This window comes from Trichomycterus rosablanca, chromosome 15 (assembly GCF_030014385.1).
Source record: "Trichomycterus rosablanca isolate fTriRos1 chromosome 15, fTriRos1.hap1, whole genome shotgun sequence".
Lineage (NCBI taxonomy): Eukaryota > Metazoa > Chordata > Actinopteri > Siluriformes > Trichomycteridae > Trichomycterus > Trichomycterus rosablanca.
The window spans coordinates 11,917,265-11,978,212 of NC_086002.1; the positions used below are offsets into that span (position 1 = coordinate 11,917,265).

At 39.8% G+C, this 60,948-nt stretch overlaps 2 protein-coding genes across 2 annotated transcripts; one reads left to right on the forward strand and one right to left on the reverse strand.

Moving 5' to 3' along the window:
- Positions 1 to 554: 554 nt before the first annotated feature.
- Positions 555 to 49,543, reverse strand: nt5c2b (5'-nucleotidase, cytosolic IIb). Its single transcript, XM_063009370.1, has 18 exons — positions 49,399 to 49,543; positions 47,342 to 47,480; positions 37,720 to 37,793; positions 25,314 to 25,431; positions 21,215 to 21,310; positions 20,855 to 20,946; positions 19,216 to 19,273; positions 18,500 to 18,593; positions 17,192 to 17,245; positions 16,559 to 16,642; positions 16,387 to 16,428; positions 14,613 to 14,720; positions 13,505 to 13,571; positions 7,974 to 8,144; positions 7,715 to 7,766; positions 7,442 to 7,502; positions 7,128 to 7,304; positions 555 to 4,235 (listed from the first exon to the last, which is right to left on the reverse strand). The coding sequence occupies exons 2-18, from the start codon at positions 47,470 to 47,472 to the stop codon at positions 4,005 to 4,007; spliced, it is 1,710 nt and encodes a 569-aa protein (XP_062865440.1). The 5' UTR covers positions 47,473 to 47,480; positions 49,399 to 49,543; the 3' UTR covers positions 555 to 4,004.
- Positions 49,544 to 55,004: 5,461 nt separating this feature from the next.
- inab (internexin neuronal intermediate filament protein, alpha b) lies at positions 55,005 to 58,898 on the forward strand. Its single transcript, XM_063009312.1, has 3 exons — positions 55,005 to 56,036; positions 56,871 to 56,995; positions 57,625 to 58,898. Exons 1-3 carry the CDS (start codon positions 55,008 to 55,010, stop codon positions 57,845 to 57,847), a joined length of 1,377 nt encoding a protein of 458 aa, XP_062865382.1. The 5' UTR covers positions 55,005 to 55,007; the 3' UTR covers positions 57,848 to 58,898.
- The last annotated feature ends 2,050 nt before the right edge of the window (positions 58,899 to 60,948 follow it).

The following is a 60,948-nucleotide window of genomic DNA, read 5'->3' on the forward strand; positions in this document are numbered from 1 at the left end:
TATCATATATTTGGTCAACTTGCATGTCAAAGTTAGATGCTGACTCACTACTATTCACTTTCATAAGCAGCCCAATCATTTTCATTCTACATTATATTCGTTCACGTACAATCTGTAGCTTCTGCTTTATGCTAGATTTAAAGGACCTGCTAAATTAAAACTATAAAAGATCACTGCTCCTAACACTATTGGTCCACTCAGAAGGAAATTCTGACATTGACACTGACATTAAACACCAATCTACATTTCACTAGTTTTCCAGAATCAGACAAGATCTATTAAAAAGAACAAACGTCTAGATTAGTGGGAACATGGAATTATTAGAATGGGGACAATCTTAGATTCAAATGCACGTGCCAGTATGTCAAATTCTAGCAAAAGTGTACTGCTTGGAATTGTTTACAGGGTGGCTTTGTAAATTAAACCAACAGGCTCTGTATTTTACCTAAAAACAGTAGTAAAAACAGTGCTATGTGCTACATGTGGGCACATATTGCACACTGTAGTGCAAAATATTTACCAAACTGGTTAATGCAACCGCTATAAAAAAATAATACTTTAAGTTATATTTAATACACAACTGTACAGTAAAACAATACTCTTCACTGTGATGTACTGTATGTTTTATAAATATGTTATAGTACAGTAATATTGTAGGATAACGGAGACACACAGAGAAAGAAAAAGTCCTACATGTGGGAAAGAGGGTCAATCCCTACATGTCTGGTATGTAGGAACATGGATCTTAGCAGTTGTGGGCTAGTGTAATAAATATAACAAATACCAAGGGACAAGTGTAATGGCAGCTGAGCTTTGCCTTTTCCGTTGTAGTAAAAGTCATCTAACACTACAGCTTCGATTAAAGCTAATCTGTGTGTTAACCAAAAGGACGCAAAAATAACATTAGCGCACTGAATGGAATGGATAGCTCGTTCCTGAAGCACCCATCAATTCTGAATAACTGTATTATTTTAAACGGTGTGCTAATTTCTACTGCGTCAGATTTTGAAAGTGCACAGAGGAGGTAGGGCCAGGGAGTAAAGACTGCAATTCTTTTTCCTTTAGCGGATAAACATTTAAAAAGACATTCGGGCGCCCAGGTGGCGCAGCGAGATATTCCGCTAGCACACCAGCACCGAGATTCGGTGTTGCCACCGGTCGGCTGGGCGCCACCTGGCGGGCATAATTGGCAGTGCCTGCAGCAGATACTAATAGGCCACCGTATCTGCAGGGTTGGGGGCCGGGCTATGTGTGGGTGGGTGGGTCTTCATACGCCTGTACAGAATGCAGGGGCGAGAAGAGGAGGGCTGTGCACGAGTCGGAAGAGGTGTGTACAGCGACGTGCTCTCCTTGGATGCAGTCGGGTATCTCTCAGCAGCGAAAGACAAATTGAGTGTGCTAAAATGGGAGGAAAATGGGGAGAAAATGCGTTCTGACGATGTATTCTCTTTATAAATCATGGCTGCACTGCAGGACTAGAACTATGCTAACTGTTCTTTTTCATCTAATATGCATTTTATTTATAATTAGTGCATATATATGTAGGTTTTTTTATTTACACTAGCTAAAAATACACTTTATATTTACAATTTTTGCATCAAAATATCACTTTATTTACTTTAAGGTCATGAGGGCGATGGCTATAAATGTCGTGTTATTAATATGGCACAAAAAATTCGTTTTGTATTTCTACAAATGTAGATATCTAGTATAAAAATATGTTGGTACTTTATAGAGTGTAAACGACTAAGGAAAAAATTACAATGACTGAAAATGTTCTCTGTTGACAGCTTGCTTTGCTGAATGGCACGATGCTTGTCAGTTGTCAGTGCCACTAATGAAAAAAAAAAAAAAAAATCCAACTGGCCATATGTGGCTTGGCTGGCACAGCTGTTGCCAAGTAACAGGGCAGCTTGGGTTAGCTGCATTCTTTCGTACCCGTCACTTTAGCCAACAAAGGCGTGCTGCTGCCCCAGCTGAGGTTCATTTACATTCTGATCACTAGCAAGGATTTAAAAGGGGTAAGTCATGCCAACATGCACTTTTCTCTTTGTAATTCCCCTTACATCCTGCAGGAGGCAGCATTAAGCCGAGCCTAAAAACGGATTTAGATTGGACGTGCAAACATGGGTTTGAACCACAGTATCATTTTGCTTAGTATGCATAGTCAGTCCAGTATTTTGCATTCAAAATATAAGCCTAATATACACTACATGGCTAAAAGTATGTGGACATGTGGACCATGAGCTTGTTTTCCCTTTTATTCAAAGCCCATGGGCATACAAATGGAATTCCCTTTTGCTTTATGCATTAAAAATAGCTTTAAATTATCAGACAGGCTTCTGTGGGAAGTTGTGCGATTACACACTGGGGCTTACAATTAACATTCCAATTCATCCCAGTGGTGTTCAGTGGGGTTGAGTTCAGGGCTCTATGCACACTCATCAAACCATGACGCTTTGAATCGCACTTTGGGGACGGGCACAGTCCAGAAAAGGACGAACCCAAAAAGAGAAGGGGCCGTCTTATACACATTGTGGCACTGGATGTGGCTAAAACACCTGAACTCAATAGTCATACAATGTATTTGCATCTTCGAATATGTTAATTAATATGTGTAAGTTGTGTTGGTATATTTTTTGTGGGTTTTTTTTTTTTTTTACATTACTGCTCTCTTTGACTGAGTAGTGCAAAACCCAGACATGACTTGTTTATGTTTTGCACTATCATGGACATTGCATGGGCTAATTGCACAATGATATTGAGTTGGTCCTTTTTTCGCTACCAGTTTTCCAAAAAATGTTGAAATATGACTGCAACATTTGCATCAACTTAACGATACAAATACATTAATGGCACTAGGCACCGATGCGACAAAACCTGGAGATTTGGATGGGGTTGAGATTTCTTAGCTTTGAAACACTTGGCAGTGTGCATGGTAATCTTAGGCTTGTGTGAAGCCGCTTGACCATGGCACCCCAATCCACAGTGCTCTCTATGAACAGTTATTATGCTGATATTGCTTTAGCATGCAGCGAACCCTACAGTGAATACTGCAGCTAATTTGGGACAGTGGTAACCTAATGGGTAGAGCTTTGAAAGGTTAACCCTCTCTGCTCCTATGCTCTGACCCCAAGCTGGGATATAAGAAATAATTTCATTGTACTGTACATCTACGTATATATGTATATATGACAAATAAAGACTTTCTATTCTAATAATGACAATTTTTACACAATGAACTTCAGCATTGTGAGCTACAGTGCTGTGAGCTTGTGGGTTTAGAAGCTGAGCTGTCAATGCTACTAGAGTTTGCAATAGCAGCACAGATGGCATTTATAATATGATACATGAAGTGTTTGCTGTAGAATTGGTCATACTGATTAGCTCAACCATTTGATACTGAAGTATGTTTATGCATGTATTAGCTTGAAATAGCTTAACTCATTAGTTAAAAAAGGTGTCCACATACTTTTGGCCATATGCTGTATTTTTCACGGTTCCCATCTGCCATCTAATAGGGTTTATGATGCATATGCTTGCTAGATGGAAATGGACTCTGAAACGAATCTGATGCATATTAAGTGTCAATTTTTTCATGTCTGTTGGGTAACCTAAACTGGAATACCTGTACCTAACGTAAAATAATCAGAATGCATGCCTGATACAAGCTAAAGCTAGCTTATAGTACTAATTCTATGTGCTTTGAGGTCTTCGGGGTGCTTATGTCGAACCGATCTGTATTACAGTATAAACTGGCTAGCATTAAATGGCATTAAATGACCCTTATTTCTATTATTTTCATGTCATCACATAAAAAAGGACAAAAAAAAAAAATCAGGATGGGGTTGTTTGCCAAGCTGAAAGATGGCAGGTTTACCTAAACGTGCTACACGTTGCCATCTTAACATTCCATTGAATCCCACGTCCTCACTATTGCTCCCTTTACTGATACCAAGCTTTCCTTAGGAAAATTGAAAAAGGTCAGGACTGTTTAAATAAGTCTACTCTTCTTCCTCTTCCTCTTCATCATCGTCTTCATCATGACAGTGTGTGATCTCCTGTGGGGCCTGGGGAAACAGTTTCGGGGGTTTGATCTCACTTATTGAGCGTGTGAGCTGGCTGCGTTTACAGTCAGTGTCCTTGCAGTCGACGCAGTGGCGGTTCCGTGTGGCCAGCGGCGACTCGGTTTCCGTTTCAACGTGCGTGTGCTCCACCGTGGACTCGTGAGGCATCTGGGCGAAATAAACAAACAAAGCAGATTTGTTACGAGCAGGAAACAAACGTTAAAAGTTCACACAGATTTATTTAGAAGTATAACATTTCTCTTCATGGGAACTAAGGGGTCAACCCCTGAGAAACAACCCGATTGCATTATCACTCCTCCATCACACTTTACAGCTGACACAATGCAGTCAGGCAGACTTGTTCATCAGACTGCCAGATAGAGAAGCACGATTCATCTTTCCACAGAACGCATTTTCACTGCTCCAGAGTCCAGTGGTGGCGCGCTTTACACCACTCCATCCAATGATAGGCATTGTGCTGGGTAATGTAAAGCTTGCATGCAGCTGCTCGGCCATGAAAACCTATGCCGTGAAGCACAGAGTGCACAGTTTTTGTGCTGATGTTAATGTCAGAGGAGGTTTGGAACTCTGCAGTTGAGTCAGCACAGCGTGACTATGAGCCTCAGTACTCTGTGACCCTGTACACCACTACACTCGATAAGCATTTTGCTTGGTAATGTAAGGCTTAAATGCAGCTGCTCAGCCATGAAAACCTATGCCATGAAGCACAGAGTGCACAGCTTTTGTGCTGATGTTAATGTCAGAGGAGGTTTGGAACTCTGCAGTTGAGTCAGCACAGCGTGACTTTAATGCACTTAAAGCCTCAGCACTTGGTGACCCTACTCTGTAACCTAATGTGGTCTGGCATCCTATTACAGAACCACACTCATATATACAAGTGTGATTCAATACTCCACAGAACGTTTCCACTGCTCCAGAGTCAAGTGGTGGTGTGCTTTACACCACTCCATACAATGATAGGCATTGTGATGGTAATATTTGCATGCAGCTGTCAGCAGAGCATGACTATGAGCCTCAGCCACTCAGTGACCCTGTACACCACTCCATTCGATAAGCATTTTGCTTGGTGATGTAAGGCTTGCATGCAGCTGCTTGTCAAAGGAACCCCATGCCATGAAGCTCCTGGTGCACAGTTTTTGTGCCGATGTTAATGTCAGAGGAGGTTTGGAACTCTGCAGTTGAGTCAGCAGAGCATGACTTTTATGCACTATGAGCCTCAGCTCTTTGCGACCCTTGATGTGGTCTGCCATCCTATTACAGAAACACACTCATATATACAAGTGTGATTCATCACCGCACAGTCCAGTGGTGACGTGCTTTACATCACTCCATCCACAATCGCATTGTGTTTGGTCATATAAGGTTTGCAGTTTTTGTGCTGATGTTAATGCCAGAGGAAGTTTGGAACTCAGCAGTTGAGTCAGCAGAGCGTGACTTTTATGCACTATGAGCATCAGCACTTTGTGACCCTACTCATTTACATTTTCTGCATTTAGCAGATGCTTTTATCCAAAGCGACTTACAGTACTGTGACAGTATACAATCTAAGCAATTGAGGGTTAATGGCCTTGCTCAAGGGCCCAACAGTGGCAACCTGGCAATGGTGAGGCTTGAACCGGCAACCTTCTAATAACTGGACCAGTACCTTAACCACTAGGCTACAACTGCCCTACACTGTTACTCTGTAACTTAATGTGGTCCGGCATTCTATATACTGTATATACAGCTCATATACAGGGGTTGGACAAAATAACTGAAACACCTGGTTTTAGACCACAATAATTTATTAGTATGGTGTAGGGACTCCTTTTGCGGCCAATACAGCGTCAATTCGTCTTGGAAATGACATATACAAGTCCTGCACAGTGGTCAGAGGGATTTTAAGCCATTCTTCTTGCAGGATAGTGGCCAGGTCACTACGTGATGCTGGTGGAGGAAAACGTTTCCTGACTCGCTTCTCCAAAACACCCCAAAGTGGCTCAATAATATTTAGATCTGGTGACTGTGCAGGCCATGGGAGATGTTCAACTTCACTTTCATGTTCATCAAACCAATCTTTCACCAGTCTTGCTGTGTGTATTGGTGCATTGTCATCCTGATACACGGCACCGCCATTGGATGCACATGGTCCTCCAGAATGGTTCGGTAGTCCTTGGCAGTGACGCGCCCATCTAGCACAAGTATTGGGCCAAGGGAATGCCTTGATATGGCAGCCCAAACCATCACTGATCCACCCCCATGCTTCACTCTGGGCATGCAACAGTCTGGGTGGTACGCTTCTTTGGGGCTTCTCCACACCGTAACTCTCCCGGATGTGGGGAAAACAGTAAAGGTGGACTCATCAGAGAACAATACATGTTTCACATTGTCCACAGCCCAAGATTTGCGCTCCTTGCACCATTGAAACCGACGTTTGGCATTGGCACGAGTGACCAAAGGTTTGGCTATAGCAGCCCGGCCGTGTATATTGACCCTGTGGAGCTCCCGACGGACAGTTCTGGTGGAAACAGGAGAGTTGAGGTGCACATTTAATTCTGCTGTGATTTGGGCAGCCGTGGTTTTATGTTTTTGGATACAATCCGGGTTAGCACCCGAACATCCCTTTCAGACAGCTTCCTCTTGCGTCCACAGTTAATCCTGTTGGAGGTGGTTTGTCCTTCTTGGTGGTATGCTGACATTACCCTGGATACCGTGGCTCTTGATACATCACAAAGACTTGCTGTCTTGGTCACAGATGCACCAGCAAGACGTGCACCAACAATTTGTCCTCTTTTGAACTCTGGTATGTCACCCATAATGTTGTGTGCATTGTAATATTTTGAGCAAAACTGTGCTCTTACCCTGCTAATTGAACCTTCACACTCTGCTCTTACTGGTGCAATGTGCAATTAATGAAGATTGGCCACCAGACTGGTCCAATTTAGCCATGAAACCTCCCACACTAAAATGACAGGTGTTTCAGTTATTTTGTCCAACCCCTGTATATAATAGTACAATCTGTGTGTGTGTGTGTGTGTGTGTGTGTGTGTGTTTTCTCACCTGTACATGTGCAGCTCTAAACAGATAGCTGAAAGGGTAGTAGAGCAGGTTGATAAAGGAAGCAGCATACAAGTCAGCGTAGCGCATCACCTGCGACGCAAAAAGTGTCTGTCGAGAGCCGCTCCGGAACAGGCTACCCATCATCCCGTAGCACATGTCCATGTCATGGGTCACTTTCTATATAAGACAGAGAAAAATGTCCATACACTTACTATAAAACACAGTTCACATATGGATACGCTTTATTAATGTCTTCATGTCAGCCTCGTGCCTCTGGGTAAGCACACAGTTTTAGTAAACGTTATTTTGGTTACCTTCACTCGCCTCTGGATGGCACTAATGTCCGGTCTTTCATTGCTGCTGCTGTCAAGATTTCTGTGAGTGGGTAAGAGAGACGAACAAAGAATAAAGATAGGTCAAGTTATAAAGGATGACATTTAGAAAAGAAGGGACAGATAGAATGCTGACTGACCCTTTAAGTGCTACTCACAGGAGCTGAATGTATTTCACACATGCTTGTGCACGCACACACACACACACACAGAAGACACTAAGGTGCTCATGCATTGAAACTACAAAGAACTCACTTGTACAGCTCTGCCAAGAAAATTTCCAAACCCTGGAGCTCTTCAAACAGTGCTGTGAAAGACAAACAAACAGGCAACCATAAACAAACCCGGTCATCCACCCGCTACCCCACTCTGTTTTTCTTGCTCATCTTGCTCTTCTTCCGATTTAACAGTCTTTACATAACAAAGGTCTCTGTGCAGCAACCCATTCATACATTATTAGTTCACCACAATTTGCATTGTTCAATCCAACAAACCAGTTTTAACAATGACTCACAGCTCTTGTCAGTCCAGACATGCAACTCCTGGGCGAGTTCAGGGATGACCAGGAACGTCCTCCAACCCTGCCGCTTTTTAGACTTCAGAATGTCTCCGAATATGTGGTCTCCGATGTACACAATGTCCTTCCCTTTAGCGCCCAGCAGGTCACACACAATATCTGAGGAACCTGAGGATGGAACAGAGAAGAGGATATTAACATCAAAAAAGGATGAAACCAAAGCACTGAAATACACTGATCAGCCATAACATTAAAACCACCTCCTTGTTTCTACACTCACTGTCCATTTTATCAGCTCCACTTACCATATAGAATCATTTTGTAGTTCTACAATTACTGACTGTAGTCCATCTGTTTTTCTACATACTTTTTTAGCCTGCTTTCACCCTGTTCTTCAATGGTCAGGACCGTTTAGGTGGTGGATCATTCTCAGGACTGCAGTGACAATGACATGGTGGTGGTGTGTTAGTGTGTGTTGTGCTGGTATGAGTAGATCAGACACAGCAGCGCTGCTGGAGTTTTTAAATACCATGTCCATTCACTGTCCACTCTATTAGACACTCCTACCTAGTTGGTCCACCTTGTAGATGTAAAGTCAGAGACGATCGCTCATCCATTGCTGCCGTTTGAGTTGGTCATCTTCTAGACCTTAATCAATGGTCACGGGACGCTGCCAATGGGGCGCTGTTGGCCAATGTTTTCAGTTGGTGGACTATTCTCAGTCCAGCCGTGACAGTCCATCAGGATTGCTGTCTGATCCACTCATAAAAGAACAACACACACTAACACACCACCACCATGTCAGTGTCACTGCAGTGCTGAGAATGATCCACCACCCAAATAATACCCACTGTAGTGGTCCTGGGAGAGTCCTGACTATTGAAGAACAGCATGAAAGGGGACTAACAAAGTATGCAGAGAAACAGATAGACTACAGTCAGTAATTGTAGAACTACAAAGTGCTCCTATATGATAAGTGGAGCTGATAAAATGGACAGTGAGTGTAGAAACAAGGAGGTGGTTTTAATGTTATGGCTGACCAGTGTATAGCCATATAAAAAGATACGGTAAAATTGAATTGAATATTCAAGCATTTTTTTAAATTTGTATTCTGCCATATAAGTAGATGAATGCTTGGGTGGCACAGTGAAATAAAAATATCTTTACATCTACTTCACCTACACTACACCTTGAAAATAGTTCTGATAACAGGAACGGCATGATAATTAGTTAAATAATTGTGGTAATCAGCAAAAACAACAAAAAGTAAAGGGCTGAAAGGACAAACAGGGCTGGGAGATCTAAAGGAATTTACATCAACACTGCCCAGCATAGTTGGAACCACAGCCATAATCTACCACACCTAATCTGATTAAGAATGTAGTACTATTTAAAGAATGAATGTATGTGTGTTTCAGTGGCTGGTTATCTACAGGGGTTGGACAAAATAACTGAAACACCTGTCATTTTAGTGTGGGAGGTTTCATGGCTAAATTGGACCAGTCTGGTGGCCAATCTTCATTAATTGCACATTGCACCAGTAAGAGCAGAGTGTGAAGGTTCAATTAGCAGGGTAAGAGCACAGTTTTGCTCAAAATATTGCAATGCACACAACATTATGGATGACATACCAGAGTTCAAAAGAGGACAAATTGTTGGTGCACGTCTTGCTGGCGCATCTGTGAGCAAGACAGCAAGTCTTTGTGATGTATCAAGAGCCACGGTATCCAGGGTAATGTCAGCATACCACCAAGAAGGACAAACCACATCCAACAGGATTAACTGTGGACGCAAGAGGAAGCTGTCTGAAAGGGATGTTCGGGTGCTAACCCGGATTGTATCCAAAAAACATAAAACCACGGCTGCCCAAATCACGGCAGAATTAAATGTGCACCTCAACTCTCCTGTTTCCACCAGAACTGTCCGTCGGGAGCTCCACAGGGTCAATATACACGGCCGGGCTGCTATAGCCAAACCTTTGGTCACTCGTGCCAATGCCAAACGTCGGTTTCAATGGTGCAAGGAGCGCAAATCTTGGGCTGTGGACAATGTGAAACATGTATTGTTCTCTGATGAGTCCACCTTTACTGTTTTCCCCACATCCGGGAGAGTTACGGTGTGGAGAAGCCCCAAAGAAGCGTACCACCCAGACTGTTGCATGCCCAGAGTGAAGCATGGGGGTGGATCAGTGATGGTTTGGGCTGCCATATCATGGCATTCCCTTGGCCCAATACTTGTGCTAGATGGGCGCGTCACTGCCAAGGACTACCGAACCATTCTGGAGGACCATGTGCATCCAATGGCGGTGCCGTGTATCAGGATGACAATGCACCAATACACACAGCAAGACTGGTGAAAGATTGGTTTGATGAACATGAAAGTGAAGTTGAACATCTCCCATGGCCTGCACAGTCACCAGATCTAAATATTATTGAGCCACTTTGGGGTGTTTTGGAGAAGCGAGTCAGGAAACGTTTTCCTCCACCAGCATCACGTAGTGACCTGGCCACTATCCTGCAAGAAGAATGGCTTAAAATCCCTCTGACCACTGTGCAGGACTTGTATATGTCATTTCCAAGACCAATTGACGCTGTATTGGCCGCAAAAGGAGGCCCTACACCATACTAATAAATTATTGTGGTCTAAAACCAGGTGTTTCAGTTATTTTGTCCAACCCCTGTACGTCACAGTAGTGTCAACTGTGGTCTGTTTGTTAAGGCATCACATGTATGTGTACGTGTGTATGTGTAGTGGCCTTTAACCTAGGGCTGCCCAATAACAGTGTAAAGTCACATAAAAGAACACACAGTTAGGAGAGTTTGGTAAACATGTAGCCTTTACGCTGGGTTAATATAAATCCCCAAGTGACCACTGACCACCAATTGTCTACAACTGCTTTTAGTGATGTAATTAAGTGCATTTTAAATCAAGGCATTCATTGCATTCTATCCTGCTAAAAAGCAATTTGATTAAAATCAAATGAATTAAAATCCATACAACAATGTTAGGACTTCTCTGTCATCTAATGGACCAATATTACCACCCATCCTGTCAAATTCTCAAAGATGTTTCAAATACCTAGACCGTATTTAATAGAACTAGGTCAGAAATAGCAAGTTTTTTGACCTGAATCTCATGTTAAGCTGTGTGTTTTGGAATGGCACCAAAGACAACTTGCCATTAGATAGGGTATTGATTGATTTTCAGTGAAGTTAGACAATGCTGGCCTTCCAAATGGTCTTGAGTGACCATTTTTCCCCCAGCTACAAAAAGTCTTGTTTGTTTGATTTAATTTCCTAACTACAACCTTTGGTTAAGGTGCAAAGCCCAAACCAATGGCTGAGTGAGCTTGGCCTTAGTTTAGTAGTTGTAGTCATCGTACAATAAAAAGTCTGTATTGGATTATTTAAATGGAAACACCACTCATTCACTCACTTTCTTAACCGCTTATCCAGTTAGGGTCACACAGTAACACCCTGGACGGGGTGCCAGTCCATCACAGGGCAGACACACATACACACACACACACAGATACACACACCCATTCACCTACAGGGCAATTCAGTGTCTCCTATTAACCTGACTGCATGTTTTTGGACTGTGGGAGGAAACCGGAGCTCCCGGTGGAAACCCATGCAGACATGGGGAGAACATGCAAACTCCGCACAGAAAGGACCCGGACCGCCCCGCCTGGGGAGCGAACCCTGGACCTTCTTGCTGTGAGGCGACAGTGCTACCCTAGGTTTAGGTTTAGGTTGACCACCATGGGTGGTAGATCATTTAGTGTTGCTGCCCCGACACTGTGGAACTCTCTTCCTCTCCCTCTTCGTCTCTCTTCCTCTCTCTCTGAGTTTAAATCTCTTCTTAAAACGTTCTTGTTTACTCAACACTTTCATTCTCGTGTTTCTATTAGATTTTTTTCTTGACTGTAATTACTTTGTGAAGCGTCCTTGGGTATTATGAAAGGCGCTATATAAGTTGAATGTATTATTATTATTATTATTATTATTACCCACCGAGCCACTGTGCCGCCCAAATGGAAACACCATCAATATAAAACAATTTGACACCATTTTCAATGGAGATGAGGGCATAACTGTTTCAAAAATGACTAAGACGAAGAATAAGTAAAACAGAAAATTATAATAAAATTAAGTTAACCATAAAAAAAGTTAATTTTTTCAGTTTCATCAACTGCACAAGGCAGGAATACCCTAGACAGGGTACCCAGGAGCAAATCGCGCCTGTGTAGACGCCCAGCTGGCCAATAGCACAGCTGAGATTCTAACCCGGATGTCAGTGATGGTGGACTAGTGTAACAGACAACTGCACCCCTCGATAGGGCTGTCGCGGTGAAAGAATTTCCTCTTGCGATATTCAGCCTGTCTTAATATCGCGGTATGCGGTGATATCGCAATTTTTTTTTGTTTTTGAAAATTACTTAATTTATCTGGATTTTAAAGCTATATAAACAAGCTTTATTGTTAGGCTATGATTCGATATATTATTGCTTTATAATGACAAAGATGAGACAGCTTTAAGACCAATGAAATGTGTGTTTATTGTTAAATACAGAACAGAGCAGGGATGCGCGCGTCTTTTCTCTATTAAAAAAAGGTTTAAATTAAGCTTCTAGCCTAGGTTAGATATACACTGTAAAACGAAAAAAAGAGTTTAGGCTAAATATTTTAAATGCACATCTAATCAAAATATGGTAAAAAAAAAAAATAGAATAAAGAATAAAGTCTGTAAGAGTTTAAACCTGCGTTATCATGCGCGCTAGAAGAACCAACAAGTTCACCTGATGTGGTTTAAAAAATACATTTAAATCATCCCAGCAAGCCAGCAAGAGAATATTTGCAGGCTGCAATGCCATATTAACCGTCATTAAATGTTTTAGTACACCAAGGCTGTTTAAATATAGTCTAAATTACAAGTATTTTATTGAGTGTGAACTCAATTTAATAATTAATAAACTTGCCTATAATTCATGTTGCGATTGTTTACATTTTAAAACACAAAGCCTGACACTCAGCAGCAACGGATGCGAACAGTTGGCAGGAAAATGACGCTCTTAGCTCATTTTCATTATGAATTTATTCAACATTTATTACGCCCGAATGTAAACATAAAACAAGATGGACCCTGCAACAAAAAAAAAAGAGAAGAAAGAAAGAAAGAAAAAACGTGAATATCGCGATGTTGCGGTTGCTTGGCATGCCCTGCGGTTGGCTGGTCTATACCACGATATTTCAAAATTGCGGTTAGCGCGACAGCCCTACCCCTCGAGCAATTTAATTTTATTTCTTTTTTAACAAATTATATCGGATGTTGCATCAAAATATTAACAATTAATATTAACAATTCTGTTAATAATGTTAATTATTATATGATACCTAATAATACCTAATTTTAAGAATAAACTAGTCCTTTAGTACAGTACTAACACTAATCCTTTCTAAAAATCCAGAGAAAATCTAAGGATTTTTGTAAAGTAAATTAGCGGGTGTGTGGTGTGTATGCATCACCTCCAGAGTAGACTATGCCACGCTGCAGGGGTCCAGTGTATGTTCCAATCTTGAGCCTTCCAGTAGTCTATAACAAAATACAATCAACACCATTTCAAAATGTACACAGCATGTACCTGCTATATTTATTACAGCTTTAATGTTATGCCTGCCATAAGAAGTAGTTGCCATCAGTAAGGTTTACCAATTCCACTTAACTCTATGTACGATGTATCTCCTTTTAGATTGAATGGTTTGTCATATATACATATACAGGTGTACAGTAAACAGATATTCCTTTTCTGCATATTGCAGCTTGTCTGGAAGCTGGGGTCAGAGCACAGAGTCAACCATTGTACAGCACCCCTGGAGCTGAGAGGGTTAAGGGCCTTGCTCAAGGACCCAACAGTGGCTGCATGGCAGAGCTGGGATACAAACTTTCAACCTTTTGAAAGACGATCGCTCATCTATTGCTGCTGTTTAAGTTGGTCATCTTCTAGACCTTCATCAGTGGTCACAGGATCACAGGACGCTGCCCACGGGGCACTGTTGGCTGGATATTTTTGGTTGGTGGACTATTCTTAGTCCGGCAGTGACAGTGAGGTGTTTAAAAACTCCAGCAGCGCTGCTGTGTCTTATCCACTCATACCAGCACAACACACACTAACACACCACCACCATGTCAGTGTCACTGCAGTGCTGAGAATGATCCATTGACCATTGAAGAACAGCATGAAAGGGGGCTAACAAAGCATGCAGAGAAACAGATGGACTCCAGTCAGTAATTGTAGAACTACAAAGTGCTTCTATATGGTAAGTGGAGCTGATAAAATGGACAGTGAGTGTAGAAACAAGGAGGTGGTTTTAATGTTATGGCTGATCGGTGTATGTTAATTGGGTGTGCGTGTGTGGGGCTGGCTGCTTTATGTACTAGCAGACTAAACCCTTCTCATTGGACTAGAACTTGCTATACATCCTCCATATGAACTGCAAGTGCACTCAGAGGCCGACATTTCACTCTCAGAGAAATATCAGCAGTGTGCTGACAGACCAGTATGCAGCTGCTGATAGGGCTCGCTACCAAGCAGAGCGTAATGTTCCTATTTGTGTGTGTGTGTGTGACACTCACCATATCGACCTGTCTCAGTACGGTCCCCTCTCCGAAGAACAGAGGCTTTCGTGCATCAACCAGGATTAGATCAAAGTAGGACTGCCAGGGGCGGTGTGGAAGGCCTTGCTAAAACAGAACACAAAGAAATCTGAAATGCGTAACACAATGCTAATTATTCATTAATAATCATAATTATTGTGCTGACCATTTCAACATGCTTCCCATATTTTTTTTTATATCCAGAGGACAAGATGAAACAGAATTGTTTAAACAATGTGATTATATTACATTATCTTAACAGAACTATAACTAGCCCACCTGCTGTGGAGATCAACAGCAGGGCTCGGTTATGGAATTATGTCCTTCTGTCTTGCCAAATATGGCTGGCACATGGAGAATGGAAACGGAGATGTTTACATGTCAGGTAACTAACAGTCACCTGCACCTCACTGAGCATTAATTTACTCCAGGTGGAAGTGCTTCTATTTATCACTGTTTATTCCTCACAGATTTGCCAGCTCTTCAGTTGGCAACATTCTTTTCTCTTGAAACTGAGATAAATGACTCGATCCAGTCTTTTGCTGGTGTGTAATGTCTACATACTTTGTGTCTTTCTGGAAACTCGGTCTGCGTTGTGGCACTTGACACTTCAGGTGTCGTAAGTGAACCACTCTGGACGAGTAAGTTGTCCCAGAGGCGGCATGCTGGCCCTTTTGTGGAGCAGGCCCCATGCTTGGCAAATGCAAACTGGTCGTGCATTAACCCCCCTCCCCCAGGCTTGTTCTGAGTTTAGTTTCTTTTTCCAAAAACTGGGACATCCAGTTTTCATTTCTGCACTATACCTTTTCTATCCCTATTCGCCGATGCGGGCTGCAGATGTTTTTGTGTCTTTTCTTTGTTATTTTGTTTCCACTATCTGGTCACACATCTTATTCTTCCTTTACACTTTTGTTTGTGGCTTTTTGCCATATTATTGTCCTACCCTGCTTAAGCATCCTGCAAACTGGGTTCATTTTTAGTTGCAGGGTGGGGCTAGGCGTGACATGCCGCATTACAACGATACAACTGGTTAAAACTGTTTTATCAAAGCAAGTGTATCTTATGCATGTGAAATGGACTGAGAAGTAAGGCTGGTTGGGATGCTTTGTTGATATAGACATAGTCCCAAGAACCTTGGATTTCTCAAATGCAAACATAGCAGACTGTCATGCTAAATAACCTAGAATAATTATTAAAGAAACTGATCTAAAACTGTAGCAGTTTAGCACTGTAGCTAACCACTAAATTCAACCATGTGACCTCTGACTGATCAAGCCAAATTCACTTTGTGCTACTGGCAAACCATAGCCCTCTACAGAAGGTGGTCCCCCACCACCAGGTCGCAGAACCGGTACCGGGTTATTTATTACCGGGCCGCAAAAAAAAACATAAAATAAAATAATTCGAGATCGCTACATCAGCAATGAAAACACTACTTTTTGACAGGTGTTATTGTCTCCAATCACCCCTAGGTGGGAGCAGCGTCTCGTTGCAGTGAAAAAAGCTAATTTGTAGGTAGTACAGTTATTCTATTTTAAATCCCCCACCCTGCCGGTTTGTGAAATTATATCTTATATGAAACCGGTCCGTGGTGCAAAAAAGGTTGGGAACCACTGCTCTACAGTATGTGTGATTTTCCTATAGGACATTTAATAAACTTAATTAATGCTTAATCTGCAGTATTTCAGTAATGCTTTTAAGTCAATTTAAATTTAATTTTGACATAGTTTGTCAAAGTTCAAAAAACACTTACCCTTGGCCCATAAGGGAAATCAAACAGGTAGGTCATTATTTTCTGCAAATAAACACAAAACACATGTTGTGGTTCATTCCTTGATGTAGAATTATGTATGTATGTATACCTTCTTCCAGATGTTTACGTAAGTGTTCGTGTGTTAACAGCTGTGTGAGATCTGTAAACTCACGTCTGTGTATTTGTAGTCACTGTTGGTGGCCAGGAACACTTTGCTAACTTCATTCATGCGACTTAGCAGCAGTGGCAGCTTAGGCTTTAAAAAAGAGGATGAAAGTCTTTCATATTAAAATCTTGAAGTAGCAATTAAAAAAAATCTTACACCAATGAAATACTAGGTAGCACAACCACAAACCAATTAAAACTAGTATAAAATCAAGGGGCTCGGATGACATAGCACTAGGTTACTATAACCCACTACCACAGGGATCCAGGGTTTGAATACCCTGCTATGGATTGGCATCTTGTCCAGGGTTTGTTACTGCATCCACTTTGCTTATTATTCCAGAAAAAAACAGATCCACTGTGATCCTGTAGGCTACATTGAGTAACATATATTTTATATGTTTATTTTTAGTAAACAAAAAAATAAATACAAACTCAGTTACAAAAGAGTTGGGTTAATTGAAGAACTGCAAATGAAAAAGACAGCCCTTTTTTAGAGTAATTACTGATTCTGTAAAAATGGTTTAATGGCTGTACCACCTGGCATTTTTTATTTTGGGATTACATAAATACCAACAATCTGATGCTATATACGTATATATGAATTTTATTATCAGTTTGATACAAAGAACATACTTACATCTTTCACCACATATTTCTCCAGGTTTTCCACAGTTTTTTCCTTCAGAGTTCCCTGTGGACAAGAGGACCCAGTTTTAGATTATAAAACTCCCTGTACTCTTGCTAATACTCTTTAGGGCATTTGAGCTTTAAAATCCATTGAACATTACCTTTTGTTCCTAGAGATGCCGCTTTTGGCAAATTGGTTGAGATTAACCACTAATTAAATAGCCCATAGCAAAAAAATATATGTTTTAAACAGGTTTTATTTTAACAAAGCTGTAATTCTCGTTGGGAGTGAGATGAATGGACAAGATGGAGCATGGAGGAAGAGCACAGGTAGGATTCTTTGGACACAAAGTTAGGAAGGAGGAATTGAGATGGTTTGGGCATGTGCAGAAGAGGAATGTGACTTCGGGAGATGAAAGCTAAGTATGGAGTTTAAAAAGTTTGAACATACATATTGTTAGTGAAGTCTTAGAATATTTGATTGCAAGTTTAAACAAACATGCAAGAGCAGTGCTAGCCTTTAATTTGTATTTTAAACAAAATGCTGGTAGCCAATTGTAACTCTTTAACCTGATGACAACATAAAAAGACAAGGTGTGTAACCTTAAACAAATGTTAGATATCTGCACTGTTTTTCTGGACTATATTGGTGATAGAATCCTGATAAACTTCTTTGAAAAGACAATTAAGAGGAGTTAGGAATTAATCATCAATTATTATATTGTAATGCTGTAATAATGTATCAGTCAAGCTATCTGTTTACTTTTTCTTGCTAATTTTGTCCTACTCTGTAATCACCACAATAATAAGTACGTAGTGTAATACTCTTTTTCTTTTGCTTCCAGGTCCATATTACAAAACTAAAGTTGGGGGTTTGTACATCTGTACCTGCTTTAATTACTGGTTTGATTATTTCTCATCCCATTTATGGCTGTATAAATGTAAGTAGAAAAAATTAAGGTGTACTGACTACAGTGTGGAGGACTGTGGATATCAAATATGTAAATAATGTAAGTGGTCATTGTTTGTGTATATGTTCAAGTTTTATAATGTAAAAAAATCAATAAACATACTTTAAGTAAAAAAATACAAGGCGTGCAATAAGGTTAATCTAGCCTAGTGTGTCAAATGTGCTAGGGCCAACTTTGATGGGACCTGAAGGCCAAGATCCACTCTGCTTTTACTAATGTGCCCGTTTTATGCCTGAAAGTCAGAATTCAACATAACACTGCATTCTCATCCTGTGTAGCATTTAAGAGATTCTCTGTTAAATCAATTAGGAACCTAAATCAATGTGGAACCTAAAATCCTGTGCTACCTTAAAGTGGACCCAGTCGACGGCGTCGCGGACGTCCTGGAACATGCTCTTGAAGGACATGAAGAGATCTCCGTTTTTGAAGCCGGTCTCACAGCTAAAGGGATTGAAAAGGGGGAAAAAAGGCTAAGGCTCTGCAGTCGGGTAGTTAACACACACTATCGACAGTCATACATTTAAATGGGACAGTCTTCCCTTGTTTGAGGTCGTTCCAAGCCAAACAGGAAAGCCCTCTCCCCCTAAAAGGACCAACAATTGTTTCAGAGGACATGCATCCATACCAGAACAAATCACACACTCAATTAAGTATGTATAGGCTGAAAGCTATACACTAGAGTGTTTAGATGATAAGTATCATTAATAACAAATCATGTATGGACCTGGTATTGATAAAATGATTTATTTTACTAACTGATTCACTTTTAATAAGTCGCATGCTATAATTAGTTATTACATATAGATTACATATAGTAACTGCAGATTACATTTTCAAATGCCATGCCTGCAAAAAGTTATACAACTGCCCTGCTCTATCAGGATTGTATAACGCATGCTGTGAAAGGATTTAGCCACACTACGATTTGCTTATCAGCTACTGACAAAATACCATGTCTATTGACACACAAATTGCTGATAAGCTTCTATCAGTGTGTGTAAAAAAAGATACGTCAATCAGTGTGATGCCACAGTGTCCAGGGTACAAGCGATGTAAATCTCACCTTGCATATCGGTCACAGCTTGAGAAGAAATCGACAAGGCAGGCATAGAGGTATGTTTCTGTAAAGAGGAAGAAAGAAGATGATGAGATCATTAAACACTAATTTGACCAGGCAAACCTGTGCAACTCATGATGCCCATATATTTATGTATTGTCTGTTTTACCCCAGCTTTATCTGATTCAAGGTTGCGGTGAGTCCAATTCACTGGACAAAATTCAGAAACCACCCTGAACAGGTCGCCAGTCCATCTCAGGCCACACACACACTCATACCTAGTGGGACTTCAGTATCTCCAATTAACCTGACTGCATGACTTTAGACTGTGGAAGGAAACCCACGCTGACACAGGGAAAACATGCAAACTCCAAACACTCCAAACTCCAGACCGCTCCACCTGGGAATCAAACCCAGGACTTGTTTGCTGTAAGGTGACAGTGCTACCCACCGAGCCACCTCAGTGTAAAACATTCCTTCTGTTATTTTGATCACTATCAAATATAAACTAAATGAAGGTAATTAGAGGTATGTAAAGCCACAACATCACATCAGTATGTGCTTGTCAAACATGGATTTGCATCCCTTACCTTTCTTGCTGCTACAACAGCCACCACTGTTATCTGTGACTTTCATTTACAGTGACTGGTACTTATAATGGGAAAATAAGGCCTGGCTCACAGCTGGTGATTAAGTTCATTCCAAAGGTGTTTGACCTGCACTGAACTCTTGACGTCATCTCTGTCGGTCAGGTTTTTCCACATCAGACTAAAAATGCTTTTTATAGACCTTGTTTTGCTTTAAGTCATGGTCATACTAAAACTGAAACAACTCTTATTAAAACTGCTGCTGCTACAAAGATGAAAGGCCAAAAAGACAGTATATACTGTAGCATTTGTTTTCCTTTAATTTAATAAGTAAGTAACTTTTATAGATTGGTACATTAATTCTATTATAATTTGGTATATTAATTAATTTGGTGCATTAATTATAAACACATTTGTTATTATACAGAACATATAGAATAATCTGACGGCAGCTAATGGAAAGTCAAAAATTACAAAAACTCTGACCTATGATAGCAACCTATACCATCTACGCCAATGCTCCCCTACTTCACCCCCCACTCTGTCTACACCCTACTATTCTTCTTGTAATGGGTATGTGTAGCTAGCTAGCCAGATGGATGGATGGATGGATGAATGGATAGATGGAAGGATGGATGGATGGCTAGATAGATAGATAGATAGATAGATAGATAGATAGATAGATAGATAGATAGATAGATAGATAGATAGATAGATAGATAGATAGATAGATAGATAGATAGATAGATAGATAGATAGATAGATACTGTATTAATCCCAAATGAAAGATAGATAGATAGACAGACAGACAGATATATACTTTATTATGCCAGTATTGTTGTGCCAGTAGCACAATTTTAACACTGTTAACCCTTACAGATGTTCCGATAGACCTTCAGAGATCCATAGGGTGCACAGATCCAAAAATGACCCACTACTGTCAATCACCACCTAATTATACTGTAAATTGTGAAATACTAACAAACCTGAAACAAAAACCTGAAGATGTGCTTAGAAATATGAATGATCTTGAGAAACGACGATGATAAACGACTGACCTGGCAGATTGAAGAGAGTGTTGAGGATATAAAAGCGTTCAGTGTCATCGCGCTGGATAAATTTGTTGGGGTAGAGCTCTCTGATGTCGGGCCTGGCACAGGGCAAAAGAACAATATGAGAACTTTTAAAAAGAAAATGTAATTCTTACCCATCTTTGTTAAAAAAAAACAAGAGTGTAATAATATAATAATAAATGTGGTTGTTTATAACTGTCTATTCTACTAGTTGCATAAACTACAAAGGAAAATTCAACACTGATGAATGAATACTTCTACAACGAATGTACAGTTAATTACGTAACTAAGTTACGTAAATACTAATTATATTACTTAATACATCAACTGAAACAAATTTCTTACCCACGCAGGAAGTTAAATCCATGTACACAGACCAGGATGTTGCCATAGGCGTCCACCTTCAGAAGGTTACCATACAGCGTGTCAAACACCAGACCTCTGGAGTAAAGAAAAAAATTTTACATTTGTTTAGCCAGTTGGCATTAGCCTGTTTCTGTATATTATTGAGTGAGCTTGTGTGGCATACAGGTAGGCGCCAAGCTGCTGGTAACAGGTCGAATCCCAGTCTGGGCTCACAAATACAAATGGCACAGGTGTAACGTGATACTAGCCATTGCTTTTCTACGCATGTCAGTGCTCCCTTAGTGCTGGTCTCAGGTCCAGACAAATAGGAGGGGCGCCCAGCATAAAAACTGAGCCAAATTAAAGATTCGGAAGATTGATCGTCTGTGGCAACCTCTAATAGGAGCAGCCAAAAAGAATCGTTCATTCATGAGGTGAACCAACCTACTGATGTTTCTAAGGACAATAGCTGCAGATCTTGTGTTAGTACTTAAGCATTGCTGTGTTTTCAGCCAATAAATTAGAACCATTTGCCCAATGTGTTGTCAAAACAGCTATGGCTCCACTACGAGACATCTGAAGGGGTCCTGTGGAGTGTGCTACCAGGTCCTTCGACTATTGTACATTGCAAGGTAGACTGGCCTACAGTGCATCCTAGTAGCATCTCTGTAGCATCTTTTTCATGGGTAAATGATGAACACATGCCCAGGTGTCCATTTATTTTTTTGATGAAAACAGGACTTGTAGGCATTCGACTGTCCTGTAATTATGCAGAGTTAAATAAACTGTGTGTTTGACCACAATCACCTCATCACTAATATTTAAAGCTATCTGTAATTTGAGCCAGACACCAAAAGCTTCATATCCTCTGGCATAACTCTTGACCACTGTTGTTAGTCACGTGGCTGCCTTTGAGCATCCCTTGATTTTTAGGAGATAATTCAACCCAAACGTCTGGCCATAATTATTTATCCCTTATCAGATTTATCAGATGATTTAGCCCATTGTTTTAATACATCCCTCACAGAGGCATGCACAAGTGTTATAAAATAGGCACTGTCAGCAGTTATTTGGTCCTAATGTTTTGGCTCATCAGTTTAAATTGAAGGGTGAACGTTTTCCTGGGGGCATAAAAAGTAGGATGCCTATATTTCTGATTTTTTTTTAACTATATGGCCAAAAATATGTGGAGATTTAAACATAGACTTGCTGACATGGGTAAATACAATTCATCTCAAAGGTGTTGAAATGGAATTAAGGTCAGGGCTCAGGCATGCCACTGGAGTTCCTCCACACCAAAGCTACACTATGCTGCCAAAAGTATTCAATCACCCATCCAAATCATTTAATGCAGGTGTTCCAATCACTTCCATGGCCACAGGTGTATAAAACCAAGTACCTAGGCATGCAGACTGCTTCTACAAACATTAGTGAAAGAATGGGTCGTCCTCAGGAGCTCAGGGAATTCCAGCGTGGTACCGTGATAGGATGCCACCTGTGCAACGAGTCCAGTCGAGTTTGGTGTGGAAGAACTAAACTGGCCTGCACGGAGTCCTGACCTCAACCTGACAGAACACCTTTGGGATGAATTGGAGCGGAGACTGCGAGCCAGGCCTTCTCGTCCAACATCAGTGTCTGACCTCACAAATACGCTTCTGGAAGAATGGTCAAAAATTCCCATTAACACACTCCTAAACCTTGTGGAAATGTATGTTTGGAATTCTGCATGCTGTAATTAGTGTGTGTGTGTGTGTGTGTTTGAAAGCATAAATGTGTGTGTGCAAGACATTGCTACATAACTACAACTAGTCTGAAGGCACATCTTTCTGATTAGTACAGGCACTATAGCTTTGCTGGTATTAGAACTGCCGTGATTGGTCGATGTCAATGTTTTAAAACTATGTTTATAAATGATCCTTTATAATTTCTACAATGTTTCCATACATATAACCGTTCATATGACTTCCCTCAGCACTACTTGCTGCGTGCATGACCTAAGTCGTATTTGGTCCAGTCACTGGTTGGCGACATTAAGTGCAGTCTTAAAAAATGCCATCTGCAGCAGTCAGAGGCCGATTGCAGAGAGCTTTCAAAGAAAAACTAAAAGTTTTCCAAGACCCTAATCATCAAAAGTTTGGGAATACTTAAAACAAAAAGAAAAAAAAAAAGTTTTATTAAGCTTCTTAATCGCCGAGATCTTGGAATATCGTATTTCTTAGCGAGTTCATTTAGACCGCCGCACACTTTGCTGCATTTGGCTTGCAATTTTTGCGTCTACCGCGGCGCTCAAAGCGCAAAAAGCTTCTCATGTAAAACACTTACTACTTTGTTTACATTGCTTAGTAATTTTTGAGTGAATGTGTAGGTTAGAATCTGGGCTCATTCTGTCGTTACTGTACGCTGGACTTAATGAGACGTGCCCACCTCTAACTATTTTATTTCTGCTATAAGTTGAAGCACTTTGCTTTGTGTACGGAATGCCATAAACACACGTTGCACTGTTTAATATGGAGCACTTGAGAATTTGATAATATGGACATAAACCCAGTTTACATTTAGTTTTGTGCCATATTATTATGCCATACAGTTTGTTGTTAAAATAAAGAAGCTTAAATAAGATTCTGAATAAAATTTTTTGGAGGAAAATTAATCATTTAGATTAATTGACTTATCGATAAAATAGTCTATAGATTAGTAAGTAAGTAAGTAAGTAAGTAAGTAAATTTTATTTATATAGCACTCTTAAAACAACTAACGTTGACCAAAGTGCTGTACATCGAACAAGCATACATAACACAACATTATGTTAAAAAAAGTAAAACCAAATAAAAATACAGAGTAAGAGACAAAATAAAACAGATAAAAATAGACTAAACAATTATAATTACCACGGCTCCTCACTGTTCAAATGCCAGCTTATAAAGGTATGTTTTTAGGAGTGATTTAAAAAACAGAATTAATCAATAGAAAAATAGTCGTTAGTGGCAGCCCTAGATGGTATCATGACAGCCTTACCACATGGCAGTACGTTGTATTTCCTATTTAAATAGAAATTATTCTACCTGTTACAGTTTTGTTACATGCACTGAAATGTTTTTTAGGACAAATAAATAAAAACAAGAACCTGATTCTATGAAAATGAAGGAATAAAAAAAATACAACTACAGAATCAACTGGGTTTCATTACCAGACCAGTTGTTTGAACTCCTATTTTGTAAAGCCTTGCTTTGTTCATATAGCAATTCCAGGCTGGTTCTATTGGTTGTTGTTTGTTTTTTTTATGCATTTTCTCCCTTTTTCTACAGATTTTTTTAACGCGTCCAATATTTACCCAATTGCTTTCTCTCTATTGGTGCTGACCCCCGCCCCTGATTGAAGAGAGCGAACTGACACACGTCCCCTCCGACATGCGAGCAGTAGCCGACCGCATCTTTTCACCTGCACGAGACGAGTTCATATGCGAATCAGCCCTGTGTACGGTGAGTCATACCCTGATCAGCATTATTCCTCTACTCTGTGCAGACGCCATCAACCAGCAAGCAGAGGTCGTAATTGCATCAGTTATGAGGTCCTTATCCGGCTCCCTACCCTGGATGAACAACAGCCAAACATTGGTTATATAGCCACCCAGCCCAACCGGATGGCAGAGCTGAGATTCGATACGATGTATTCAAAATCCCAGCTCTGGTGTGCTAGGGTATCTTACCGCTGCGCCCCCTGAGTAGCCTCTTTGTTTGGTTTTTGATTTCTGGATTTCCCATTATGGCTTTGTTCCTTAATAAAATCGTAATCGATTTTTGTCTGGACCTTGCCTTTTTACAGTGTCTGGGATTCATCTGCATACATTTCTTTTCTTTAATTAGTTTCATTCTAGATGCAGCTACAGTCAGTAGCTACAGAGAAGTTAGTCCTTTTTGATTTGTGCCAAAAATATTTTTTTGAGATTTTCTTTTGTATCCAAAAATGTGCCAATTCTATAAGCGGCGCTGCCAAAACTGAATACCATTGCACTAATTCAGCTGTAATTAAATAAAGAAGGGCAAGTTTTGACAGTTTCCATGTACAGATCTACAGACTAGCACCAACCAGAGGTACTTACCTGGTAGGGAAGGAGGGATCGTAGACAAAGCTGAGAAGTTCCTGGGGGTAGCCGATAGAGACCAGTCGCTCCACTGTTAGATCAAAACCCAGCGATTCGTATTCTGGAGATTTGTACACTAGAAACAAAACCAAATCAATTCATGAGTGGTGCATTATAATACATATCAGCTGGGACAGCTTGATAAGTTCCTGTCTCAATTACTTTCATTACAAGAGGTCAATTTTACTCATTTTTAATATATTTATTCGAATTTAAATATTGAATATGTCACAACTATGCCTAAACATGATCATGATTAATTAGCTGTATTTATCACAAATGTACTTATCACAACTAATTAAAATAAAAAAACGAACAAAACTAAAACTAACAAAATTAATAACACAATACTATAGTGCTATTAGTAGTAATAGTACATCACATTTTATTTAACTGACAAAAAATAAATATGATGATTCACACTGAATATAATTTATTTTCAGGTATGTGGTGAATCTGGTCAAGAACATGTGGCACCTATTGGCATATTTTTGGGGGTTAGCAGGAGACCAGAGCACATGCCACACTTCACAAAAACACTAAACAGAGGCAGAGATTTGCCCACATTGCATGTTTTTAGTCATAACTGATTCTCATTTATGTTTACATGAGTTCACCAGTCACATTATTTACGTGTAGCTTTTACACAGTATATTACTAATATTTGTAGAGCATTGTAGACAAATCAAACTAATATCAAAATTTATGTCATTCATTTGATTTAATCAGTTTTTTATGTTTAATTATGCAGGTCAAATATTGCAAGTTTGCAACAGAGTTGTATGTTGGTTTTTGAATTTTTCCTTCTAAGGATAATTAAAGAACATAGTGAAAATATAGAACTCAAGTCAAGTTTACCACTGATTAAGAAAATGTTGAATTGGTGGACTGTTTTTCCCTACTTGGATCAATTCTTTACAGCACATCATCCAGCAGTCAAGAATGAAAAAACATTTATAGATGTAACTAATTATCTCTCCAAACAAAGATCAGGGTGTTCCAGATTATGATCTTCTCTGTGGTTCTTCATAAATGTGAAAGTTAAACAAATATTGAAGAATAATTGGAAGAGTATTGATGTACTTTGGACGGTAAAGAGGACAAACAAATAGATCCTTGACCTAGATCCTCAACCGAATCAATCCTATTCCCACTCAAAGCCTAGATAACCAAACTGAAGCTATCTTAATGTGGACAAATGGATCCTCGCCCAAGGACAATTATGCTTGTTAAAGTTAAATTAAAAGAAAAAGAGAATGGCCAGCAACAAGGTGAATTCATACAATTATATGAATAACAAACAACAAACGTGCCATTAAGAGGCTTGAAGACCCAAACAGAAGACAATATTCTAGAGAAATGCTATCCATGCGGTTGCCAAGAGTCAAAATCGTCTTGGTGGTACTTAATAAAATACTAATTGTGGAGTAAATAACACTGTCAGCTGTCAGTTGAAGGCCAGTAATAAGAATGTAAGCCAAGAGAGATATAACCATAAAGTATTTTTGGTGACTCAGTATAGCTGACATTGTTAGGCTTAGCATGGCTTATCTGACATCACAGTTTCAGTTTCAACATCTGTCACACTGACCTATATGCATATTTATGACTAAAATGACCTTGTGCATGACTATATGTGTTATTTTTCACAATAATTCCAGTTGTTGCTGTTAAACATGACTTTCGGGTACAGTGTATACCAAACCTAAGTATTCTGTGTGCAGAACACTCTTTGTAACTACAGGGGTTGGACAAAATAACTGAAACACCTGTCATTTTAGTGTGGGAGGTTTCATGGCTAAATTGGACCAGTCTGGTGGCCAATCTTCATTAATTGCACATTGCACCAGTAAGAGCAGAGTGTGAAGGTTCAATTAGCAGGGTGAGAGCACAGTTTTGCTCAAAATATTGCAATGCACACAACATTATGGGTGACATACCAGAGTTCAAAAGAGGACAAATTGTTGGTGCACGTCTTGCTGGCGCATCTGTGACCAAGACAGCAAGTCTTTGTGATGTATCAAGAGCCACGGTATCCAGGGTAATGTCAGCATACCACCAAGAAGGACAAACCACATCCAACAGGATTAACTGTGGACGCAAGAGGAAGCTGTCTGAAAGGGATGTTCGGGTGCTAACCCGGATTGTATCCAAAAAACATAAAACCACGGCTGCCCAAATCACGGCAGAATTAAATGTGCACCTCAACTCTCCTGTTTCCACCAGAACTGTCCGTCGGGAGCTCCACAGGGTCAATATACACGGCCGGGCTGCTATAGCCAAACCTTTGGTCACTCGTGCCAATGCCAAACGTCGGTTTCAATGGTGCAAGGAACGCAAATCTTGGGCTGTGGACAATGTGAAACATGTATTGTTCTCTGATGAGTCCACCTTTACTGTTTTCCCCACATCCGGGAGAGTTACGGTGTGGAGAAGCCCCAAAGAAGCGTACCACCCAGACTGTTGCATGCCCAGAGTGAAGCATGGGGGTGGATCAGTGATGGTTTGGGCTGCCATATCATGGCATTCCCTTGGCCCAATACTTGTGCTAGATGGGCGCGTCACTGCCAAGGACTACCGAACCATTCTGGAGGACCATGTGCATCCAATGGCGGTGCCGTGTATCAGGATGACAATGCACCAATACACACAGCAAGCCTGGTGAAAGATTGGTTTGATGAACATGAAAGTGAAGTTGAACATCTCCCATGGCCTGCACAGTCACCAGATCTAAATATTATTGAGCCACTTTGGGGTGTTTTGGAGAAGCGAGTCAGGAAACGTTTTCCTCCACCAGCATCACGTAGTGACCTGGCCACTATCCTGCAAGAAGAATGGCTTAAAATCCCTCTGACCACTGTGCAGGACTTGTATATGTCATTTCCAAGACGAATTGACGCTGTATTGGCCGCAAAAGGAGGCCCTACACCATACTAATAAATTATTGTGGTCTAAAACCAGGTGTTTCAGTTTCATTGTCCAACCCCTGTAGACGTCCCCTTAACTCAAAATCTTTGAAACCCGACACCCTTTATCGAGAAATGTGTACAATTAAACTCAACGTTCACCTTATACTCGACGTGTGGGACTGCTGCTTTTTTCAGCGCTTGACTTGAGTGGTGCATTAAGACGTCATCAAAGTGTGAATATAAGACGAATATGCATTTGTGTGGAATAACCGTCAAATTCACTCTGAAAGCTTCCACATGTATCTGTGTTTAGCTGGATTTTTCTCCTGTTTCACTTTTAAACTTGTGTTATAGCTCAGGGTGCTGAGAAATTTTGAGAATCAGTTTTTCCGAGAGTCTAAAACACTTATCGTTAAAAAAAGCTTAATGTGACTTAATGTATTACAAGAACAACATAGAAACACTAAACCGCTCTTAATTACGACTGCTCATAAGTTGTTTTAGTACAATAAGTCACATTAAGTTTCACTGCCACACTGCAAAGGAAATAACGGCACAGCCAGCACGAAAGCTATTTTGCCGCTTCTTATGTGAATTCCAGGATCAAGCATATTCTCAACGATTAAGAAGCATAAGGAAACAATAAAGAAGTAAAGGTAAAGAGCAGGTTTTATTGTATTTTTTATTATTTTTTATGTTTTCAATTGTATTTCAGTGTTTTTTATATTATATTTGTTATTTTCAGTGTATAAGAGTCAAAAACAAGTTCCACGGGACCATAGAACACATTAACAGGTTTCCCATACATCCTTATGGGAATAAATACCTTGAAACTCAACGTCTTTTACGTCTGTGCCACTCCCAGAACCAATTGACGTTCTGTTTCAAAGTACCAGTGTACCTCTGTTTCTCAGAAATATTATATTTGGTTATCATCCTTAAAACTCAATACATCCACACATCAAACTGCAGACGTGTTGGGACCTCAGCCAGGACAGCACCTGGGAATTGTACAGCATTATGAGGTCTTTCCACAAGCATTTATGCTGCATTTGCAATGGCTTAGAAGAGTTCACGAATGCCCTGTGATCTAATCAGGACTGAAACCAGATCCGTTTACCCTTTCATGTTTAAACCCCCTTAAAGCCAGGGGTCTGTGTACAGTGAGGTCCTTGTAAAGAGTTTTGTGTCCTCTGTTGTTCTAAGGAAGAACTCAAAGGCCAGCACACTGAAAATAAGAATGACATCAAGCAAACAACATTGCTCTGGTGAAGCAGGGAGGAGCGCTCAATATAGCTCCACGTTAAGCTACATGTGTTTGCACTGGTTGTTGATTCTGTATCGGGTCGTGGGAGTGCAGGGAAAGGGGTCTCCCGGGAAATAAGACGTAGATCAGACTTCCTCCGAGCATCAGGCATGATGTTTTTAGTTTAAGCTTGACACTTAGGAACTAAATTCTGCAAACAAGTTCAGTTTTTTTTTATTTTTTATTTCCGCCCATAATAAAACAGTGTTTTCAACAACCCTGTTCATGCAACGATACACAACTGATCTATAGAATTCACTCGCAGACACCATATGGGTCTGTCTGAAAACCAAGAGAGCTCTCTACATAGGCAAAATTTTATGTCATCCTACGCTCGCTCCCGAGAAGAAGGCTGTCTAAATTTTTAGATACATTAAAATGCTGCCTACTGAGGTGCCTTAATTCTAAATGATAATCAGACTGAATAACAAGGGGGCATCTGATGCTTCCTTAATGGTGAAGGCAATCCCAGCATTCAGTGCAGTTTACCTTTTCTCACAAAACAAATAAATTGTCATTGATTTTTAATTTGTTTAAAGGTGTATAGCTTAGCTGGCATCCTAGAGAGTGCCGCCTTAACCCCTTGGTTTGAATGGCCTGAGGCTAACTGTGTTGCTTAGTAATTTAAAACTGCTGCTTTAAAACGTAATTGCCATAATTGCTGTCTAAGTAGTGCGTCCAAATAATCTGCCTTATGAGTTCGATGTGTTATTAGAATCCTCTCTACTTAGGCAGCAGGCAGCTTACTAGGTTTTCAGACAGACCCCACATCTGTTTTCTATGGCTTTAATTACCAGTTACCCATTGTCTGATTCTTCTCTTTACGATGAGTGATATATATTTCTAATAGGGGCCATATCTGGACTGCAGGCAGGTCAGTCCAGCACATGAAGTCTACAAAGCCACACTGTTGTAGAGTATACAGAATGATAACACACTTGTCTTACTAAAATAACCATGGACTTCTTGGGAAAAGATGGCTGCCTTGAGCCAACAGTACCTTCACACCTATGCACATCACCCATGCGTTGGAGACTGATTCACTTCCATACCAAAACAGCTGTGAGTTTCTGCACCTTTCACTGATAACATTCTGGGTGGTCCATTTCATTTTTGGAACAGAGAATTTCAACATCCTTTTGGGTTGTCCGACAGATTAAGGTACTGGATTAGTAAGCAGAAGGTTGCTGGTTCAAAACCCACCCCTGCCAGGTTGCCACTGTTGGGTCCTTGAGCAAGACCCTTAACCCTCAATTGCTTGGACTGTTTACTGTAAGTCGCTTTGGATAAAAGCATCTGCTAAATGCCAAAAATGTAAATTATTAAAACAGGCTGAAACAAGGACTCATCTGAACAAAGCACACACTGTCTTTCGGTCCATCTGAGATGAGTTTGGGCCCTAAAAACTAATTTAACAAAAATGATGTACAGCTTTTTCTTTGGCTTTCCTCCAGAGAAAATGTGACTAAATTTATCACCATAGCATCATGATGGTATCTCATGCAATGCCATATGTGGGTTTGAAGGTCACACACACACATTAAACAGTGGTTGCCAGTCCCTTCATGGACTAAGATTTCCCTGGATTTTCTGAATCTTTTCACAATATTATGTACAGCAGATGGTAATTTGCATTATCAAACACAGTCATGGACAATTTTGTATCTCCAATTCACCTCATTTGCATGTCTTAGGACTATGGGAGGAAACCGGAGCGCCCGAGGAAACCCACGCAGACAGCCTGAGTGAAGATGCAAAGTCCACACAGAAAGAACCCTGACCGTCCCACCTGGGGATCAAACCCAGGACCACCTTGCAGTGAGGCGACAGTGTTACCCACTAAGCCACTGTGCCACCCACTAAAATAATATGTGTAATAATTATGCAAATAATGCAAATCAGCCAATGTAAATACTTCTTTTTAGGGCAATCTTCTTCACAGACTTGTGTGCAAGATGGGGGGGGTGGACTCCCCCCTGCAGCCAGCACATAAGAGGCAGATTGTCAAAGAAGCCCTTGTCAGACCAGTTCAGTTTTTCCCAAAAAGCAGCCCCATATAACCCTCCCCTTTCCCTTCCCAACCTCTATCTCTTACTATCTCCACTTAAACTCTGGGCAGCTACAATAAACCTATTTTAAGCCTCTTTGCCTCTTGGTTACCATTCCCGTCAGAATTCATTGGCAGCACAGAGTGCTTCAAGTTGACCTTGGACGACGATAGGATTATAGCTACCACATTTGGAAACAGCAAGTATTAAATATTAAACTTAATCCTGTGAGTAAAATTAAAGGATTAAAAAATGTTAAGCCACAGTTAGCTAAAGAACAATGCATTACAAATACAAGGCTAGTATCTTAATTAGCTTTGTCATGCTTGTGTGCAAATTAATGAATGAGCAGAATCTTAATAATAGAGACCTTTTTAAAATTAGACCCTATTTAAATTTAAATTAGGTGTTTAAGTGGCTTGTTTTTGTGCCTGAAGCCACTGAATCACAACTCCTAAAATACTTAAGCATTTATTTAAATAAGGCACTATGTAGGAAATGCTTTAAGAGCAGAAGCTAAGCAGTGATGCCATGTGTTCTCAAAGTAAGAGAACCTTCTTTTTTTGCCTCAAGACATCCAACACATCACCTATTAGCTAACCCCCCTTTCAAATGTGAACTGGAAATAGGATGATTCAAAGGAGACAGAATCTCAGAAGCATTGATGTGGCAATATACAACAATTTCCAAGAAATTATCAGGTTAGGTTATGTATAAACAAGTGCAGATGCATTGCTGGAGAAGACTCTGTGATACCTTAACAATGGAATTATGACTTTAAGAGTGGAACCATACTGTAATGTGGTAGTTTAATAGCCACAAAACAATAACCTACAAAAGGCATAGACATTCAAGTTACAATTGTTATTTGTTGTAACTAGGGATGCATCAATACCATTTTTTCCCAACCGAGTACAAGTACATGTATTTTTGTACTTGCCGATACCAATACCAATACCGATACCAATACCTATTTAGAATGATGGAGTTAATGAGTTAATGGAGTTAATGAGTTGGAGGTTAATAAATATTTTTGCAATGTTGGTGTTTTGTTGTTATGTTTTGTAGAGAACGATCAGGTCAGAAATACTGTAAAACGTGTGTGTGTGCCGGTGTATTCTTATATAAACTATGTTATCCCCCTGTCCCACCTGTTTACACTTTTCTCCTGCGTTTCCCCTCACACCGTATCCTGCATTCTCATTGGCTGTTCGATATGTCACTCATTCCCAGTCGCACATCTCAGATCAGATATCTGACATGCTAGAAAACTCGGCGCTCGGCGAGCCGGTCGGATCGAGTTATTGGGTAGTTCACACTTAGCGATCGAGAGCCGAGTTTTGATCGCCAAGTGAACGCTGAGTTGCTCCCGAGCCGGCAAATCTAGCGCAGACCAGTCGCCGAGCGAAAATCAGGGCAAAAATCGTGTAGTGTGAACCAGGCATAACGCAGCAACGTGCACTAGGCACACGGTATCGGATGTTTAGTATCGGAGCCTCGTTTGCGAGTACGAGTACAAGTTAATGAGCGCGGTATCGGGCAAATACCCGATACCAGTATTGGTACTCATGCATCTCTAGTTGTAACACTGTGAATAATTTTATTTGGGTGGATCCCAGTAAATTACTCTTTAGAGCTGCTATTGTGAATGCCACAGACCATAAACTTTGGGACCTCAAAGTTTAGACAGGATACTGAAAATCAGAATCAGCAGACCAAAAAAGCAAATGGTAATGGGGCGATGAAGTTGTGCACTCTATGAACACAACTGGCCATGGGGCGGCACGGTGGCTCAGTGGGTAGCACTGTCGCCTCACAGCAAGAAGGTCCTGGGGTTGATCCCCAGACGGGGTGGTCTGGGTCCTTTCTGTGTGGAGTTTGAATGTTCTCCCCGTGTCTGCGTGGGTTTCCTCCGGGAGCTCCGGTTTCCTCCCACAGTCCAAAAACATGCAGTCAGGTTAATTGGAGACACTGAATTGCCCTATGGGTGAATGGGTGTGTATGTGTGTCTGCGCTGCGATGGACTGGCGCCCCGTCCAGGGTGTTACTGTGTGCCTTGCGCCCATTGAAAAGCTGGGATAGGCTCCAGTACAAACACCCAACCCCCCCCTCCACCGCAACGCAATGCTAATTGGATAAGCGGTTAAGAAAGTGAGAGAGAGATATTGACATGGATAGTGGAGAAATGCTTGATTATAGGGTGTTCCTCTGTGTATGTTGTGACTCTACGGGTCTGTCTGAAAACCTAGTAAGCTGCCTACTTGCCTAAGTAGAGAGGATTTGTGTGTCTGTGCATCACTTTCAGCTATGTCCTTTAAACCAGCGCTCCCCAACCTTTTTTGCACCACGGACCAGTTTCATATAAAATACAATTTTATGGGCCGGCGGGGAGGGGGGGGCTGAAGGGATTCAAAATAGAATAACTACACGACTCACAAATGAGCTTTTTCCGCTGCAACGAGACGCTGCTTCCACCTGGGGGTGATATGAGATGATAAACACTCGTGTGTTGGAAATGGAAGCAGTGTTTTCATTGCTGATGTAGCGATCTCTAATTATTTATTCTTTCTGTGCGGCCCGGTTAAAAATGACCCACGGACCGGTACCGGTCCCCAGCCCGGTGGTTGGGGACCACTGCTTTAAACAATGTGTCTCGTTTGTAGTGCCTAAAAAAGTTAAGTGGAAAAATGGATCCAAATAAGCACAGTGGCAAGCTGTAACAACTAACCAGCAAAGCAGTGAATCTGGCAAGCGAATGCTGCTCAAGGTAGCGCAGCGGCAAGTTAACCGGCACCGATTTAGGTACACACATATGAAAACAATACTACAGCCAGCTCCACTAAAGCCACATGCCAAAAGGTGACAAGGTTGTTAGTCACGTCTATAACTGGAAACATCAAGGTGTAGGTTACGACAAACGATCAAATGTCTCTAAAAAAGCCGGTCTGTAGTTCATCAGTGGGTTTTCTCTGTCATGACATAAGATCTAAAGCCTGGACTCTTGGAACCTGTTATCTCCTCCTTTAGGTAGACTAACTTGACAGATATTTATACATCACAAGCCACAAGACAGGAATGTTGTCCAAGAGCCAAGGCTACTTTAGCAGAAGAATGACAAACGCACCCATAAGTCAAAACAAACATGAGCTGATGCTCGAAATACATGCATCCTGGGTTTCTAAGAACATACCGTCTTATATTTCATTGGGTGTGGTATAGATTTTCCCATTCAGTAATATATGGTACAGTTTGCTAAAAAGCTTTATCCGTAAGAACGACTTCATTGAAGGCTTTGTTAAAGGTGAAGTTTACAGCCAAATAGTTGATGTGGGTGCCACCGGTTCAAAGCATAATTTAGTGACCTGTCAGGCTGCAGAGCTGTCAACACCATGCTGACATGGAGAATACTGACCTTTGAACTTTTCCTTGACTAGAAGCCAGTGATAGCCCTTGAGGCATATGCAGAGGGTTATTTTTCATCCAGGGATCTCATTAAAATTATATCTCGTTTTATGATATACACTATATGGTCAAACTAAGCTGGACACCTGACCATGAACTTGTTCAACACACATTTCCAAACCCATGGGCATTTACACTGATCAGCCATAACATTAGAACCACCTCTTTGTTTCTACACTCACTGTCCATTTTTTCAGCTCCACTTTGTAGTTCTACAATTACTGACTGTAGTCCATCTGTTTCTCTGCATGCTTTGTTACCCCCCTTTCATGCTGTTCTTCAATGGTCAGGACTCTCCCAGGACCACTACAGAGTAGGTACTAATTTGGTGTTGGATCATTCTCAGCACTGCAGTGACACTGACATGGTGGTGGTGTGTTAGTGTGTGTTGTGCTGGTATGAGTGAATAAGACACAGCAATGCTGGTGGAGTTTTTAAACACCTCACTGTCACTGCTGGACTGAGAATAGTCCACCAACCAAAAATATATCCAACCAACAGCGCCCCGTGGGCAGCGTCCTATGACCACTGATGGTCTATAAGATGACCAACTCAAACAGCAGCAATAGATGAGCGATCGTCTCTGACTTTACATCTACAAGGTGAACCAACTAGGTAGGAGTGTCTAATAGAGGGGAAAGTGAGTGGACACGGTGTTTAAAAATTCCAGCAGCACTGCTATGTCTGATGGTAAGTGGACCTGATAAAATGGACAGTGAGTGTAGAAACAAGGAGGTGATTTTAATGTTATGGCTGATCGGTGTATACCCTGGTGATACGTGCACTTCTTGTAGACATGTTTGTTTTTTCACAATCTAATACTTAGTGTCTGATCATTATATTGCAGCAAAAAAATTGAGGTTTTACTCTTTCCTAATATGTCGCATTGCTCTCAAAGGCTAATTGTGGTCATTTTCTTTAAAACTATAATAAACAGAAAATAAAATTTGATTCCTCAGACCTCCTCAAATCCCAATGGGAGTATCTAAAAGAAGGGTTGCTTTAAAAAAACAACAACATTATATCAGGTAATGTTTCGAGAAAAAACCCAGGAACAAGCCTATAATAGACTTATTATAAATCGCAGAATACAGCAAGCATCTGAAAGCTCCAGCTTTCAAAAAGGCTATTGCTAATACATTTCTGTAATTAATAGCCAATTACTTGCTCAGCATTGGAGTACCGCGTAATAAAATGGTTATTAGGTCAGTAGATTGCATCTCACAGAGACAGATGTAATGTAATACTGTGAAAACACATCTAAATAAAGAATAACATTCTGAAAGAGAGGTGTAAACAGATGGGAACAATTCCAGTTTTAAATTTATAAGCCAATCCTTATGAAGGTGAAGCTGATGAAAATACTATTTAGTGCAGTTTGGAATGCAGCAGGAAATTGCTTAGATGTGTTTGCCAATGCTGTCTGACAAACAACAAGCCAGTCATTCATGTGGATGTAAACCAGCTTGGCCACAAAGTTGCTAAATATGACACCAGTAAGGTGTAGCTGCATAGTTTAAGTGGGTCAAACTCTTGATTTGATGTAAAAACATCATGTATTATGAGGAAACCAGACTAGACTAGAGACTTTATATAATTTTCCAGACAGGTTTTGAATAAACCCACTTTTTTCAATTTGGTTTTGGACCTTGAAATAATAACAACAATTTTGACTGCCTAATTTTTTTCTCAACTAACTTCAAGCTGTTGTTCTGCTTGTGTTATTAATTATATTCTCCTACTAGCATTCGCAAAAAGTAATTATTTAGCAGTACAATAATACTGGTCAATAGCACTGGTAATTACAGCTAAACCATTACACCATGGTTTAGTAAACCCTATAGTTTGCAGTGCCACTGATCTCTGACAGCATGGTGAGGTTTGTGGTTGCAGAGTGATGGGGCGTAAGACAACATGATAGCTCTTCGTCTTGTAAACAGTTTACAGCCAGTTAAAGTCGGCAATAAAGCTGTGCATGTCATCAGCTGAATGCCCATGAAATCTCCCATGAGCCCACGATGGATGCCCATGGAGAATGCCAGCCTGTCAACTGCGGCATGTCAGAGTCGATCAGCTTTCCTAAAGCAAGCAGTCCCGATTTAGCTACTGGTGGCTGCTGTTTACAGATGAGTTACCGAGATGTGGGGCAGGAACAGATAAAACCCAATGCAAACCAAACTCACGTTGGTATCGGATTCCTAGATGACCCAGAAAAACATAAACATAAGATGGGCCAGTAAATATGATGGGCTAATTGCTGAATTGAGAAAATTTGCTGGCTATGGCTATGTAATGCTAAGGCTGTATTGTAATGCTGGACATTGTACTGCTAGATTTTTTTTTTTACTTTTTCCAAGCTCCAGAAGCAGACAGGGAACATCTAAAGATACCCTATAGTGTGTCTGCTGTGTGTTAACCCGTATCCGTGTTACTTTCTATTTCTGAGGTGAAGAAAGTTGCCTCATCCATGACACATTTCAGAAATTGCAGAGCTGCGACAGAATGTGGTCAGGTCCCAGTTTAACAAAAACAAAATTAACGTCTTACAAAAATAGCTGAGTACACAAAGCAAGTAGCAGATAAACAACTGCTCAGTGAAGTGTTTGTGTTAAACCTGAGAATGCTAAATACTGTCTTACCTGCTAGTGTGTAATCCATGTCAAACCCAAAGCATTTAATCTTCTCCATAGCCAAACTTCTGTTTACAAATACTCTGAAAATAAACCAAAAAGTAGAGCTTTTTTTAGTCTGCTACTGAAAAGTACACGAAACAAACAAGGTACAACCCCAAGTCAGAAAAATTTGGGACAGTATGGAAAATGCAAATAAAATGAAAATGCAGTGTTCCTTACATTTACTTTGACTTTTATTTGATTGCAGATTGATTTTATGTTTTGTTTGCTCAACTTAATTTCATTTATTAATAAACATCCATTCCTGCATTTTAGGCGTGCAAAACACATTCCAAACAAAATTGATATGGGACAATTTAGGGCTATTAATGAGGTGAAAACCTACATAATGATGTGATTTCAAACAGGTGATGTCAACAGGTGATTGTAATCAAAGCAGCATCCAGGAAAGGCTGAGCAAAGATGATCAGAGGATCTCCAGTTTGTCAACAAAAGTGTGAGAAAATGATTGAAATGTTTAAAAACAATGTACCTCAAAGACAGATTGAAAGGGATTTGCATATTTCTCCCTCTACAGTGCATAATATCATTTAACGATTCAAGGAATCGTGAGGAATTTCAGTGCGTAAAGGCCAAGGGTGCAAGCTTAAGCTGAACGCCCGTGATCTTGATCCCTCAGACGGCACTGCATCAAGAACCACCACTCAACAATAGCTGATATAACCACATGGGTGAGGGATTACTTTGGCAAACCTTTGTCAAGCACTACAATACAGAGTTACATGCACAAATGCCACTTAAAACTTTACTGTGCAAAAAATAAGCCTTATGTTAACCATGTCCAGAAGCGGCGTCGACTTCTCTGGGCTCGGAGGCATCTAGGATGGACCATCACACAATGGAAACGTGTATTGTGGTCAGATGAATTAGCATTCCAGGTCTTTTTTGGAAAAAATGGACGCTGTGTGCTCCGAACCAAAGACAAAAAGGACCATCCAGACTGTTATCAGCAACTAGACCAAAAGCCAGGGTCTGTCATGGTATGGGGGTGTGTCAGTGCCCTTGGCAAAGGTCATTTACACTTCTGTGATTGCAGCATTAATGCAAAAAAGTACATTGAGATCTTAGAGCAACATGTGCTGCCTTCAAGACGTCATCTTTTCCAAGGAACGTTGTCTTTTCAACAAGACAATGCAAAACCACACGCTGCACACATTACAAAGGCATGGCTGCGGAAGAAGAGGGTACGGGTACTGGACTGGCCTGCCTGCAGTCCTGATCTGTCTCCAATACAAAATTTTAAAACAAATAATGTGACAACGACAATCCCGTACTGTTCCACATTCAAGATTCCTAAAGCTAAACCTCGTATTATCATGAAACGAGATAGGAAGCATTTTTCTGAACAAGGTTTCATTCATGACTTATATCATGTAAACTGGAATAGAATTTATGCAATTCCTGATGTGGAACATGCTTGGAATTTTTTCTATGACAGCTTTTCCAAAATAGTTGATAGGCATGCTCCTTTCAAAAAATTCAGGGTAAAAGGTCGTAACAATGCTTGGTTTACATCTGAGCTTTCAAATTTGCTTCATGAACGCAATATGGCATGGGCCAAAGCACGGAAAACAGGTTCTAGCTCTGACTGGCTCAGTTTTAGGAAGCTTCGTAATTCTACAACAGTAGCAATAAGGAATGCAAAAGCTCAGCATTTTTTATCTGAAACATCAAAAAACCTAAATAACCCTTTGAAGTTTTGGAAGACTATTAAGTCAATAAATGGAGATATAAGTCACTCAGAGCTTCCAGCTTGTATCATGAAGGACTCTCAAGTTATCTCCGATAGGTCTGAGATGCTTGATTGCTTCAATAGCCATTTTATTGCCTCAAGTTCCATTTTTGAATCTCTCAGTGTTCCACAGAATAAAGTTTCTTCTGTTTGTCCTAACAATCAGTTGTCAGTGGCACAACCTTTTTATTTCAATCCTGTAACAGTTTTAGAGGTATTCAACGCTATTAAAGATTTAGATGCCAGAAAATCTGCAGGTCCTGATCAATTGGAGGCTTTTTTCTTAAAGTTAGCTGTTGATTTTATCACACCACCTTTAACGTATATTTTTAATCTTTCCTTGAGCTCTAATCGTATTCCTTTGATTTGGAAATCTGCTTATGTACTCCCCCTTTTCAAAGGTGGTGACCTTATGGATTTAAATAATTATAGGCCCATCTCTAAGTTGTCTGTATTGGCTAAGGTTCTGGAGTCCCTGGTCAGTGAACAATTGAAAGATTTTACTTACAATCAACTTACAATCCGGTTTTAGAAGAATGCACAGTACTACTACAGCAACTTTGAAAGTAGTAAATGATTTTATTGATTTTTTAGATAAAAAACAACAATGTGCCGCCCTCTTTATTGATTTGGCAAAAGCCTTTGATACAGTAGACCATGAAATCATGCTGAAAAGGCTTTTTGAGATTGGAATTTCTAAGCAAGCAATAGCATGGTTTAAGAATTACTTGTCCAACAGGTCTCAGTGTGTGCGTATGGAAGGTTTCTCTTCTACCTGTCTTAATGTAACTAGGGGTGTTCCTCAAGGCTCAATTCTAGGTCCACTACTATTCATAATATATATAAATAATTTGGATAAGAATGTACCACATGCTAAATTTCATTTTTATGCTGATGACACCGTATTATACTGTGCTGCTCCAGCAGTACAAAATGCTCTTGAAAAGCTTCAAGCAGCTTTTGATGTGGTTCAGTCCAATCTGTGTGACTTAAAACTTGTATTGAATGCTGAGAAATCAAAACTAATGTTATTTTGTAATGCTAAGTCTAAATCGCAGATTCTTCCGTCCATTGTTACTTTTCAAGGTGCTCAGATTGAGATAGTGTCCCAGTATAAATACTTAGGTTTTATAATAGATGATGCGCTGACCTTTGCTCCCCATATCCACCAGCTGATAAAGAAATTAAAACTAAAGTTGGGTTTTTATTTTAGAATTAAATCATGTCTGTCTTTTGAGGCTAGAAAACGCCTTGTTGCTGCTTCATTTTTGTCTATCCTAGATTTTGGGGATGTAATTTATATGCATGCATCTTCACAGGTGTTGCATTTATTAGATTCGGTCTATCATGGGGCCTTACGTTTCATCACAAATCTTGAAGCTCGTACCCATCATTGTGTTCTGTATGCCCGCGTTAGGTGGACTGCGTTGTCCTCCCGCAGACTTTATCATTGGTATACACTTGTGTATAAGGCAATTTTGGGTTTGCTACCATCTTATCTCCTGTTTTATATTGTAAACAGATCCACAGGGGGTTATTCGCTGCGCTCGGAAGATTTAATTTTATTAGAAATACCTAAAGTCCGTACTGAACTTGGTAAAAAATCATTTCAGTTTGCTGCTCCATCAGACTGGAACCAACTTCAGAATGGTTTGAAGCTGAAGGAGTTGGTCTCGTTGAATGTTTTTAAGACAAGACTAAAACATTACGTTCAGGAGGCATCTTGTTGTAAATGTTTTAATTCATAAGATACTTCTTAGCTGTTTTATGGTGTCTATTTTCTCAGCTGTTTTATGGTGTCTTTTTTGATAAAAATTGTAAAAACTGTTTTGTTTTATGTATTGTAACGGATGTGTGTTGCTGCCATTCTTGACCAGGTCTCTCTTGAAAAAGAGATTTTAAATCTCAATGAGATCATCCTGGTTAAATAAAGGTAAATAAATAAATAAAAAGACGTGTTTGCAGGAAGATTGGGGCAAAATAAAAGCTGAAACACTAAATCACTTGGTCTCCTCGGTGCTAAAATGTATTTTAAGTGTGGTGTAAAGGAATGGCAACATTACAAAGTGGTAAATGCTTTACTGTCCCAACTTTTTTTGGAATGTGTTGCAGACCTGAAATGCAGGAATGGATGTTTATTAACAAATGAAATCAAGTCGACCAGACAAAACATGAAATATCTCAGGTTCATCCTGTCTGCAATCAAATAAAAGTCAAAGTAAATGTAAGAACGTTTGTGTTTTTTTATTATTTGCATTTTCCATGCTGTCCCAACTTTTTCTGATTTGGGGTTGTATTTTAAAACATTAACAATAGTGAATTGGCTACTAAAATTGCCTGTATGTACGGGCCCTGACCAACGCTGTTTGCTGCTAGTAATGCTGGGCAGTATGACGGTACATTCTGTATACCGTCTTTGATTCCTCATATAGTATGGATTTTTCATATACTGCCATACCGTAGCATAGTTAATACAACAGCTGTAGGCTTTAATAGGCAGCAAATCATTTAATATTTTTCGCCGCTAAAAGTGTTATGGAGTGTTGTGCAGATTAGATACAGCTCACGAGTTAGCCAGGTAGCATTAGCATGACAGATGAGAGAGGCTTCCTCAATATGGTAAAAAAAAATTAATAAACAAAAACAGATGGAGGATGAAGAGAGGAAGATCAAATATGCACGGGAAGAACCTGACAAAGAAAGGAGCCCTGTTGGCAGACTAATATACTATATACTGGACGGTTTGTTGAGCCACGACTGTTGCAAACAACAATATTATGAACACAGTAACAATCCACATATGCAAGGACATGTCTAGCCCCATGTCTATAGACAGTCGAGAAAGAAGCTTTCAGAGCAATAATTAAAACAGTGGATTCCAGGTATGATTCCAGGCGGATATATTTAAAGTCGTCCACTTTTCTACAACAGACCTGTGGTCAAGTTGTACAGTGTAGTTTGCAAACATTGTTTTATTTGTTAAAGGGAGAGCTAAGCGTAATTGTACAGTACAATACAAAAATTTTATTTATTGCAACTGTTTTACGTGTACTGATTCCATCACATATTGAATTAGACATTAGAATAAGCCACAGACATATAAAAAGTCCCAGTCAAAAAACATACTGTGGAATACCGTGAAACCGCCAGAATCTTACAAAATACCATGATACAAATCATTGGTCATACCGCTCAGCCATAGCTGCTAGCTAAAGAAATAATAGGATTCTAAAAAGCAACAATTACAGTTTAAAAAAGTATCCCAAATTTGCCCTTCTCTTACAAAAACAGTCATTTTTAAGCATACCTTGTAACTGCACGATACTGGATGAGACTACATGGTTCACTTTGGCAAGCAGGACATTTGCAAGACATTTTAAGCGTGGACGTCTAAGTCTAAACTACACAACCTCAACTAGTTACCTTTAAACACTAGCTGTGTTTATTCTGCTGAATTCTTTGTTGTTGGGTGTATTGTTCATCTGGGGTTGTTTACTTTCCCTCAGAACATCTAGAACAGTTGAATGGACAGGAAGATCTGGGCAAAAAAACAATACAGAGCACTACTGGCAACATCTGCAGTGTTGAGGCCAATGTTTTTTCACACTGATGGCAAATAAGAGCTATAGTTTTCTTTTTTGTTGTTTGCTAATACATTTTTTGTAATTAACAGCCAATTTGTTTGCTCAACATTGGAGTAACACAAGTAATAAAGAATGTTTTGTTGACTGTGCCTCTATGCATAAAGCAAGGTTAATAAGGACACAGTTTAGTGAGGTTGGTGAAAAGGAACTTTAGTGGTTTGCATAAAGCCCAGACCTTAACGCTACTATACACCATAGGAAGAAATTGGAACACTAATTGTGGGCCAAACCTTCTTGTCCAGCATCATTACCTGACCTCACATTTGCTATTACTTCATGGGCACACTTCAGATGTTGTGGAAACCCCTTCCAGAGAACTAATAGTTAATACGTCCACATACTTTTGGCCCTATAGTTTATGTGCAGCTACATTTCAAAATGTAGTGGTAAAATATATCCAAAAGCAAACACATACAGATGTTGTGTTTCTGAGTCCACACACTCAGTAAGCAAGCCCAGCGAAACTGTTCAGCTGGAGGGTGGAACAGGGGTTATTGGGTTTGATCTGCACTAACTGTACTGCCTCTTGAAGTCCTACCAGCACACTGCGTAATACGATCAGAGATAAGAGGGTCAACTTTGGACCTCAAATAGACAGTATGGCTTGTTGGATCCATGCCAAAAGTGTGTGTCTCATGTTTGACCTCTTTATCTTGCATCATTATCGCATGGGGGGGGGGGGGGGGGGACGGGACAGCACTTGGCGAGGCTTTCTAACTAATGAGATGGTAATTACATTAGTGACCAGCTGTAACAGTAGTGTAGGGTCCAAAGTCTGTATACTGAGAACCCATCGGTAAAACTTTATTTACTTTGACGAATACTTTTGACCAAAGTAATTTTCCCTAATCAATATTGTAAGCAAACTAGTTATTCATACTGACTAAAGTGGCTAAAGTGCCAGCTGGCATGGTTTAAAGCACACTGTCAATGGACTCTAGAACAACGAACATTGCAGTAAAGCTTCCTGTCCTGATGCTTAGTGCAATCTGTATCTAAATGGGCTGTTTTTGATAACAAAACATATAAGTTGGAAGTACCATTCTTACACTGTAGCAACAGCTTTATGATAGTGTTTCTACATTATATGACCAAAAGTTTGTAAATACCAGAATATGAGCTCTTTTGTGAAGGCTTCCAACAAGATTTTGGAGCATGTCTGTGGGGATATGTGCTTATTTAGTCACGGAGGAAGTGTTCAGTGTTTAGATCCCTGTACATGTCACTCTGTAGGGGCCACTAAAGTTCCTCCAAAACAAACTTGTCTTGTTCTTGGTGCGAGAAATGACCTGTCCCAAACTGCTGCCACAAAGTTTGAAGCATACACAAATTGATAGTATTGATTTTATACAGGGCGGCACGGGTAGCACTGTCGCCTCATAGCAAGAAGGTCCTGGGTTTGATTCCCAGGTGGGAGCGGTCAGGGTCCTTTCTGTGCAGAGTTTGTATGTTCGCCCCGTGTCGTGGTTTCCTCCCACAGTCCAAAAACATGCAGTCAGGTTACTGTGTGCCTTGCGCCCATTGAAAAGCTGGGATAGGCTCCAGCCCCCCCCCCCCCAAATTGGATAAGAAAGTGAGTGAGTGAGTGATTTTATACATCTGTTAGGTGTGGCTAAAATGCCTGAACTCAATAATTAGGTATTAGTCCACATAATTTTGGCCATGTTGCATATACAATGTAGGTTCTCAATGAAATAGTTTGCTGGGTTTGAAAGATGTTGACTTACCAGCAAAGAGTCATCACTCAAATAGGCACCAGTGCAAATTTTATCAGTGCAAATCCCCACAGTACTGTTTAAAAACCCAGTGAAAAACATTTTAAAACATTTATATTTTTGCCATTTAGCAGACGCTTTTATCCAAAGCGACTTACAGTACGGTGACAAAATACAATCTGAGCAACTGAGGGTTAATGGCCTTGCTCAAGGGCCCAACAGTGGCAACCTGGCAGTGGTGGGGCTTGAACCGGCAACCTTCTGGTTACTAGTCCAGTACCTTAACCACTAGGCTACAGCTGCCCCAAAAGAATTACTGCTTACAGCAGTAAGAGGGGGCTTGGGGGTCTACAGTGACTCTCTGTGGCTGACAATGGGCTTAGCTGGAATTACATAACACCTATAGGTGCAGGTTGGGTCATGCACTCATTTTCCTTTACACTCTTGACTTGTGTTAAACATTTGCAGAATCCCCTAGTGCCCCTGGCTAATCTGGTCCAGTTTGTTCAAGAGCAAACTAGATGAGGTTCTACTTTGCCCATGCCGACATTTCGACGTCCGGCCAGGCTCTGTTAACATTCTGTTTAAGCTCGGGTAGATGAAAGACTCCCATAGTAAGACTTCTCAATATTAAGTTAAAGTGTTGTCAACTCTTTAGTTCACGGTTATGACACATCATAACATGCAAACATCGATAAAATGGTTGTTTAAATCTGTTGTAAAAATGCCTTTCACTTGACAGGACTTTGTGTCATTTCCAGTGTGCTGACATCTAACCAGAAGTGATGTTAAGGCTTCCAAATAGCATCATCCTCTCAAGCCAATGTGCCAGTCAATGAGAACCAGTAACTTCTGCTATAGAAACTAAAATCCCACAGGTAACTTTATTACCAAATACATGCAAGCTTTGCTATAGGTATGCATTTTATAGCTAATAAAATACATAGTGAAACTGGAGAGAATTGTTAGGCATGTCCAGAACATTCAAAAGCACAAATTCGTTCCATACGCTTCACTTTTCCATACTGAACAGTGTTGGTGAGCTATTTGACCTTTCTGACTTAATTTAGCTAGCATGACAGTGACAGCTAGGCACTACCCTGCATCAAGATACACATCAGGCATAACATTGTGACCACCTTCTTAATATTGTGTTGACCAGCATTAACTTCTTCAGCAATTTGAGCTACAGTAGCTCGTCTGTTGGATCGGACCACACGGGCCAGCCTTCGCTCCCCACGTGAATCAGTGTGCATCATCTGTCGCCGGTTTACCTCTGTTCCTTCCTTGGACCACTTTTGATGGATACTGACCACTGCAGACCGGGAACACCACACAAGAGCTGCAGTTTTGGAGATGCTCTGACCCAGTCGTCTAGCCATCACAATTTGGCCCTTGTCAAACTCGCTCAAATCCTTACGCTTGGCCATTTTTCCTGCTTCTAACTCATGAATTTTGAGGATAAAATGTTCACTTGCTGCCTAATATATCCCACCCGCTAACAGGTGCCGTGATGAAGAGATAATCAGTGTTATTCACTTCACCTGTCAGTGGTCATAATGTTATGCCTAGTCGGTGTATACTCGTTATGTCCAAGAAACTTCTTAATTGTTCTAAAACCTATCTGTACTCATACTTAAAATAACAGGAATTTTATTTATGGCATTTAGCAGGCACTTGTATCCAAAGCAACTTACAGTTGTGACCAAATACAATTCAAGCAACTGAAGATGAGGGCCTTAGTCAAAGGCTCAACAGTGGCAACCTGGCAGTAGTTTGAGCCAACAACCTTCAGATTACTAGTCCAGTACCTAAATTTATATAAACATACATGTTTATTTTTAAGTCTATTTTGAATATTATTAGTAATATTCATATTCACTTTCAACACTTGGCTTGTTAGCTTAAATTTGAGAATTTTTGCTTGTTGCTGTGATTAAACGCTTTCAGTGTTGGGTGGCTTTAGAAAACTGGCATAGCCCATTTAAAGCCAGGTTCATCCCACAGATGCCAAATCTTGCCAAGACTGGCTTACTGCTAATAAGCTGCTAGTTTATATTTGTCATAAGCAAACATGAGTGGGATCTAAGATTCTTAAACAATTAAACAATTGTCAAATCAGTGCACCATCAGTGGTGGTGAGACTGTTGTACACAGTACAAAAAGGTGTGAGACTAGATCAATATCACTCTCAATATTCATCTTCAGATTCCATTAATATTTTTCTTACTAATTTAATAATGGACAAACTTTCCTAATTATGATTATTAAAGTTACACAGTAGGTGGTAAGCCGGGTCAACTGAGTGCGTGAATGCCTGCCTTGTACCACTTGCTATTTCTGATTTCACTAAAGCCAATGTGCAGCTTTATTTTTAAACACATAAGAGCTGATTTGGACAAAAAGATACTACTCTGTGTGCACGTTTTTCATGGGTAATTATTATGGAACTATAATTAGTTGGTCCTTAGCCATACCTATGATATGCCTCTCGTCGGTACTTCTTCATAGCCAATCCATCCATGTTTGCTGGGAGGTCTGCATAGTGCTGAAGGCGGTCGCTCCATGACTTGGTCACCTTTATATCCATTGTCTTCATTGTCTCCATTGTCTAATCTAAAGGAAAGAAATGGGATGTTACAGTACTAATCATCCAGTGTCTCTTCTTGTGCAAAACTGTTTAAATGAGGACAGTATCTGTGAGTAAGGTTTCGTTTTTTCCGGACTGATTTGGAAAGTGAAACTGAACAACATTTAATAGTTTCCAACAACTTTAAAAAAAAGTTACCTTTTTTATTACCTTGATTCAATTACTGCAGTACTCAAAAATGTATGGACACTGATTAATGGCTTTATCTGAGAGGCTGAAATAGAACGTGCAATGACTTGAAATGTTAACAGGGTTGGTCTTGTTACTCACATCTCAGCAGTGCTGATTGAATCTAATCTAAACTATATCTGATAATCAGATTTGGGACAAAATTGTTTAAATTAGCTCAGTTAATCCAGACTTTTTCAATTCAGATGTATCCAATGCAAGTCTTGAAAATGCTGACTTGAACAAACACACTGAAGGCCTGAGGGGTAAAGGACAGTGCCTCCTAGCATGAACACTATGACACAAGGTATTCTGAAATGCTTCCACAACTATGGGAATATTTCACTGATCCATCAGCAAAGCTTTAATGCTGTTTGCAAGTAAAATAGCAGATTTTATATTCTAACTGAATATCTTAGACAAAATAGAGCATTGAGAAAAATGGGGCAAAGAATGCCTACTGGCAAAGTGGCACCTAAAATTAGTCATTTGCTGCAATGGACCGAAATGGGTCATGTCTGTTCCAACATTTTAATTCAAACACCACAATAACAATATTGCAATATTAATCATAGGTAAAAACCTATGTAATCTATAATTTCTGACTTAAGTTTTTTTGTATTATTCACGTGTTTACGTGACCTGTTAGTCTTACCTTTTACTAATGAGAAGGACAAAAAGCTTGATTTAAAACTTGTCGTTTTCTTACACAATTCACACTTCAGTTTTTGTTCCTTGAAAACATTTACTTTGGAATCGACTCTCATTTGAGCTTCGGACTCGTGAATCAAACAAATTAAACTCTTCTGTGTATTTATTTGATTCTAGGTGTTGTTATCGATCGAATCAATATAAATACGCTCATTTCTTTATGACAAAAATGTTTATGTGAGAAAACAGCATACGAATAATGTCATCAAACAGTTAATAGTATGATTTATACTATGATTTATTAACAAGGGCTTTAGGAGTTGACATATTTCTTGCCTTAAACTTTTGTTTTTACTAAAACCGAGACAAAAGTGTTGTAAATTCAAAAAAGTACTTTGTTTTTATTTGTATTTATTTATTTTTATTGTGTATGTGTGTTGTGGACTTTTCGTGTAATCTTATGTGTCGACTCTAGAATTCCGAACCTCAATTTCAATGAACCGACTCTTTTTATGAACCACTTCAAACTGTATTTGATTCTTTTCTTTTCCTCGACGAGTAGGTATCTGTCAACTTCTCTATCTTGCTTATTAGTTAACGTAGCTGAATTATCTATGGTCGATCACTTAATAAAACGTGTGCTAATGTTTTGAGGTGGTTTTTAACTGGGCTTTAAGTGGATTTCTGTATGAACAGTATCATACAGATTCAGAACAATGACGGGTAGCTATGAAACCAGACAGAGCTGTAGTTTACTATCTATGTGATATACAGTAACATGTTTAAAACTTAGTTTGACCAGAGAATTGAATATGCATAGTACAGTTTGCTTTGCGGATTGATAAATATCTGTACGCGCTTTGTTTTTGTGCAGCAAAATGTCAAGGACCGACCTTTTTGTTTTTTAAATAATGTACCGTATATTAAACAGAGGCGTTATACACACAGCTCGGTAAACATCGCTAAAACAGCATAGCTTTAGCCATGATAACGCGAAATGTGAGAGAGTGAACGATACAATAAAAGCTGTTTTATCTATAATGATAAGTCGCTATTTTCACTCACCTCTTACTGAAGCAGAAAGCAGCAGCTGCACAGGCAGAGATGTGAGCATGCGCTGTAGGTTTACAGGGTATGTGTCAGTGTGAATGAGGGCAGCTGTGCTGTGTGCTGTGCTCTGCTGTGCTGTATCGGCACTGTACCTCACAGATTTAAGTCTCCACTGCACTACAGCTGACAAAGACGTAGCACTTACTATTGTCCGAAATGGGCGGGGCTTAGTCGTGACAGGGCGTGGCTAAACCTGCACATCGCACATGTTTACAATTAACAAACAGCCAGATGTTGTTGTTTCGTGATTATTTACATTGCATTCTTTTTTAAATCGTTTGAGATCGTTAAAAACATATGACAGAAAGGGACTTAAAGTGCAACAATACATTTGGTATAGCTTAATTTCATTGATTCAAGGGACAAAGTTATCCAACACTCATATTACCCTTGCTGCCCCTAACATTGCACCACCTTTAACAGCAATGACTTTAACTAAAACCTTTTTAAAATGTGACATTATTTTTTTTATTGTTCCTGTGAATGAATTAAAGCAGAACATGTCTGCTAAATGTTGTGAATGTTATTGTGGATTTGCTTTTGTGCTCTATTATATTGTCCGATTATAAATGGCAAGTCAAATTTATAGTGTGATTAATATGGCACATGGCAAGTCACCTAGGTCCTAAAAACACCCCTACACCGACAGACTACTACCACTTTGTTTAAATGACAGTATCATGTTCTTACTATAAACTGCTGTATTTGCTTTTCTACAGGCATAATAACTTATTTCCCAAAACAATGTCTATTTTAATACATTAATATTAGTTTTGTATCATCAATGTGATTCATCTGTCAGATGAGCACTGATGTACCTTTTGATTAACACTGGGTTTTTTTCCTGCTACCCTCACATAAATTACATTTAGCTTTGTCTCTTATGAATTGTAAAGTCATGAATACTTTACTTTACCTGAGGCTATGCAATTCTTTACATTTTTTTTGTGAGGTTTTGTGACTTTCTTGAAGAAATTTTAATAGGCCAATGACTCCTGGGTAGATTTAATACTGTTCCAAGTTTTTCTAGATTTCTATAAATCATGCTGTTTTTCCATGCAGTCTGGGTAGCTTAGAAAAGGCTTTGTAATCCATTCCTAAATAAATGTTTTAATAGCTATTGAAACAAAGTGTTACTTCAAAAATGTACATGGTTTAACATAAGTGGGATTTGTATTTTACAGTGTCTGCTTAAAGCATTTATGTCTGTGTTTATTTAGTTATATTGTTTAACCAAATACATTTGAAAAACGAGTTAATTAAGTAGCCAAAGCTACCCTGTATCTGTAACACCCTGGATGCGGCGCCAGTCCATCGCAGGGCAGACACACGCACACACATACACACACACACACCCATTCACCTATAGGGCAATTCAGTGTCTCCAATTAACCTGACTGCATGTTTTCCCAGAGGAAACCCACACAGACACGGGGAGAACATGCAAACTCCACACAGAAAGGACCCGGACCGCCCCGCCTGGGGATCAAACCCTGGACCTTCTTGCTGTGAGGCACAGTGCTACCCATCCTTTTCACAATTTTTGAAAAGGATGATATTTGTTAAATATAATAATATCAGTTTGACAACAGTGTAATATCTAAAAATCAGAAAACTTTATACTGTATGTATGTATTTCTTTCTATTATTAATATTGTGTATAAATTAGGGCTGTCAAACGATTAAAATTTTTAATCGCGATTAATCTCAGAATTTCATATAGTTAATCGCGATTAATCGCATTAAAAAAAAATCTGTGTAAATTTTATAGAAAACAAGGATTTTTATGTGAAATGTTACAATTAAAATGGTGAACACATTTTATGCTAAATGTACTGATGTTAAAAACTGCTGGGACAAGAGAAAACTGTAAGGGAGTTTTATTCACTCACATACTAGGCAGTAAATGTCAGATTGTAGTTTAGAATTTCTCCATCAGCAAACATTGTAGATCAGCGGTGCTTTAGGTGGGATAAGGCGTAGTTATTGTAACAGACTTTTCTGTGGTTGTATTGTGACAATGGTTTGATGGCCGTTTCTACACGAAGTGAGTGTGTTTTGACCCTTTGGGGCTTCCATAGTGCATGGACTAACGTGCTTGACTCAGCTTTCCGGTATTTGGTACCTTAACAGAATAAGTTAATAAAAGTGTTCTGCTCCCGACAACTTGTGAATATAGCATGTATTTATTTCTTTATAAATGCATCACTACAACGCTCGGTTACATTATGTTAACAAACCGCAAATGAAAAACGGTGGCAAGTCCGACATTAAAACGTTTGTTTTAACATAATGTTAACATAATGTAACCGAGCGTTGTAGTTCTACCAGTCAAGTCTCAACATTAACTAGAATTTGCGTTAACGGCACTATTATTTTTAATCGCGTTAAATTGAAATCGCGTTAATGCGTTATTATCGCGTTAACTTCGACAGCCCTAGTATAAATGTTATTGTATGGCTACAGTTGCTTTTTTCAAAGCCTCATGTCACTGTGAGATATAGGGGCAATCTTTTTATAGACAGATATAGGCAGCTACCTTAAGCCTCAAGAAAATAAAATGTAGGTATCTGTTTAAGGTAAATCACTTATTTTGAAATGTGTGTCCTTTTATAATATTATATATTATTGTTTTTAGTTTTTTAAACAACATTTTGTTGGGGTGCATTTAATAAATCATTTTCACTATAAATAAAAATGGTGGTAATTAATTAATACTTTAAAATATATAATATAAAATATATAAATGTTTACCACTGCCAATGCTGACTTTTAGTTAGACTAAATGTGTGCAGCTTAAGCTAACCATACATTTCATACACACAGGTGCAATTATCAAGGAAGTTAAGAAAAAAACACGGTAAATGCTTGTGGTTAAAATAGGGCTGCATTCCAGTCTTTTGTCTAGAGTTTCAGAAACACCCAGTTTGCCCCTGGTTGCATATTACATGTTGATTTTGACATCATGGCTCGAAATTATCTTTTCACTTTATGGTAATGGGTAAAGCATCACACTTAGGCCCGATATTCTATATCTTTCTGGAAACCTAATTTTACAGTTGTATACAGTATATATTAGACATAATAAAATTTTCATTAGTTATTATTTTCTTTGTGTCTACAATACAATTATTTCACAATAATATACTGTATAACCAGAGCGGCACGGTGGCTTGGTGGTGGCTGGGTCCTTTTTCTGTGGAGTTTGCATGTTTTCCCCATGTCTGTGTGGGTTTTCTCTGAATTCTCTGGTTTCCTCCCACAAGTTCAAAGACATGTAGACAGGTTAACTGGAGCTACTAAATGTCCTCCTAGATAGAAGTGTGTTTGTGTGTCATAGACTGTGTGTGTTTGCCCTGTGATACACTGGCAGTTGTCCAGGGTGTTGCCTACCTTTTGCCCAGTGAATCATACCCACAGTGACACTGAATAGAATAAAGCGATGGTAAAACAGACAATGAATGAATGAATATTGTATAACCCTTGCATTTGGTATTGTGTAGGTTAAGACAAAACAAATCAGTTTTTACTTAATCTAGTAGAAGTAAATTTTAGGGCTTTTACAGAACTTTGTTGACAAGTTAGTAAAATACATTATGTAATTCTCACTCACTCACTTTCTTAACCACTTATCCAATCAGGGTCACTGGGTGCTAGAGCCTATCCCAGCCTTTCAATGGGAAAAAGACACACAGTAACAGCCTGGACGGGATTTTTTTTACATTAATAACTATTTGTCAGTTTTTTTACTGTTAGTTCTCATTGTTGTGGCTATTCTAATTTATAAAAACACACAAAGCTACAAACATTTGAAACCTTGTGTCCTTAAAGAGTTAAAATCATACTTATTATTGTTATATCATGAACCTAAAGTCTATTTTCAAGTAATTTACTTCGTCACCTCTGGTTTGGATATGTTTGTTTGTTTATTAGGATTTTAACGTCATGTTTTACATTCATGACAGGAATGGTACGTAGTTACTCATTACACAAGGTTCATCAGTTCAAGTTATATCGAACACAGTCAAGGAGAATTTAGTGTCTCCAATTCACCTCACTTGCATGTCTTTGGACTGTTGGAGGAAACCGGGGCACTCGGAGTAAACCCACACAGACACGGGGAGAACATGCAAACTCCACACAGAAAGGACCCAGGACCTTCTTGCTGTGAGGCGACAGTGCTACCCACTTAGCCACCGTGCCGCCCTCTGGTTTGGATAATGTGTAACTTCAACGCTGGACTTACTTGCTATAAATAATATAAATATACTATAACACAGATATACTGTATTTAAAGAGGCTACAATCCCTATAGCTGTTTGTATGTGTAAGTGTGTGTGTCTGCCCTGCGATGTACTGGCGCCCCGTCCAGGGTGTTACTGTGTGCCTTGTGCCCATTGAAAAGTTGGGATATGCTCCAGCACAACCCCCGACCCTGATTAGCAAAGTGGTTAAGAAAGTGAGTGAGTCAATGTGTCTATAAGATATTCTAAAAGCACTCAGCAGTATATGTCGCTTATTATTAATGCAAAGCTTGTATATCAATATTTTAATGGCCACACTAACAAAACACTTGGTCTAATACAGGGTTGGTCTAGGACAGGCTTTCTTAACCTTAGTTCTAGAGGCCCACCACCCTTCACATCTTCATTAATATAACTCATAAAGTGCATGATAATTTGACATTTAATTACATCACTTGTGCTGAGTTTTCGAAAACCATAAAGCATAAAGTAGACTGGAGTTGAGAAACCCTTTGCTGGAAGGAGTATGATGACCAGGGGTAGTTCAACATCTGGTTACAAGTTTAGGGTTCAAAGCTTGGGTGATGCACCTGATGTCCTACAGAGAGCAGCATTGCACTGCAGTTACACTCCAGTCCAGACGATGACTTCACAAATTTGAAGAATGATACTGCTAAATTTAGCAAGATAAAGGCTGTAGGCTGTTAGAGGTGGCTATTAATCACATGCGTACTTATGTTAATATAAATACTCAGAAAGTAACCATGGGTTTCTTGTCATCATGTTTTTTTTTATATCATTGATAGTCTAAGCAAAATGTAAAAAAAAAAGCCCTTTTATTGTCAATTATGTGCACATCTATCATGTGTAAAATTTATTTTTACTGGCAGCTGTGCCAGTCAAGCTACTGTGTTCAGCCTGTGCAGTCCTAAATCGCACATTTTACTGCACATTTAATCTGAGATTTCTTTTATTATAAACCGAACCGAAAGGTTGGATGGATTTTCCTCTAGCAAACCACCCAGACAAAATGATGAGGACTTTTTTCTGCTGACATCAGCACTGCGCAAAAATGGACAGTTCCATCTGCGCACCCCTCCAGGTTCTTTTAAAAAATGTAGGTACATCTATACCATAAATGCTGTTAAAAGTTCAAAGAGTGTGTTTTTCCCATGTCCCCTGTTAAAATATCTACAGAAGTGCATGCAGGTGTTAATACTGTACCTCTAAGCAGGGTGGCATCAATTGGGACCGTCCGGCTGGTATATAAACAGGTCTTGCGGAGCATCCCGCACTCCTTTTATCCATCCAATCGCCAAGATGAGTTACAGCTCCGACATCTACTCGTCTTCCTCCTATAGGAAAATTTTCGGTGACTCTCCGCGCTTCTCGACATCACCGAGCAGGATGAGAGATTCAAGAACTAGCGGTGCGTACAGGTCCGTGTCTAGGAACACCAGCTCATCCGTGAGTTCATATAAGCGCTCCGGGCGCGCCGGAATGGCCCTGGACACGATTGATTTTGCGCAAAGCTCAGCTCTTAGCAACGAGCTGAAAATCGTCCGCACTAATGAAAAAGAGCAAATGCAAGGTCTGAACGACCGATTTGCCACGTTTATTGAGAAAGTGCGCCATGTGGAGCAGCAGAACAAGGCGTTGGAGGCCGAGCTGGCTGCGCTGCGTCAGCGCCAGTCGGAGCCATCGCGCCTCGCTGAGCTTTACCAGCAAGAGATCCGCGATCTGCGCGCACAGCTCGAGCAGGTGTGCGCGGAACGGGAGCGCGCATTGTTCGACCGCGATGCCGCTGATGAGGAGGTGCAGAAGTTAAGGGATCGCTGTGAGGAAGAAGTGCGTCTGCGTGAGGAAGCCGAGCGCACCTTGCAGGCTTTCCGCAAAGATGTAGACGATGCAGCCCTGGCGCGCATCGACCTGGAAAGGAAAGTCGAGTCTCTTCTAGACGAGCTCGCCTTCATGCGCAAGGTGCACGACGAAGAGGTGGCCGAGCTCACCAGCGTCATCCAGGCGTCTCAGGTGTCCGTGGAGATGGAGATGTCCAAGCCTGACCTGACCTCCGCTCTTAAGGAGATCCGCGGTCAGTACGAGTCTATCGCCTCCAAGAACTTGCAGTCTGCTGAAGAGTGGTACCGCTCCAAGTTTGCTGATCTTAACGAGCAGGCAACCCGCAGCAACGAGGCCATCCGGGCCAGCCGAGAAGAGGTCAATGAGTTTAGAAGGCAGCTGCAGTCCAGGACGATCGAGATCGAGAGTCTACGCGGCACCAACGAATCCTTGGACAGGCAGATCCGAGAGATGGAAGACCGCCACAACATCGAGGCGCTCGGGCTACAGGTTAGGCATAAAAGTACAACTTTTTATTGTTAAATTATAAATTTTCACAATAATTCACCTACTGTATTTATAGTGCGTCTTTTTGTGGCATAAGCTGTCTTGAACTTTTTATCTTAATGAACATTAGCCCTTAAAATTCCTTGAATAAATGAATAAAAATATGTACATACTTATTTACAAGCAGTACTTAGTAGTTAAGGTAATTAAGATATAGGAAAAGTAATAAGAAGGTTGCTTATTTAAGCTCCACCAATGCCAAGTTACAATTGTTGGACCCCTGAGTAGAGCCCCTTCTCCACTGCTTATGTTGTATTCAGTCCCCATTGTGTCTCTGTGGATAACTGTCTGCTAAATGCTGTAAATGCTTTAAATCATTATTTATTTTTTCAATTCTTTATATATATATAAAATGTAGAAGGTAAGTAACTGATAGAATAAAGACTGAGGCATGTGCCTGTAAAGGGCATATACCTATGATCCCCTTTACCAAAGCCAAGGTCGTTAATCTCTGTCTCTGGTACTGGAATGTGACTAATTGCAACATTGCCCATCGTATGTACTTACTTGTTAATATCTATTTTACTTCAATAATACATTCAGACCCTGTGTTAAAATACAGTTTTATACATTTCTTAAGTATGTATTAGTGTCTCTAAACCAGATTATTGAAGCACACATTGCATTTAATCTCTTATGCTAATTGATAGTGTGCATGTTGCTTATTTAGACAGTATGCATTTGAGTCTTGTTCTGCCTCACCCAAACTAAACCAAATCTGGAATCAAGGTTTCATTGCTTCACTTTAATGGATCACCATGTTGTTTTGTGAAACAGGAAACAGTTGGTGAGCTGGAGAATGAGCTGAGGACCACCAAGAGTGAGATGGCTCGCCACCTGAGGGAATACCAAGACCTTCTAAATGTCAAAATGGCTCTGGATATAGAGATTGCTGCTTACAGGTAAACAGAATGTTACAGTAGTCGTGAAGCAGTGATCACATTGGATTTTTATTCCACTTTATTTAATTTTCTGGAAAGGAGCAAAAATAATGTGACACTGATCATTTACATTGAATTGAGAATCTATACAAGCATCATTAGTTCAGCTGTGTTATGTAAGAGAAGAGACTTTACTAGAACTTACTCTAGCTGTCTATTGGCTCATACTTGACAGCCAGTATTAAATTATAGACTAAATTACAAACTTCAATTATTTGCCCTATTTACAGTTTGCATTTTGTGTATTGGAGGATCACTAGGTAATGAAACTCCAGTTTCCACATTGAGATAATTTTTACTAGCTGTTACACGTCGTACCTTTAACATCCTCTCTGTAATCTGGACAGCTCAGGCATGGGTTTAAACATCTGTTCACGTTTTAATTAAAAATATGTAACACACTCAAATAAAATACACAAGCAGAGGAAGAATGACAAATCTCACTTCAACCAGCAATAAAATAAATAATAATGACCTAAATAAAGAATTATCACCTTAATGCAAGTTAATGTAATTCAAAATATAGGTTTAAATGAGCAAAAAAAATAAGCATCATCTCTTTAATCTTCTCTCTCAATTTAATGTAATAGGAAACTTCTGGAAGGAGAGGAGACCCGTCTAAGCACAGGCATCACCTACCCTGTTTCCACCAACCAGAGCTACACCTACCAGACCCGTGCTTACACCAGCTCAAGCAAGAGCACCAAGAAGGAATGCAAAGAGGAAGAGGACAAGCCGGTTGACAACCCTCCCTCTAAGAAGGCTGAAAAGCAAGAGTCTGGAAATGCCAATGATGTTGCCTCGAAAAACTAAGCCTCACCTTGTTCCCTTTCTCCCCTCCCATTACCTCACCTTGTTTCCTTTTCCCTATTAGTCTCTTCCATTAGGAATGTCTCAGAGAGGAATGGAGTGTATTCATTTGTTAACATTCACTCACCACTTCAACTACAGCACTCCCAATAACAGATCATACACTTACGACCATTCGTTTCTGCTACTGACGGTAGCTGTCTTTTAGTACTCATGTGTGCACTAGACAATAACATTTCAAAAAGGCTATATGTGCTTAAACAGTTACACAGGGCAGAATCCAAATTATCTGCCAACTGGATCACACAATTTTAGAACGTACCACTTAATACTGTAGGTTTGAGCTAGTATTTACTAGCTAAAATATTATATTGCTGTATGCCATGGATATACTGTTACTTGGATACTGTACAGCACTGTTGTGGCAGCATTAGCTGCATCTGATCCTTAGTCCACATATGTGTGTATGATAATCTCACATCTCAACCAAAAGCTAAGCCCGTCCTTAATCACATTCCTCAAAACGATTTGCCAAAGCACGAAATTCCTCTCCAAGACGTATTGTGGTGCCAATTCATGTCCCTTTCCTTGAAAATGTGAGCTGAGTACAAGTAGCAGCTGATATTGATGCATGTTGATTGTACCCTGTATGCATGGCAGATGTATGTGGGCCATCCAGCAATCATCTACTGGCTCTAATGAGTTTATTTCCATTATATGTATACAGCTACGTGTACCATTCATGTCTCTTCACTTAATCCGCTAATAAGCCACAGCAAATTTAAGATTTGAGCGAACATGGGCAAAAGAAAAACTTGTTTGAACTCTGATAATGCCATCTGTATCCAAGAGTCCCAAAATGCATAATTTGGCCATGATCTTTGAATGTCATGGATGGAATTCCTGACTCCCTTAAGCTCATGTATACAAAAGCAGAAGCTATCACACCCTGCAAGCACACTTGAAAGTGTCTTGGAGGAAGCATGTGTATGCCTTCTTTCCTAGATAATCTGTCACAAAGTTTAGACGTGGCGCAACGCTGCTTTCTATTTAAATGCTGCTTGTATGTGCGGTAGTATATTTATTAATAATATTTCAGGGCACATACACTACTGTATCACCTACATTTGAAAAGCAATGTCTTTATCTTGAATCGTAATCTTGAAGAGTTTGTTAGAGACAGACAAAGGATAAAACTGATAATATGTATAAAGTACAAAACAGAAGACTTTAATTTGATGTTGTTGGACAGCACAATCCCAATTAAATAGCACAAATGATTAGTATCAGCCAATATAAATATGTATGCACAAATATATCATCATTGATCAAATCTTTAACATTTAGACTCACAACATTACTTGAACAGAGCAGCGGTTAGTGGGGTTAATGTGGCAGTGATTCTGAGGGCAGAATTTAAAGAAATTTCTGACAGCAAAAGGAATATTCTCGTTGGAGCCCAAGAATATTTGTAATGCCCCTGCTAAGAGAATTAGTCATGAGGGTATCGTACAGTGTGCATTTTGTACTTCCCGAACACCTGACGTCCTGTCACAAATACTAGGTTTATTATTAGTCTTAGAAAACACCAAACAACAGCATGTAGTAGTTTTTAATGAGTTGACATGAGTCTGATTGTAATTTTAATCCCACAGTCAGTGCTAGCATAACCTTTCTTCAACTAACACTGGATCACTGCCAGGTCTTGACACCACTTGCCTCTTGTGTTTTCCAAGGCACTTTAGGCCTGACTTGCTGCACTATTCACTGTGATCAAATGATTGTACTATAGCACAGTTTTTCTTTTATTTAACACAAGCTACTCTGTGGTATAGGTAGATAGGTAGATGTGTTGAAGTAGATAGCCTTATCAGAATAACCTAGAAGTAAAATCTAGACACTTTCCAATGATTAGAAAATGTAATGTGTAAAAAAAGGAACTAGTTTTGCTCTGTTTCTTCCTGTTAAGCCCTTACAATACCATATCAATCTGTTGCCAGAATTCCAAGAGAGCATAATGTGGATTGCTCTCTGGGTTGGAGGGTTGGCATTTTACTCTCCAATATTAGAATAACACTATGTTAGGCAGTAACTGAAATGTTTAGAGGTTTAAGCACAGAATTGAGAAGTTAGTGTTCTGTTCTATATGTGTTAGCTGCATTTGGAAATGATGACTAATGGAGATTAATAACTATTTTTCTCAGCCAAATCTTTAACAAATATGGAATTCAATGTTACGCTAAACACTTTAGGTTATTAAAATGCCTTAAACCACCAGCAGCTTGCTGAAACGTATGTATCAGTGTGTGGGTTGTGTATTGTTTATGCTAGGAATACGCTCTTCTAATGTGTCTCCGTCTAGGTAATAAAATGCTCTAATGAATTTAGAAACTGAATGTAGATTATGCACTGTTCTATATCTTACTGCTGTATCACAGATGACCAATAAAGACTTGGCATTAAAACTTCTATTTGTCTGTATTGCTTTTTCCTTTTTAAAATGTGTACATTTATAGCCCCTTTATAATATACTTTTTTTAACGTATGCATGTATAAGTACTTTGGATTGCCTGGATTACTGCATCAAATACTTTTCAACTACTTCAAATCAAATTTAAGTTGATCTTCATTCAGACCAAACTCACTCTACTTAACGTCCAGGCTTGAAGAAGTACAGCAGTCTGAAAGGGGTGTTTCCCCATTTTCTAAAAGCCTGCTTCATTTTTATCATTATATTTGGATTAGGGCGGCACGGTGGCTCGGTGGGTAGCACTGTCGCCTCACAGCAAAAAGGTCCTGGGTTTGATTCCCAGATGGAGTGAACCGGGTCCTTTCAGTGTGGAGTTTGCATGTTCTCCCCATGTCTGTGTGGGTTTAATCCCACAGTCCAACGAAATGCAAGTAAATTAGAGATACAAAATTGTCCATGACTGTGCCTGATATTAAAACCTGAACTGATGAATCTTGTGTAACCAGTAATTACCTGTCCTGTCATGAATGTAACCAAAGTGTAAAACATGACGTTAAAATCCTAATAAATAAATAAATAAATATATTTGAATCATTTCAAATCATTAAGCATATTACACAAAGGGTACTTACAT

Bases quoted from the DNA above. Each gene is read 5' to 3' on its own strand.
- nt5c2b (XM_063009370.1), bottom strand. From the start codon at position 47,472: ATGGAGACAATGAAGACAATGGATATAAAGGTGACCAAGTCATGGAGC. The intron at 16,643-17,191 runs GTAAGTATGTTC...TCTTTTTTAAAG, and splicing joins AGAAATATGTGGTGAAAGAT to CCTAAGCTGCCACTGCTGCT. The intron at 4,236-7,127 runs GTGAGAAAACAC...TATTTCGCCCAG, and splicing joins TTAGAGCTGCACATGTACAG to ATGCCTCACGAGTCCACGGT.
- inab (XM_063009312.1), top strand. From the start codon at position 55,008: ATGAGTTACAGCTCCGACATCTACTCGTCTTCCTCCTATAGGAAAATT. The intron at 56,037-56,870 runs GTTAGGCATAAA...TTTGTGAAACAG, and splicing joins TCGAGGCGCTCGGGCTACAG to GAAACAGTTGGTGAGCTGGA. The intron at 56,996-57,624 runs GTAAACAGAATG...TTAATGTAATAG, and splicing joins ATAGAGATTGCTGCTTACAG to GAAACTTCTGGAAGGAGAGG.